This window comes from Amblyomma mixtum, chromosome 8, assembly GCF_055824585.1.
Source record: "Amblyomma mixtum isolate Tamu chromosome 8, ASM5582458v1, whole genome shotgun sequence".
Classification (NCBI taxonomy): Eukaryota; Metazoa; Arthropoda; class Arachnida; order Ixodida; family Ixodidae; genus Amblyomma; species Amblyomma mixtum.
In genome coordinates this window covers 35,333,510-35,405,009 of record NC_143019.1, presented here as the reverse complement: position 1 = coordinate 35,405,009, position 71,500 = coordinate 35,333,510, and the positions used below count along the sequence as shown (strand labels likewise).

The 71,500-nt window shown below is 45.7% G+C and overlaps 3 protein-coding genes across 3 annotated transcripts; 2 read left to right on the top strand and 1 right to left on the bottom strand.

Annotated features, from left to right (window-relative positions):
* The first annotated feature begins 22,727 nt into the window (after positions 1-22,727).
* Positions 22,728-29,515, top strand: LOC149332067 (endothelial lipase-like). The gene is made up of 4 exons (XM_089557458.1): positions 22,728-22,958; positions 23,379-23,631; positions 25,252-25,437; positions 29,466-29,515. Exons 1-4 carry the CDS (start codon positions 22,728-22,730, stop codon positions 29,513-29,515), a joined length of 720 nt encoding a protein of 239 aa, XP_089413584.1.
* Positions 29,516-30,027: 512 nt separating this feature from the next.
* On the bottom strand, positions 30,028-60,154 carry LOC149332066 (sushi, von Willebrand factor type A, EGF and pentraxin domain-containing protein 1-like). The gene is made up of 19 exons (XM_089557457.1): positions 59,973-60,154; positions 58,532-58,745; positions 57,340-57,497; positions 55,029-55,233; positions 53,994-54,182; positions 52,548-52,706; positions 50,457-50,639; positions 49,226-49,405; positions 48,053-48,256; positions 45,759-46,004; positions 44,518-44,648; positions 42,819-42,927; positions 40,655-40,858; positions 39,339-39,667; positions 36,675-36,891; positions 34,129-34,290; positions 31,834-31,995; positions 30,134-30,295; positions 30,028-30,035 (listed from the first exon to the last, which is right to left on the bottom strand). The coding sequence occupies exons 1-19, from the start codon at positions 60,045-60,047 to the stop codon at positions 30,028-30,030; spliced, it is 3,297 nt and encodes a 1,098-aa protein (XP_089413583.1). The 5' UTR covers positions 60,048-60,154.
* Positions 60,155-64,018: 3,864 nt separating this feature from the next.
* On the top strand, positions 64,019-66,510 carry LOC149332065 (uncharacterized). The gene is made up of 3 exons (XM_089555684.1): positions 64,019-64,196; positions 64,772-64,848; positions 65,513-66,510. The coding sequence occupies exons 2-3, from the start codon at positions 64,782-64,784 to the stop codon at positions 66,064-66,066; spliced, it is 621 nt and encodes a 206-aa protein (XP_089411810.1). The 5' UTR covers positions 64,019-64,196; positions 64,772-64,781; the 3' UTR covers positions 66,067-66,510.
* Positions 66,511-71,500: the final 4,990 nt, after the last annotated feature.

Sequence of the window (71,500 nt, the reverse complement as noted above, 5' to 3'; positions counted from 1 at the left end):
GGTTCGAGTGGTTGGAGAAGACCAGCTGGTCGTATGGGTGGTGTTTTGCGCCTTTGACACTCTCGACAAGTTCTGACGTAGTGACGCACGTACTTAGGAAGTGTCGGCCAGTAGTACCGTTCTCGAATACGTGAAAGCGTCCGGCCGTAGCAAAGGTGACCAGCTGTAGCCAAGGTGTCCGGAATGACATCTTTGGAGGCCTCATCCGCAATCCTCCGACCACAGTGGCCGGATTCGTCGCCGAAGCTACCAACATCGAGCAGGCATTGGTCTGGAGTCCACCCGTTATGTCGCGCTACTCTTTCATAGTTTTGGACCCAGTCTTCAACATCGTCAAGGCCATCGCCACGGAACGGCACGACAGATCTTGGAGGGAGAGGCACGTAGACGATCCTCGATGCAATCGCGGGGTCGGTTTGTTGTGACTGGGACGCCATGGTGACGTTGGCTGTCCTAGATGTCCGCGATCCCTCGGGCAAGAGTCCGAATTCCGGCGCTTGGCCTTGCTGGCGTCGGCTAGCGCGAGTCTCAGTTTCCGCCGAGGGCTCCTCCAAGAAAACTCGACGGCCAGGACTTAGGACGGGGCTCGAACTACGAGGCGGGGTGCGCTGCATGAGATGCGTTACCCAGCACCTCCACCAAATGTCACGGCTTGACGTACAGGCCGGCGGCGAGAACGGGAGAAGACAGGGAGCACAGAAAAACAGAGAGGTCCACCAGCAGCAACGTCGTCGTCGGCGCGCGGCAAAACACTCCTCGTCTTTATCTTCCACTCGCGACAATATTAGGGTGTGTCGGGCTTATAAAAGCAGTTTAACAGGAGGATCAACTGCTTTTATAAGCCCGACACACCCTCAACTCTACGGCCGACAAACCTACTCTACTTACACTTCATCATTTCTTTCTTTGGAGCTGCAAGCAATATTAAATGCCATAGCAGCTTTACCTGACGACCCTCCTTGTAACCAGGTGCACCTATGTACCCATTCCCAAGAAGCCGTGAAGCATCTAAAGAAAGTCCGCGGTACCCTTCGGGTTTCCCAGGTCATACATGCTGCTTGTAAATCGTACCCGGTGCCTATACGCATTCAGTGGGTTCAAGCTCGCACAGATGTCCACAGCATCGCACCTGACATATCTCGTGAGACTGACACTCCACAAACTCCACCTGCTTCTTTGCCACCAGATCCACTTCTGACACATCTAACATCTTCAGCCTCCCTCAGGCAGCGTGCACGTGCTCTTATTCCCCCGTGTACCTACCCCCTTCCCCCCAACCTATCACGGGTGGAGGAGGTCTCTCTGAGGCGGCTGCGTGTCAGAGTGGCCCTTACGCCTGCTGTTCGCAACCAGTGGAAAAGTGAGAAGATTACTGCGCCGCAAAAATGCCCTCACTGCGAGGCACCCGCTTCCGATACCAATGTCCACCACCTACTGTGGACATGTCCCGGAACTTCACTGGTGCGCGCTCGAGTTCTTCAAGAGGCAGGACTGTCTGCAAACAATGACTCTAGTTTGAACGTGTGGGTAACTAAAAACATTTACGCCCGAAGCTTATGTGACTTTTTACACGCAACCGGGCTTCATGCATTTCTGTAACTTATTCTACCCTTCGTGACTAACAGCACGTTTTATGCCGCGCGGCACACTCAGCGTCACAAATAAATAAATAATTTTATTAGTCGTTCAGTAACATCCTGGGCCAAGGCGACGAGGGCATGTTGCATTCTCCGATCCAGGGAGGCGAGCCAGATGGCCCACGGTGGGGGTGGGGGGAGAGGATAGGCGGGGGACTGGAAGGCTGCGTGGCACTGTGTAAGGCAGTGTTCTATGTCTGCATATCTGTGGGGACAGTTTGGGCACTGAGGTGTGGAAGTGTACCTGTATAGGTAAAGTTTGGCTGGTGTATGTAGGAGATTAAACTCTATTCGGCGAAGAATGCGAGCTTCACGGATCGATAAGGATGGGTGCGGTGGTGGTAAATCAGCTAAATTCAATTTTTGCTGCGTGTAGTATTCGTCGACAGTGCGTTTGTAAGCCCTGACCGCCTGCTCCGTCGGTGGGCTCGTCCATGGGATCCCCGGCGCCAGGTGTATAGTTTCGCAGGCAAGCTGGTGAGCCAGCTCATTGCCGGGGATGCCCATCTGGCCAGGGATCCACCGAAGGGTCACCGGTCGTGGGCTTAATGCTAAGAGGGCGACATCTAAGGCCGATCGGGTAGGGAAAGGGAGGGCTCTTTCATGGAAGGCACGCAGAGCTGCCTGCGAGTCTGCATAGACAACGTATTGGGGGTCGGGGGGTAGGGTGGCAAAGTGTGATGGCATCGGCGATCCCGCGTATTTCTAAGGCGAGCGTGGAGGGTGGGGATGGGGAGGTGTGTAGACCGGTTGTGTGAGTGCTGGTTGTAGAGAGGGAAGGTTTGGTTTGGTTTGGTTTATGGGGTTTAACGTCCCAAAGCGACTAAGGCTATGAGAGACGCCGTAGAGGAGGGCTCCGGAAATTTCGACCACCTGGGGTTCTTTAACGTGCACTGACATCGCACAGTACACCGGCCTCGAATTTCTCCTCCAAAGAAATTCAGCTGCCACGGCCGGGATCGAACCCGCGTCTTTCGGGACAGCAGCCGAGCACCATAGCCACTGAGCCACCGCGGCGGCTGTAGAGAGGGAAGGGTGGAGGAAGAAGGCTGCTGTGGAGCCCGGCGAGAGAGTCCTATTCGAGTGGGAGTATCAATGATGTCACAGCCTTAAGATAACATCATTTCCATTAATCTGATTTGTGTTGGATTAACGTTCATAATATCAATATTCAGGTCGCCTAATAATACAACATGCATTTTTTGTTGACTGGTAAATTCCAAAAAAGGTTCAGCAAACTGGAAAAACATATCCACATCACTGTGAGGGGGACGATACACCACCATACACTCCAATAAGTGTAGCTTTGGTCGCCGGGAACTCAAGATTCTAGGACATTTGGTCAACACCGATGACATCCAGCCAGAACCCGACAAAATTCGCGCTGTAAGTGGTTTTCCTATACCGCAATCTAGCAGCGACGTGCGTATCTTCCTCGGACTTTGCTCATAATTCCGGCGATTTGTACCAAACTTCGCGGAAATCGCCCGTCCACTCACGCAGCTTCTGAAAAAACACGTCGCCTTTTCCTGGGGCCACGAACACTCGGCCGCCTTCGCCGCTCTTATTGCCCACCTCACCCGTCCGCCTGTGTTGGCTCACTTCAATCCATCCGCCCCCACAGAAGTACGTACCGACGCAAGTGGTCATGGCATTGGTGCCGTTCTTGCACAACGTCAGCTCGGCTCCCCTCGCGTCATCGCCTATGCAAGCCGACTCCTCTCTACGGCCGAACAGAATTATTCCATCACTGAACGTGAGTGCAAGGTGACGCCTATTGGTAATTTGTACAGCTGCAATAGAAGTGCAGCCTATTGGTAGTTTGTAATTACTGTTTAATTAATAACTTTATTAGTTAACAAGATTCGCCTGTTTTCTGGCTTCCACTAACACTGGTATTACAATGCTGGAAAATGGTTTTAGCTCTGCAACCCTATTTTTAAAATTTAGAGACCGTCTTCTCTGAAAGACATTAGACCAAAATGTAACCAAGCTTTTAAAAACACGCAGTATCCGAGGCGCACCCAACTTGGTGTTGCTGAGGGTCGTGTTTGTGACTCTGCAGTATTTTTTGCACTGCAAAGTTGGCTAATTAGTTTGGATTATATAGCTAGTTCTTTAAATTTAGCTTTGGGAAAAAGGTGGCCATTCTAAAGTTGTAATGCATCTTCAAAAACACCGACTGAAGCGTTTGTAGCAGGTAACCTCTGTTAAGCTTTCTTTAGGAGCTCTAAAAAAAACCCGAAATTCAAAATCTACTGCTTGGCATTGGTGCTACTTAAGCGACCATGTTAAAAACTGGCTTACCTCATATCCAGCGCACTCTGCAAACGCAAAGACCTATCGAAGAACACGTTTAGCTTAGAGAAACGGTAGATTTCCAATTGAAACAAACCGGCATCCGCTCTCTGTTTCTTGGGAGAGGGTACTTTTCGACGCGAACACTATTGCACATGTCACGTCGGCACAAAAAGGCATATTTCTTTAAGCACTCCATCAAACTTGACAGAATAATCCACAAATTTGCCATATTTAATAAATCCAGTTTTTTTAATCCTGAACTTGTAATCTTACGTCAGCTAACTACTTTTTTGCAATCAATCTTCTAGTCACTTTTTGCTAACTTCTACAGCCGATTCATTCACTATACTTTGTTTATATCTAGATCCTAGGCTTCAGGAAGAGTGCCTAGACCTCCATAGACTTCCAGATGGATATTGCGACACCCTAGTACAAGATGCTCAATTGTTTTTACAGATTTACCACACACACTGCCCATGTGACATGTTCTTAGTCAAATTCACAGCAGCAAGGGCCGCCTTAGTTCGCTAGCGCCATCTCTCGCTCGCTCATATTGCACACAAGCTGTGGGGAACGTAATGCGAGCTCACGCTGTGACTGGCGCGTTATCCACTACCTCGACTGGACAGAAACGTTGAGCAGAGGCCTCCGACGCACGCCGCCTAATATCGGGTAGTAAGCGGTCCGAAAAAACCGTTCTTTGTCAGATGCCGTCGCCAACAAAGGCGACGCAGCGAGGGAAAAAGCTTCTATGAGAATGAGGCCTTAGCCGTCACTTCGACTGCCGACGTTGAGGTACAGCGTCTCTATACGTGATTGTGAAACTTTTTTTTGTTGTGTACGTTCGGAATCTCCAAAAGAGGCGACCAGCAGTGGGTTACACAGTACATATATCAGCTGTTATTATTATGTAAGCATTCATGAACGCATACCACATAAAAGCATACTGGAATATTTGAGGAGTGCTGTAAGGAATTCCTCTGTACTGAAACTTTTGAAATCTTCTTTAGAGATTGTGCTACGTAATCATCGAGAAATCAATCTCTCATGCATGATATGAAATCAGGGGTACCACAGGTTTCCATTTTGGCGCAATTATTGCTCTTGTTATTGCTATTCACGTTGTTGAGCGATTTTCAATAAGAGCACGCAATGGGGGGCAGTTCCGCGTCTTCAACTCACCTTATACATTTATATGCAATTTTTCTATGACTGACAAAAAACGCATGCACAATTGCTTTCCTACAAAGATTTATTGACAAGTACACAAAACTCATCCCAAAGCGCTGGCGTCCCGCTCTTACGCTCTACTGTTTTTGTCTTTTTGGAGAGGAAAAACATATCTGGCTGACTAGCGAGGCAACGTTGTTTTGCGTGCACTCGCATCCCGCAAAATTTTATTCATGACTGTATATTTTAGTGTGCCTGGAATGTAAAAGCCTGCAAATTCATGCCACCGATATGCTTTAAGTTACTGTGCCAATCATTACGGTTTTACATATTGGGCTGTTCATTTATTGAAGTATTAACTGCCACCCTGAAAGACAAAAACCACTGCCGGGGTTTGACGCATATTGCAGAAAGGCCCTTTCTTAAGAGCTAGAAGGGCTGTCGAGCCTTGTAGAACGTGTTATTGGGAATCCTTTATCGGCCGCCAGTGTTATTCAACATGTTTACTCTGCTTACGAATATTCATACGCACTGTCGGAATGAACCTACGCATAAAAACTTTCATAATTGCGGGCGTGCTCTCGCTATGTACGGCTGAGGCTCTCAAGGTATGGAGACGATGAGGTGTTGGGATGAGCACAGCCGTTCTAAGGCAGGCGTCGTTGAAACGCTACGGGCATACAGTATAGCAGACGTAACAACATGGCGCGCAGTGGTTCGTAAAAAGCCCCATTAGACGCCTTTATTCCAATGCGAAACCCTGAGGAGATGGTCATCGCTCCGTGTGAAGAGAAGTTACAGCCGTGTACTTTCTGGCGACGTGGGCGGCTTTCTGCAGCATACGCTGCGTCAGATAAAAAGGCGGCAGCTGCATCTCATGCTAAGTCGGCCACAATAGGCGGCTGCTTCGTTACGTAAAATGGGATTAGCACTCTTGTAACAGATAAAATGTGCCAGTGGCGTAGAAATAGGTGCTACTCAGGCAGTTGCATCCTGTCGATGTCAAAGCGATGATCATAGCGTAAGGAAATAATTACGGACAAAGTTCTCCTCCTACTCTCTTTTACTTCTACTCTCGAATTTCTATTCAGGAAAAAAAAAAAGTTGCAGTACGCGTTCGCTGTCTCGCAGTCAGTCTGCTGCCGTAGCCATTTCGTTCAGGTCAGCCGCCCGCCTCGATAATAACGAGTGATGAGGATGATCATAAATGAGATGATTATGCTGGCTTAATCGCTGTCTAATGGGGCTCGATAGGCGCCTTTTAAGCTCCTGCCTCGCCTCTCTTACCCAATTAAAATGATACAACAGGAATGTGTAACTCAAAAACTGCATTCGAGATTGCGAAGAGGTTGAACATTACGTTAACACCAAATTTGATTACGCAGCAGCATGTCCTTCATTTAATGGGGCTCAAATAACGTGCAAGGCGAACAATTCTTGAAGAGGATAGCTGTAGACACAAATCACAATCAGTTTCATTTAAATGTCTTTCGCACTAAAAGTCGGAAAAAAGAGGTCAGTGAAGGGCAATCGGTCTTTGAGCACTTGCGTTCATAGTGAGGTTTGGTTGGAGGAGAAACCTGGCCGCTATTGGCATTTTTTTTTTGCGACTGCTTAAAAATCGTGAAATTAGCGCTGAAAATTGAACTGGAATATATACATGCCATTGGCAACTGCAAGGTTCCGCATCCTGCCGTTGCCAAGGACAATGCTGTACAGACCAGCGTGGGTCCCAATGTTGAGAGGTCCAGGTATTGCGTGTTGTCTACGTGATGACGTCCTAGGTCATGTGATTAAAGATAGCTTGAAAAAGGGCGTACTCAGTGTAGGAGTGAGAAAACGGGCCTGCGACTTCCGTCAGGTACAAGTAAAAAGGCTCGGCAGGATAAGTATCTTGGTACGTTCTTTCTTCTTGCTTGCGGCGTCATTTTAGGCTTCTTAACTCATCTGCCTTGCCAAAAACATCTTGCTATTCCCCGACGTGCCTTGGCGGTGGCTTAACGAGAGTCGAAAAAGCACTGTCACTGCGCAATATGTTGCTTGTCACAATCTTTGTCCCTCGTAGCCAATCTAGGGGTGCCGATCAATTACTTTGATGCATGACAAATAATTCGTCATGATTTTTTTTTCGCGGAACTGGCAGCCGCTCATCGGTCCGTTTCGAAACACGTTCACCATAAGCACTTAGAAATCAAACACGTGTCTTCAGAATTCGCAAATTCTTTTTTCCGTAATTGCAATCTGTGCGCGCATTCTGTATTAATTTACTCTGTTGTAATTCAAATCACACGTCTGCGTTGTGGTAATGAGCGCTGCAGCATATTTGTAGGAGACGCAGGCTTGTCGGCATAACTGGTCTCATGGCTGAGCCGCCCAAACTCGGCTGGTGAAGTAAAGGATATTCTGTTGCCTTGACGGTCACGTAATTCACAATATTGGAGAATTGGCGCAATTCTATGGTAAGTTCAATATTCACGACTTCATCCGACATTACAAACCGTGTACGCAGCAGATGATGTTCCTTGAAAAGTTCCCACAAAAAGATGTATCTCGGCGCAATTTTTACTCTCATAAGGGCAATCATAAATGCTTTGCTTATTGATTGAGTGTATTAATGTTCACCGCTCTGTGCTTTACTCACAAAGTTGCCGCTTCATTCTACACTGCGGCCATTTCGCTGCGTAACCTATAAAGGAACAGTACAGACTAAGGAACACCGTGAGTACTTCTCTAGATTGTTGCTAGAAAGGTATCATGAGAAGGCAGGCGCAACAAGATATACTGATCCCCACGCAGCTAACGAACAACTCGAAATGAGCACATAGTTAGATATAGAATTACAACCATCTGGTCTGGATTCCACAACTACTGAAGCTGAAATGTATTATGCTTTAGATGTCTTTCCGGAGTAATTTTTCATCGAAATCGTTGCAGTAAAATCACAGGCGCTCGATTTTCCTCACGTGTTGATGCAATTGGTGCATGCGTTTCTGGGACCACGAAAGCAATAAACTCGTTTAAAGAGCAGTTTAACACCCCATAGCCCGCAAATTCGACGTCGTCATTATTGCGGTATTCATTTCTATATGACTTGAAAACAGGAAATAAGAGCATTGATGTTTACGGGTGATGTGTGACATAGTTTCAATCAACTTGAATGAACGAAATGGATAGGGTCTGCATTAGAAACCTTTGCACAGTGGAGATTATGATCGCTTTCGTGATGCGAGCTCTTGTACTGCTTAATGAAGAAATCTGGGAGTGCCCCGTTTTAATGCAACTCAACAATGCTTTGAGAATTTATTTGTTGAAAAGTTCTTGTAGTACAGCCCCCGTAAAAAGTATAGGCCTGACGCTTGTGAGCCCTGCAGCAAAAGTTTCGCTTGTGGGGCCTGCAGCATGCCTCGTTATGCATCCTCATCGACCGTAACCTCTCGAAAAAGAAATGGCTTCGCGTACCCAATCCTTCGAAGCTTTGGACTGACATGCAAGGGAGTCCCGCTCAAGAGCCTAGATTCAACCCTCTTTGGCTGTATACTTCAGGCGGGGGCTGTACGTTTCCAAACGCTGTGCAACTTCCGGAATGGCTACGTAGACGTGACGACATTTGTTTCAAATCACGACAGCCCATTACGCATTGTAATTAACGAGATTGAACACTCCAACATTCTGCTGTGGGTGAATTAGCATGAATCATTCCGGTGAACAACTGGTGGCTTTTCTTTTTTTTTTATATCGCAGGCGTTCCTTTCGTGGATTATAAATACGGCCCCAAAAAGTCTGCAAACCTTCTTTTGGTCTCTTAATTTATTCTTTGAAGTACGTCTATTGCATCGAAATATCATCTAGCCTTAGATATAGCACATTATGCCTTAGAGCTTTGCTAATAGGCTCCGCGTAAAAAAACTGAGAATTTTGTCCTCACATTGCGAATAAGTAAGACCCTGGAAGCCATATGGGCGCATTTCTCCGTTTGAAAATGTTCTAGAGCATATTGCAAACCTCCTGTCGCTTCAGCTGCTGAGTCTGTTTCGCCTATTGATCGTAATAAATTGAAAATCTGCGCTGTTATCGATTGCATCACCTATCGCTGGCACACTAAAACCCCAGAAGGCGCGAAGTGACAAGAAAGGAAACTCCTGCGGAAGCATTGGGTTTCTTTGAGATTAGCTGAACAATTGAAACCTCCAATCCCGCATGCAATGACGAGTAGTTTGGTGAAACTCATTGAACCGGTGACACCCTCAAAGTAGGCAAAATTTCTTTATTCAGTCTTGCCGCCCTTCACACAATTTTTATATAATATTGACACATGCCTTCCTTAGAAGATGAGGAAGAACGCAACGGGCCATTGGAGAAAGACGAAGTGACTCTGCTCCGGCTCGTGCTGACCTGACTGGCTGCCGGTGTTCCTCGGCGCAGGAGACTTCTTTGTAACGTTACGTTACAAATCTGCTGGAGGCAGTGCAGGGTACGCTTCCAGCGCATAATCTACCTCTCACTACGGAGCTTACTCCGGTACATCAGCGCCTCGGCCGCCGCCTACGTGGAGAGCCCCCGTAATTTGGACCCCTTCCGGCCGCTACCAGGACGACGCAGCCTCGGGCCCCTGTAACACCTGCGGCAATGACATCTGAGAGTAGGCTTCCCGCAAACATCCTCTGTCATCAGCCGCGAACACCACCGTCTTTTCATGGAGACGTGTTCGAGGACGCCGAGGACTGGCTTGAGGCCTTCGAGCGTGTGGCACGTTATAACGGGTGGACCGATGAGCGTAAGCTCCACAACGTCTACTTTGCTCTTGAAGAGTCGGCGCGGACATGGTTTGAAAACCATGAGGCTTCCTTTCCATCCTGGGAAGCCTTCGGTCGTGACTTGAAAGCCACTTTTCCAAGCGCCGACCGCCGGGAGCGAGCAGAAGCTGCGCTGCACTCGCGCAACCAGCGCCAAAACGAGAGCGTGCGCATGTTTTATGAGGACATGACGCGTCTTTTCAAGCGCGCAGACCCACAGATGCCAGAAGACAAGAAGCTGCGCCAACTGATGCGGGGCGTGAAGCAAGAACTTTTCGCAGGACTAGTGCGCAGCCCACCGCGCACTGTTGCGGAGTTCCTCAGTGAGGCTACCACCATGGAGACGACGCTGCAACACCGGGCTCGTCAATACAATCGCGACGTGAACATCATTGGGTCCGACGCACTACCTATGCAGGGCGTTAGCGATATGGATGCACTACGTAACCTCGTCCGTTCTGTCGTGCGAGAAGAACTGCAAGCACTCCGGATGCCTTGCAACACGCCGTCCTTTCCATCACTAGCTGAAGTCGTCCGGGACGAGGTGCGTATGGCAGCTGAGCAGTTCCTGACGTTTCCTACCAGCTCGACGCGAGACCCACCTACGCGTCCGTCCTACGTAGGGCTCCCACGCAGGACCACAGTATCAACACCGCAGCTCCAGCAATGAAGCCGCAGGGTCCTCCTCGCTACACCCCTCCGCCAACCTATCAGCGACCCCGTAAGAGTCAAGTATGGCGGGCCCGCGACCGTCGGCCCCTCTGCTTCCATTGCGGTGAAGCAGGTCACCTCTACCGGGTGTGCCCGTACCGCCGCGTCGGCCTGCGGGGTTTCGCACCGGACGACCCCTGCCCTCAAAATGGCGAGCGGCCTACTTAAATCGCAAGCCACCTTGCTGCGCAACAGCATCCTGTTACGTCCGGCTACCAAGAGCGTCGGTCTACGTCCCCGACAAGCTACCGTTCCTCAAGTCCGAGCTATCCCCGACGCCGACGCTCTCCCAGCCCTCGCCGGGAAAACTAATGTCAGCGGCCTTCGGAGGAAGGGTCGCTGATGTCGCGAAATGTGAAGATCCTCCGTCGTCGTCACGCCGACTCGACGAGATTTCGCTGGGGTCAGGTGGCAACAGCATCCGACGGGCTACCTTCGACCGATACGACATTCCGCTTGGGACAGGTGGTGACAGCATCCGACACACTACCTCCGATCTGCGCGTAAAGATTGATGGAGCCGATGTAACGGCGTTACTAGACACCGGTCCTGATTACTCGGTAATGAGCCACGGCCTCGCCCGCGAATTGAAGAAAGTTTTGACGCACTGGTCCGGCCCGAAAATTCGCACGGCGGGAGTCACTGGATTACCCCTGTAGGCAAGTGCACAGCGCGTGTCGGCATCCGGGGTTTTGTGTATGTCGGAGAATTCGTCGTACTTCGCGAGTGTTCGCAAGACTTGATCCTTGGCCTAGACTTCCTGCAGACTAACGGCGCTGTCATTGACCTGAAAGAAGCGCGTGTGACGTTCTCGACGAAACGGGCCGTGGAGCGCATTGAAATCGAGGATCCGGAACTCAACGTTCTGCGTATTGTCGACGATGACGTGAGGGTGCCAGCACGGCCTAGTGTGCTTGTTCTTGTGCGTCATGACTTGTTTCACGACTACGAGGGCATCGCGGATGGGCACCTCCCGCTACTTCTCGAGAAGGAGATAGCCGTTGCTCGAGGACTCGTTCAACTCCGTAACGGTTGTGCTACTGTCCTCCTGACGAATTTTGCTAAGGAGATGCGGCACCTCGCCAAGGAAACGGCTGTTGCCTTCCTTCACGACGTTACTGCCTCGCCTCGTTTATGCACCGCCGGGGCCAACCCTCCAGAGGAGGCTACATCTTGCCGTCTCCTTCAAACCGTTAAAATTAGCCCGGACTTGACGCCCGATCAAAGGAATCTTCTTTCGGCTCTTCTGACTAATTTCGCAGACTGCTTCGCCACTGGCTCCAAGGTCGATCGTACTCCTGTCGCCAAGCACCGCATCATAACCGATGAGGCCACGTTACCGGTATGCCAACGCCCGTACCGGGTTTCTCCTGTTGAACGTGCGGCCATTCAAACGCAAGTGGATGAGATGCTTGCGGACGACGTAATCCAGCCTTCGACGAGCCCATGGGCGTCGCCAGTAGTCCTCGTCAAGAAGAAAGATGGCACCCTGAGATTCTGTGTCGATTACCGGAAATTAAACAACGTGACCAAAAAGGACGTCTATCCGCTCCCCAGGATTGATGATGCCCTCGACCGTCTACGCGATGCCAGGTACTTCTCCTCATTAGACCTCAAAAGCGGATACTGGCAAATCGAGGTGGATCAGAGAGACCGAGAGAAGACTGCATTTGTGACGCCCGACGGCCTATACGAGTTTAAGGTGCTTCCGTTTGGTCTTTGCTCTGCGCCGGCCACGTTCCAACGTATGATGGACACGGTTTTATCAGGTCTGAAGTGGCAGTCGTGCTTAGTGTACTTAGATGATGTCGTCGTTTTCTTGCCTACTTTCGAGCAACACCTGGACCGGTTGCGCATTGTGCTTCAAGCACTCAAAGGCGCACAATTGACGATCAAGCCGGAGAAATGCCACTTCGCTTTCAAAGAACTTCGCTTTCTCGGCCATGTTGTCAGTGCACAGGGCGTTCTCCCTGATCCCGACAAGACTACCGCAGTGTCAAGTTTTCCACGTCCCAGCGATAAAAAGGCACTTCGGCGATTTCTGGGCCTTTGCTCTTACTACCGACGCTTCGTCCAAGATTTCTCCAAGATAGCTGAACCACTGACAGCACTAACCAGAGAAGACATACCCTTCCTGTGGGGAGGCGATCAAGAACAAGCTTTCCAGGAGCTCCGAAGCCGCCTCCACAGGCCCCCCATACTCGCCCATTTCGATGAAAACGCAGCAACTGACGTCCACACTGATGCCAGCAACGTTGGCCTTGGGGCTGTACTTATCCAGTGGCAAGATGGCGTAGAACGAGTTATAGCTTACGCGAGTCGAACACTATCCCGATCGGAGGCGAACTATTCAACGACGGAGAAGGAGTGTCTTGCGGTGATCTGGGCCATAAGCAAGTTTCGACCATACCTGTATGGACGACCCTTCCGTATTGTCAGCGACCATCATTCGCTGTGCTGGCTGGCCAGCCTCAAAGACCCGTCTGGACGCTTGGCTCGATGGAGCCTTCGTCTTCAAGAGTATGATGTTACCGTTGTTTATAAGTCGGGACTTAAACACCAAGACGCAGATTGCTTATCACGCGCGCCCTTAGACTCCACTGCAGTGGAAAACGCCGACGATTTTCCCTTCATTGTGGCCATTACTCAATCCCATATGGCTGACCTTCAACGCAAGGACCAGGAGCTGGCGCCGCTCATCGAGTATCTAGAAGGCCGCGGTGGTCGGGTACCGCCTGTTTTTCGTCGTGGCTTGCAGTCATACACTTTACGAAGTGGGGTTCTCTACAAGCGCAATTTTGAAAGATCACAAGAGACATTCCTACTCGTAGTACCTATGAACCTACGGCCTGACATCTTGAGCGCTTGTCACGACGAACCATCCGCCGGCCACTTGGGAGTTAGTCGCACGTTTGCCAGAATTCGGGCGAAGTATTATTGGCCGAAATTATTACCTTCAGTACGATCTTATGTTAAAACCTGCCGTGACTGTCAACGTCGAAAATCTCCCCCCATGACACCAGCCGGATTTCTTCAACCTATTCCTCCACCGAAAACTCCTTTCCAACAAGTGGGCATGGATCTTCTTGGCCCTTTTCCAAAGTCAACTAATGGAAAGCGTTGGATTGTTGTCGCGACGGATTACCTGACCCGGTATTCTGAGACCGCGTCGCTCACAAATGGAACTGCCACCGAAGTCGCAGCATTCTTTGTTCACGACATCGTATTGCGCCATGGCGCCCCGGCTATTATTATTACCGACCGTGGGGAAGCTTTTACGGCTCGCCTGACTAAGGCAGTGCTGAATCTTACACACACTAGCCATAGACGGGCCACGGCGTACCACCCGCAGACTAACGGCCTGGTGGAACGGCTAAACAGAACTCTGGCCGACATGCTGTCCATGTACGTGGATATAGAGCATAAGACCTGGGATCAAATTCTCCCATACGCCACGTTCGCATACAATACGGCACTTCAAGAGACGACGCGGATTACTCCCTTCGAGCTTGTCTTCGGCCGCCGAGTGACCACTCCCCCGGATACGATGTTGCCCGTATACCCCGACTGCGAAAGTGAACTTGATATGGACGTCGCTAGTTTTGCTCAGCGTGCAGAAGAAGTGCGGCAGCTGGCACGGCAGCGCATATACCTACAACAGCAACTAGACGCTGATCGCTACAACCAGGGACGGCGCTTCGTTTCCTACGAGCCTGGAGACTATGTATGGATTTGGACACCCGTTCGCCATCGCGGACTGTCTGAAAAATTACTGCGCCGGTACTTCGGACCATACCGTGTCCTCCGCCGCATCAGTGACGTTACTTACGAAGTAGAATCTGCCACCCGAGAACCCTCAAGCCGCACACGACGCAAGCTCACTGACGTTGTACACGTCGTCCGAATGAAACCCTACCACGGCCGCCCTGCTGACCGATCTGGAGACTGATAGTGCCCCGTTTTGTGTTGTGCTCCTCCTGTACCAACCTAGCCCACTACCTCTCAGCCCGTAACTCACCAGTATGCTCCTAGTCGGCCGCATCGAGGCGATGCTGCAAACAAGGGGGGCAATGACACATGCCTTCCTTAGAAGATGAGGAAGAACGCAACGGGCCATTGGAGAAAGACGAAGTGACTGCTCCGTCTCGTGCTGACCTGACTGGCTGCCGGTGTTCCTCGGCGCAGGAGACTTCTTTGTAACGTTACGTTACAATATATTGATCATAATGAGAACCTGCACAAATAACTAAAAATAACTATTGTTCCGGGGATTACACGAGAACAGTATTATCGCCAGTCGTCTAAATTCTATAGCCTTGAAATGGGCACTCTCATGCATGGGACGGATGCGATATAATAATTGCTGTTTGTTTTCTCGTAGAGAGGCCGAAACATGGCGGTAATTTCTTGCCTGGCTGGATCGCTGTTTATGGCAGATGTTTTCTGAAACATTACTTTAGATAGTGCTGGGTTTCTCTACTTGAATAATATTCCGTTTCGTGCTTTGTTTGAAACCCAGCTCGCGTCCTGGAATTTATCGCCGTCAAAAACTCACTTGTACCATTGTGCGATGCTTTCTTTACTGAATGGTGATTATCTTCTCGAATCTAGCGCCCCCCGAATCTAGCGTTTTGTGTAATATGTCTCTACTGGTCCTGTAACATTGCAGGCCTTTAACTTTGTTCTCGAACTGTACTAAGTATAACAAATAAATGAGTAAAGGTATACGGAATGATTAACAGCCGCAGATTGGATTTCCGCTAGGGATAAAGGTATCCGAGATTTAGGCTGCCGTAACTATAAACAATTGCGCATCAAAACATTCCGATTAACTTTTTGTCTTGGTGAGCCGGAATGCGGATGCAGATAGTTTTAAAAGGATTTCTTAGAGGACACGGTAACTTTATTTTCTTCTTTTTATCCCGAAGTAGGACGATGTTTTGTGTTTTTAATTTCCCTAAAAAATGCTAATTTTCTGGAAATTATAAGCAGAGAAATCAAAAAACCATGTGCAGTGCTCATAGTCACAGCGCTGGCTCTGCTATTTCTATTCTTACGTAATTTGGAGCACGAATCCGGTGGCGTGAGCACTGAATAGTTATTTGAGCCGGCCTTTGCAAAGATACACTTAAAAGCCGTTGGTTAGCTATAGGGTTGAAAGCTGCTAGACAATAAGATCGTCAATCTTTTTTGTCTCAGAAACTGCAGTGTGCGTACGAACAAAAGTGCAGCGCAGCGCCACCGTGCTCTTTAGGCTCTGCGCGTTGCTATCGTATTTATAATATAGTTCATGCTGCTCTTTTATGAAGCAGACACTTGTCCCGTAGGAGCACTGTTCTCGCTGGAAGCTTAACCTTATCTTGTTTTCAACATTAACGTTGTTGATTCAGTGAACGTGTGTTCACTGGTGATATTGAATCAACCCGTTCAACATTTTCAAACCGCGACTGTCACAAATTATTTTATTTCAGTAGCCATGAAGATGAGCCTACGCCTGAGAATGTGTTGTGCCTCGTGGGGATCTTTTGTTTATGGCACGTACGGCAAAGATAGGCTGTTTTCCTCCCAAGTTCCGATCAATCAGTGGAGGTCGAGATACACCAGGCGCTTGATTCCTTATCCATAGTATTGCTACGAGTGACATTTCTCTCTAGCACCCAGAGAGGGTAATTTATCGTACTTTTCTCCTATAATGCAAAGAGCGCCTGCACTTCTGAAGCTTAAACTAAAAAAACTACTGTAAAGTTAACTGAAGGAATCATAAGTTGATGTTGATGATAAGTTGATGTTTTCTAAGTTGATGTTGCGCACGTGGATACAGCAGAGCTCATAGAAAAGGAAGCAGAATCGGCTATCTCCAAATCCCAACCGAGTCTCCAACAATTTCGAGTCCTGAACTTAGAGGAGGAAAAAAAACGAATTTCCGGAGTTCCGGATCATGTTGAGGGGTAGTAGTAGTAGCAGAAATATTCTTTGTTGTCCAAGTGAGGAGGCTAGAATCTTTGCCCAAGAAGGGAAGCGTCCTTAGTGCATGAGGTCGCACCATGCATAATTTTCATTGTTATGAATTTGAATGGCTCACGGACTGCTAAACCAAATAGTCCATGGCAGAAGATATCGTTTAGTGTAGACAATGTTGGTTCAAATGCCCATTTTTAAAGCATTCTACCGTTGAGAAGCCGGGAACCAGGCATTTGGTCACTGGAATGTATAAGTACGCTGTGGCATTTCGAACCGAGCCCGGCGCCTCCCTCATACGTGGCGAATCCTTATACCTCGAGGGCATTGTGGTGGTTGCACTGTTAAAAAATAAATCGCCTCTAGTATTATTGACGCAGAAAATATCTAAGCGCATTAAGGATGCAATGTTGATAGCCTTATAGAAGCTCATGTGGCGCGTCATAAGGGAAAAACAGTTTTTAAATATGTTTCTCAATGACTGAGTTGTGTTTTGTAATATAATGTTAGAATGCATAATTGCAGTAACCGCAAAGCGCCATTCACTGTGGCAGCAGGGAGAAAAATTTCAGAAATGATGAAAAAATTGGTACGTTACAATAAAAAATAAAAAAAAGGTTACATTAGAAACCGCCAACAGCCGTCGCTAAATGCTGCGTTACATCGCGGTCTGCATCCCGCGATTTATACTGAAATAAATTACCAAACATAGAGACGAGCATTAGTGACGGGCGATCATTCGATGTGATGCTAAAAATATGCTTTAGCAGTTCTGTTTGTACATTTCGCTTTTATAGTGATCGCCTCCCCAAAGCGTCTTTTAAATTTTTTCGCCGTCACCTTTTCGTCTGCGTGGGCTTCTGGTGGGCGCAGATTCTGGAGGGTGGAGGTTGGTGGTGGGTGCGTTTTTGAAGATTGTAGGTGGGAGTAAAGTGGAGTTAGGGAGGAGGGGTGGGTGGCAACACGAGCTTCGTGGTATCTTAAGATAACTGGATGTGATTGAGTGAACTAGTTAGCCCTGTGAGGCAGAGTGCTTTCAGGCTGTTGTTTGCAGCATGGATTGGTTGGGCATATGTTTGAACGTTTGAGCATCTTTGATATGGATTAGTGAACGACCTAAGCAAAAACTTTGTGGCACAGACAGGCCACAAAACAATTCCTGTCGCTACCGCCGCTAATGCCGGTCTCGTCTGTTTACAGGGTTGCTGAGCATTGCATCCTATGCTGACGCTGAGGGCGGCGTCCAGAACAGATCTGAGGTGGGGGTAGAGTTTTCGGGATCTTCAGATGAATGGAATCCAGATGCATACCCCTGTAAAGATTGGAGTGTAGAACTTGTGGATGATACTATAATTGCGATCGAACTTATCAAGGTAACCCTGCACGAACGTGGTTCTCAAAGAGTAAAAGACCCTTCGTCCCAAATAAATTAGGGATGCTCCTGTGGAGAGCTCTCAGTCAATTTCCACCAATTGGGACGCTTTAGCACAGACCGAGTCCTTAGCTTTGAAGGGTTTTGTTAATTAACCTGAATCAAAACATGGCCGCCGTGGTACCGAAGGAAACAGCAACACTGGACTCCGCAGGCGAACACATCACTATCTGTCTTTGATTACTATCAAGGCACTAAATGCCACTGGAATATTGGTACCCTATTTCTTTTGTATAATTCAACAACCGCGAAGCAGAGGCGTCAGCTAGGGCCAAATGGAGTCCCAACCATAGTTTTGTTGCTCCCATTTCGAACTTTTTTATTCAATAACACAAGTTCAAGTTAAACAGTTTGCGCTTTTTTTATCGACACCTGTTATATCAGTAATTGAGCTGAGCCTAGCATGCGCCACGCCATAGTGTTGTGCAACACCTCTTAATATTAGTTCAATTTAATAGATTAGTAGAATTAACATTAATTGTTCCAAAAAATATTTTTTGTTCATCGGGAGCCTACACTAGCGTCTCATAATATTTTTCCTTGTACTACGTTAAGCTGAAAGCTTTAGCCAGCATATCGTGGTCTATTGTTGATAGTAATGCAATGCATTGCAATTCAAGGCCATTGTCGGAGGTTTCCCACTTTTATTGACATTATCGTGAAAGGTGCTTTTATTGCATCCTTCGCTAAATAAAATAGAAGTATCGTGACTCTGAGTGAGTTATGCACTGACCGGAGTTGTTAAGAATGAATGAAGCAGTGTCCTATATATTCTCTCAGATGTAATTGTGTACAAAATATTGAGTTACAATAACCAAGAATGCATTTTCTCAGCAATGGTGTAGCCATGCTTCACCTATAACAGTTACAACTTCAAGTATAATATTTCCTAATATTTTTATTCTTTGAGGAACTGCAAGCTCTTTCGGAAGAGGAACTCAATGACTTGTGCACAGAAGTGGCTGAAGTTGGAAACGAAGAAGCGCCCTCAGAGGACCGCCCTCGCCGGACTAAGAGAGGCATAAAATCATGGTTTTTGGAACTTAAGAGGAAAGCTAAATTAGCCATATTTCGCCAGGTAACTGCCAACCTCTTTCGTTTCTTAGTAGCGCACAACTGTTTTGAACGGTTTATGATCACCATCAGCAATAGCATGATACGGAACTCCAGATTAAAGCCGTTCTCATATCCGTGCATTTACTCACCTGCTGTGCCAGCTGCGCCCACCTTACTCCCGCAAAGTTCATAGTCTCATGCGCACAACAGAAACTGCACCGCTCCCTGCTACATTTTCTCTTGGAATCGACTCTTGTTTTGAGGACCATCGGTTCCTACGCGTTCGCAGTACATGCCGTGCCCAAGCCCATTTCTTGATTTCGACCGCGATATCAGTAATACGCGTTTGTATTTTACTCATACGGAACTCTTCCCGCCTCTTAACTTTACACCGATCATTTTTCTTTCCAAAGCTCGCTGCGCTGTCCTCAATATAAGGCCAACTCTTTTCAGCATATTCGACGTTTTTACCTCATAGGTTAGTACCGGTTTGATACAGCTGGTAAATACTTTCTTTTAGAGGGTTACTGGATAGCTGATATTCATGATCTTCGAGAAGCTGCCAAATTCACTGCATGTTTTTTTTTATCTTTCCACCTATTTTACTCTCTCAGTTCAGATCAACGTTCACTATCTGCCTTGGGTAGATTTATTCCATTACCAGTTCCAGTCCATCGCTGCCAAAGCTAAACTTGTTGAGCAATAGCTTAGTTGTCTTAATATGTCTTCACCTTCAAAATATCTTCTGCATATTGCCCATGACTTTGCTTGCTTTGTCTCTATAGAGCTCAGTTCTGATTTGCCCGACACCTAATTTCCTCTTTACAATTTCTAGGCTAGGTCTCCTCTGCAGTGCCTGCTCGATCCTCTATATTATGCATTTTATAGAGTCATTTAAATGACATTTATTTAAAAGATTTGAGAGCTCTTAGAGTTCTGTTCCATGTGCATGGTTTAAGGCTTTCATGAGTGGACGTTTGTCCTGCAGGTCTTTTCTCTCCTGAGAGAGCATGTCAGAATCCTTCACCTTCTTATACGTACCTACGGTGGTGGGCAATAACACTCGTAAACCTTCCTGAAGTTTGCAAGATTCAGGAGCTCGAAGACTGCTGACATGTTTTGGAGGCGGGGATATTCAAGCGCCATATCATGCGCATTCTCCAACATGGCATCCAGTCCGAAGGCCAACAGGATCAGTTGACCACAAGTGGGCGCGTCTTCATTTTGAACCTACTGCGTAGCAACATTGTGAGCAACAGAACACACGAGGACGCGACCCCGCTAGCGCTAGCTTATGCCAGTCCAGAACTGCCTAACACCACACCAAAGAGACGAATAAGATGAAAATGTTAGGAAAGCGAAATTTTACTTGTTCCATAAAGAGCGCATCCTTATTGGCCCGGACCTTGTTCGCACATATGTCGCGTAAGCCTCCCACACATACACGCATTCGTTCCCACAATAGAGTTTGGTTGGAATTTAGCCCCTCGAAGTCTCTTTTCGGCCTGCCTGGTGTCTTCGGGCTGGCTCTAGTTTGTTCTGGAATAGCAAAATTTAGAACATGCTTACTTTCTCAGGCAAGGGCGCTAACGGTGTGCGCTTATCTTGTTGGCAAGAGAAGAATATTGTTACATCAGGAAGGACGAAGAAGAAGGTCGTGAGTTTTTGAAGAAGACGACGGTCGAGCAGTGTCGGCTGGTGCCTACACTAAACGCCTGTCGTTAGAAAGCTCTGTTTTCCGGGTCCACTCTCTGCAATCCCAAGCGGAACTACCCCGTAATAATATTTTACAGCTAAAGATTTGAAGGGAGAAAAGTGAGAAACCACACAATAAAGCCTCCCCACAACCGCGTTGAGCGTGCCGCACCTGAACACTACGAAGTTATCGCGAAGTGCGAGCAGGGGTGCTCACCTAACGACTAGGTCAGTGTACTCACGATGTGTACTCAGGCTCCTGTGGCCAGTTCGTTTTCCTTGCGGCTCTTGGAGAGATCGCAGAGAGCTAGGCTGCTAACGGTTCTTTTGCCGGTAGTTGTACTAGTAAAAACATTTATTTCAATGAGGAAGAACATTTATTTCGGTGGTCCGTCTTCTTTAGTACAGAATCTTGTTGGCCTCAGGCTCCGCCTTGGCCCTCGTGCCCAGCATGAGCTATGTGCTCTAGTCGGAGTCAGTTAGGAGGGCCTCCCGATGGTTGAGACAGGGGCTATTAATCTTGGCTAATACAGGGCTTTTTTTCCAGCCCACTGCAAGCACCATTGCCCGAGAGATCACGAAGCGAATGGTTCGCGTTTTCCTGCCCTACAGAAAAAAGTTGTATGATGCAATAAACTGATACAGTTTGTTATATAAATATCATAGACTTATCCTAGAAATGCTAGAAAATTATCATACAAATGTCATAATTCCTGTAAAATCATAGAGTCATCATGGAGATGTCATAGAATATCATAAAAATTGTAATGTATTCTAAGATGAAGCCTGTATGAGGTATTGCATCATAGAACTTTTTTCAGCAGGGTGTAGAATGTCGGTTCTCTCAATGGTGTTGCATTAAAATCACGTGCCTAGGCTCTGCGATTTTCGCACGCCTGTAGTCTCTTTATTGGCTTTACTATTAAGGGTGAAGGTCTCGTGGGGTAAGCAGGTACTTGGCCATGGCAGACAATCGGATCAGCGCCAGTCAGCAGCCGAGATTCGGTGTGCCCTTGAGCATGAGAAGCGTCGGCAATGGCGAATCTCGTTTTGGTCATCCTCGTTTGGTCATCCACTACGGCACCTTTGTTCTTTTTCTTCTTGCACCCCTTCCTTCCTCCATTCACTTACGGCGTGGTTCCGGTGTCCATCGAGGTATGTGAGACAATTATCGCGCCTTTCTTTTCATCATAAAAAAATTATTCGGCAGATCGAGGAGGCTCTTGCCTCGAATCGGCTACATTGGCGAAATATCAAGCACTTATCGCGGCAACCGCAGGATTCGCCCCTATGCGCAATGTGAGATAGTTTGATTGTACGTAACGCCACTGGCGCCTTGATGTTGAGCAAACCATAGCTTCCACAGCGCACGTCAGAGTAATTAAGGATGAGTGGATTAGACACACGCGCACACTCACAGCCACCTTGGCCGAACAACATGGGGGGTCTATGAAGTGGGTTCAAACCACCGAGACGCATGCGGATTGCTTTCTAGCTGTAGCTCAAATTAACGACACATTATGGTATTGTCGCCCGTAAAATCTTCTTTGGCGAATTAGGACAGACTCATTACATACTAATTTACATTCCCACTGCAAAGTTGCGGGAGGGGGTGTGCGTGCTCGAATTACATATTGAATGCCAACAGCGCAAACGACGCAGACAAAGTAGAAGAAGACACAGGACAAGCGAATTACATGGGTCGAATAAAAGAGTAAAATTTAGGCTTAGTTCAAAAACCTTTTCCGCTTTCTATAGCGATTAGTTAAAATCGTCTGGAAAAGTGATTCGCTTACGAATTTCAAGCTTCAGGAATTGAGCATCACAGATCTTAGTTTATTCTGCAGGAAATTAGGTGATATTGACACTCTGATCCATCTTTCTTGCTCCTCATAGGTTCTGAAGTACGTGAACCAGAAACAGAAAAACCCACCTTGCCACAATGGTGTAGGCTGCTTCTATCAGTCAGAAAGGATGGCCCTAGCAGTTGGTGGGCCCGCATCACCAGAAAAAGTTGGGACGAAGATTACGTTTTTCGATGGCCCTACAAGCAGTGGTACAGAAGTAAGCCACGAGATGTGGCCGAGTTATTTCCGTAAGCATAGAGTGAATCTTCGAAAGCCACTCTTTGCCCTAACGCATGGTTTCACGAGGGATAATGATATGAGCTGGATGCACAAGCTGAAGAAGGCCCTTTTCAATCGTGTGAGAGTGTTTGATTGTTCTTGCATGCATGCGTCCGCATGAAACTCAGCACAGCGCTTTGGAATAACTCAATACGACGTGAAGCTGTAATCTGAAACGTAGAGAAGAGCGTTGTTTTTGAGGCTGCGCAAATTTGGGCATGCACTTACCTGCTTTTTATACATGCCAAGAATATCTCAGTTGTATTGCTTAAAGGCGGTGACAAGTTGGACCCATTGCTTGTTTGTACAGCTTAACCTTTACTTTGTACATCCTTACAGTTTAGAATCTGCAGCCGTTAGCAAGGAAGTTATGAGGATAAGGACTGAGCTCATGTAGCAAATGAAGCACGTGTGAAGTATAAGGAAACAGGAATGTATGAGAAATGTAAAATTGGGCGGTGCTTAGCCTGTTTTAATGTGGTGGGTTTTCGCCTTCCAGATTGATTCTAACGTACTACTTGTTGAGTGGATCAACGGAGCTAAGTTTCCAAACTACGCCGCAGCAGCTGCAAACAGTGCTATGCCAGGCGTCCTCCTGTCTAAGTTGCTTTTAGAAATGGAGAAACCAGACCAAGGGAACCTATCAGCAAGGAGTGTCCACCTCATAGGATTCAGCCTAGGTGCCCATGCTGTCGGCTTTTGCGGTCGGCATTTTCACAATGCTACCAGGAATCACCTAGGACGGATAACAGGTGAACGGGCAATACTTCGCGTCCTCACTGCTGTTGTGGCCTGTCCGCCTATGAATGTTTACCGATAGATCAGGCTCAAACAACGTGCCCAATAGCCTCGCGTAAACGAATATCTGACCTCAAGTTGGAATAACTCGCAGGCACGCAGAAATACTGCAAAATAGCTCTCTTATATCTTATGGGTAAAGGCATCGACACAAAGGAATTGAACTTAGTTTTGAAGAAAACAACTGCTTGAAAAAAAATCCTGATATCGCAAGATAAGGAAAACGTCAGTTTTGCGATTTCACAGAGTAACAAGTTTCGAACCCCGGAGAAAGAAAGTAACTATTAGGGCTGGTATATTTTTGTCAATAATTTTAGGCAACCTTGTTCCTTGGGGGCATATAAGAACATTTTTGTCGCGTGAAAGTTCGAGGAAATATGCTGCTACCGAAGGAACGAAGAGATGCCGTAGTGGAAGGCTCTGGAATAATTTCAGCCATCTGGGGACCTTTAAGGGGAACTAACATTGCACAGCACACGGGCGCCTTTTCAATGCTCCGCACAATTTTGACCCTTTTGGTTGCTTTAACGTGCACTGAAATCGCTCAGTACACGCGCCTGTAGCGTTGTTGTTGTTAGTGGCAATTTATTAATAAAAATAAAAATAGAAGGAAAATATGTTTCTAGCCGCGGCATCTGCCGTCGAAACCTGAAGCACCTGAGCTGCGGCCAGCGGGAATAAAAGGACAAGGAGAGGGCAGTGAGAGGGAAAGAAAGGGGGCGTGGTAGAAAAAATGATAGGAGTAGGGCGGCAATGTATACTATGTACAAATACAAGATAGTATAGCATTTCGCCTTCATCGAAATGCGACCGAAGATGGCTGCGTATATTGACGAACTTTAACCAAATCCACCCTCTTGCTCATGTACGAACACGTTTCTGTATGTATGCGGACTTGTTAAGACAACAAACCGGTGCGGGGCTTCCGTGCTAGAGTTGCCAGAGATGTCATGTCTTTGCCAGCGTTAATAATTTGAGGCCTCTTTTCTTTCTGATGAATACCGTGATGTATGCGCTCTAGTTCTGTTACGACCAATGAACAGAAAAGCCTGCCCACTAGTCACATATTTGAAATAATCGCTCCATGCCGAATGCTGCTCTAGAATGATAATTTTAGAGTGCATTTTAGTATCCCCTTAAAAGTCTACTGAAAAGGAATACTTTGATTTGCCTGACATCGCATTCCCATTTTGCACTGCGCGTACAGTGCGATTTTGTGTCGGTCGTGCGTTGCGAATGCTTATGAAGAAATCGAAATGTGTGTAATTAAGGAGTTGTTTGCGCATCAGTTATTTTTTTCGTTGTTGTGTTTGCGGCACATATAAATTAGCATGAATTAACATGCGCCTAATTGCACGAAATGGTGGATTTCTATGTTCTGAAGCGACAACAGTTACGAAATATTTAAGGGCTTGTGCACTTTAATTGTCCTGAAAGGTACAATAAAAGGGAAGTGATGCATAAATTTTCTTTTGCTTAGTATATTGATCACAGTTCTTGTATGCAGCTTTGTAACCCTGACCATGTGGAGACAAAATCTAATGCCACTTTCTATCTCACACCTTATTTTCTAGGCCTCGACCCCGCCGGTCCTTTGTTTGAAGGTACAAACGTTTCCCTATCGTGGGCAGATGCTAGTTTTGTCGACGTCCTGCACACACACTCAGGGAGCATCTACGATTATAAGCTTGGAATCGCAGAACCTATTGGTCACGTGGACTTCTATCCGAATGGTGGAGAGACACAACCGGGTTGCGAAGGTAGTAGTTGCAGATGAATTATACTGCCGAAATTTTGTATTTGTACACTTCCAAGCCTAGAATTTACTTTCAGTGTAAGTAGTGCGTAACTGGTGTAGATACAATGCTCCCAATATAATTAAAAATTCTGAAAACCAGTGATTCTCAAACCATTATAACTAAGCTGCAGAAAAAGTCAGAAATACTATTAGACGAACGGGCTCAAAAAAAAATCTAAGGAAAAGACAAGTTTGAAATACAGTAGAACACATCGATACATTTTATTAAGATCGGAAGTTGCCTACTACGCTGAATAACGGGCAGACAGTGGAGTCAGTTACTTAAACTGGAGATTGGTGTACATGAGTGAGATACCTTTATTCTAAGCATTTTCTGTATTGTCGAAGCATTGTAATAGGAGAATGGGCTAAGCAAAACAATAGCAAACAATGCAACCTAGCAGGTATCCAGCCAAACAAATAACGTACAGAGCCTCCAGAAGTCAGTTTAAAACGAATCATTCAGAAGTAGAGAAGAAGATACACAAACAATTTAGAAAAGCTCACTGCAATGCTGAATCTATTATTCAGATATTATAGATACCTTCAGCAATTCAGACCCCGTCAGCCGTGACTTCGACGCGTGGTAAAGAGCGTTACAGATATGTTGATTTTAGAAGGAAAACGAATTTATTAAATTTACCTGTATGTCCTTTCTCTCTACGTACTTCTCTGATGCCGCCTTCCAGATAGGAGGTGAGGGTTATTGACATACATAAAACATGTTAACTACTTATAAATTGCATAGATGTGTTTCCTCCCCTTTTCCTTCAATCTTTTGTCTATATGTTTGATTCCAATGCAAGCCTTCATTTTAGTGATACTAAAACATGCGGAAAATATTGTTTTCTTATACAGCTTTATGAAGTGACAAAAGTTCCTAGTGCGAATTCTATGACTACAGCCCGATTTCTTCTCGTTGTTCTCAGACAATTTAAAGTTAAGCTGGTGAATTTCATGAAAGTTAAAGATAATGAGTTGAAGTGCAATCGGATATAGTGTAATATAAAAGTTTCTTATTGTTCATAGGTAAATGACACTTATTTAACACAGCTATTTGTGCAAGAATTTATCGGTTCATTTACTCAGTAGTCTTCGAGGGCATACGGCAAGCCAAATCTTCGCATGTTATTGCAAATTGCATCTTATAAAAGGCTTCTCTCGGTTAGACAGCTCGCATATTCATGCTCTAATTTAACGTAAGTACTGCATTTTGTGGTCCATTTTAGAAAAATATTATGCTTAAGAAGGCTAATTGCCTGATTAAATCAAAATTTTTAGTCTGTGTCCTCGTCTGCGTCTACGAAGAGCCAAACCAAGGGGGATACTTAGCGATGGTTTTGGTGGTCCAATCGCGCTTACCCTGGGTAAACGACGTCTAGCACGGAAGCACAGGTAGTTTACCCAGAAAAGGAAGCGAGATTAACCAGAACCATTGCTTCGTGTGCCGCTTGTTTTGGCTCCTAGTATCCGCAGACAGCACGGATTTCTAATAATTTTGATCCATGCAGGCAATTACTCCACTCAAGCAGAATATGTAAAAAATGGATCACCAAATTCCGCCACAAGCGTCAAATTACAGCATGAATATTCCAGCGGTTTAGCCAAGAGAAGTCTTTTACAAGGTGCAATTAGGAATGCAAAAATCATGCCAGTTGAAGATTTGGCCGGGGGTCCTCATGATAAATTTGGTTGAGAGGTTTCACACTCAGGAGTGCTACGATTGCCATGTTTCTCTCGAATGAAATGTGCTTTTTTGCCACCTTTACATATTATATGCGATTTTATGACAATACTGCCCACATATACGGATAATTTCAGTGAAGCTCGAAACGCAGTTTGTCTACAACAAATTGTCATGTGAGCGGCAGAAATAGGTAAGCATTAAAGATTTTAGCAAAATTGATCCTAATGTTCTGCACGAACAAAAGGACTAAAGGTTTCCTTAGAAGAATATTAGAGTTGCAAGTCTCTCCCCAGAAGAAAAATACGTGACCAACCTCTAGCAGCCATAAGCAGGTGTTCTTAACATTAGGCAAAAGTAGCGTATTGTACGGTAGTAAGTCCATAATTATTCTTACGGTTCTGCAGTTTATTTACAGAAAAGGCGGGTGCCCAAAATGTACACCATTTCTCTACATCGTCTCTTCCCTCTTCAATTCACACGGTCAATCGGGCACCAGGCTTGTGTATTCGTTAAAAAAAGGTTTTCGGGTGGACGTGAAGCCACTTTTGCATCGCCTCCGCAGGTCTAGGGAATATCGACTCGCTTTCAAAGCATCCTCCAACGACCAGAACTGATGGCAGTCGTAGGGAGCGACATCTTGACAGCAGGCGGAGGGTTCCGGTGCCATAAAACTTTATGATCAATTTCAGCCCTTTCATTCCCTCCAGCTCGGGAAGTCTGGTCACTGCTCCTTGCTACTGCTTGATCCAAAGTGCTAGCAGAGAGCACATGTTTACGCGGCCTAGCTGTGATGGAAATTACGCGATCAAGATTAAATTCTGCACCCATGAGCCCAGGCGTACAAACTCTAGGCACGCATGCGCAGACGGCGTGTTGCAGTGACGCGCGGGAAGCGGTGCGAAAGTGGTTTCAAGGACAACCCAAAAACGTCCTTTTTTTTCAACGAATGCGCAAGCTTGCAGTTCGAAAGACCAATTACATTGAAAAGACAGGAGACTGTATAGAACGATTACGTTTATATTAAACACCTAGCTTTATGCAAATAAACTGTAGGACGTAAAGAGCAGATATGTTCTACTTACCGCCGCAAATAACTGTTAGTACTAATGTTGGCAAAACTATAAACATGGTAACACGGTTCTAATCAGGATACCCCTGAACCAAAGTGCCTTAAGAAGGATTTCCAGTTAGAAGCTTCACATGCGTTCATTTGCATTCGTCACAATGCTCTGAGGCCGTGCGTGTAGTGATAGTCATGGAGTCTACGATAGTAATGATGTACCACGTAAAAAGCTAGAACCCTATCGATCGTCGAGTAACAATAACCACCGGGGATAATCTTTGCGGTGGGAATAAAAAAAAAGGCTTTCGGGCATCGCGCATTATATTTCATTATTTTCCAGGTATATTGAAGGTGGGATGCAGCCACAAAAGAGCTCAAGAATATTTTATCGAGTCTGTACCAGGACGGCCCTGCCACTTCACATCTTACTACTGCGAAGGTGGATGGGAAGAATACGATAAATGCAAACTGACAAAAAACGCCTCGCATATAGGAGAAATGGGCTATGACAGCATTACTAAGCAAGGAAGAGGAAGGCAGTACTTGAGAACCAATAGTCAGCCGCCATACTGCATTTCGGATGCTAGGTGATGCGATGCAAGATGAATGACAGGGATGCTGAGAAGGCCTGCAGTTAGACAGCTCCATGCTTTTTACGAAGATACTTAGTCAACATTAAACAATTTATGAAATTTTGGCAGCTGTTGTGAACTCGGGGTCAGAAGACACTCATGGAGTCCTCGGAGGGGAATATCTTCAGTGCCGACATGGATACCAGCATGCATATTTCATACCTATATTTGTGATCTCAAGGTCCATCGAGATCGAGATCGTGTGCGTGATCGCGAGATCCAGGAATCTTATCCTTGATGTGTCCAGCAGTTCATGCGTGAAGTCCAGTCCGCCAAAGGTACGTTGGAAGGCTTGTCTGAATATTTTTATGTCCACCTTGCCCACAGTTCAACACGAAAACATAACAGGAAGCCATGTACGTATCTGAAACAGGAGATCATCTCAAGGTCTTCCAGGATAGTTTTCAGGCGTCTATTCTCTTTTGCCATATATAGGTCGGATAGTACAGGAACCAGACAAGACATCTGTGTATGGGATATATGTATAAGCGCGACACCTACGCTACTAACATCCGGGAGTTTTTTTATTGCATTGTAAACGAAGCCCCAGCGAAAACGCCCATTTCTGACCTTTTTTATTTCAAATCTGTCTTTCGTGCTCCTCACAGGCGAAGCCGTGCTGCAGAACGACGCATCTTCTACTGTGACAGGGATCTGAGGCACAGTGATTAAATTCTGGAAGAAAATTTCATTTTTTTCAGACCACAGTTATTGCACAAGAGTACTGGTAGCCACTGACGTATTCTAAAAAGCATGCAATACTTCATATTACATTCTGCCTGTTGTAATTGTTGTTATCAGCGCCAAGCGATGATTTCTGCCGTTTTATCTAGCAGTTAGCAAGGTAACGATTCCACGAATGGCATCGCCCGAACGCACACAGCTCTACAGGCACAAATGACACTTAGGTATTCTGGAAAAAAAAATTGATTGAACATTTCAGTACATCACTCTGTGTACTAGTGTTGCCCTCTGCACATATAGAGCAATATCGATCCATGCTGTACGGGATCCAGATAGCCCAAAGAAGCTTTAAGTTCTTCTTGCAGATTGCTGAGCGCCTTCACATTTCACTGCTCAAATTTAAAGTATCGGGCTTCATGTAAATTTTTCTGTTTCGTGGCCAATTTATTTTTTAGATACTGCTACTGCAGCATTCTGCGAAAACTTCTACCGATCTACAGAAATAAAATTACGAGGTCATTTCAAAGACTTCGTTAGTCGTACTATAAAACATCATGTCGATATCATTGTTGAAGATCGTTCTGAACCTTACCGATGCACTGCAGCGGGGATTGCGATCCTTCTTGCATGGTGGTAGTGGGAAAGGGGCATTCGACGCATGACGTCCGTCCACTCATTTTCTGGTAGAAGCCCCTTCGGCAAGGAATGCAGGGCTCAAGACCGTTTTCGGAATACGTTCCTGGCTCGCAGTATCCTTTAAAACAAAGAAAGGAAGGAAAAAGACCGGTTTAGTCACAGGTTCTAAGCTATGCATGGGACAAGAAGGCGGTTTCGAGGGTTAGGATGTTGAGTATATTGAGCCACTACTATCGAACAACAAAAGATCAGCTCCGCACTAACCAAGGTCCATAAATATCACCACCAGATGCAGCCTACTCTTCGAGAAGCTTACGCCTCTTGGTTTTGAGATACAATCGACGTCCATTGTGTCACTTGTCTCTGTCGTGTTGAAACGTACTTAATTGTTTGGCTAAGAGCCCAGCTAAACATAAGTTTCGCACTTGTCCATGAAGGCTAGCTTATACAATAGATACTCTGCCTATCAATTATTCGAGCTTTCTTGAACTAGAGGAAACTGTGGTGCGTGGCATGGTTACAGCTATTTTAAGAAAGTTGTGGCCCCAATTCATGCTCATCCAAGTAGCAAAAAAATGTGCGAATTTTTCGGCTGGCCCACTAGTTTTAAGCATAGGTGAACGTTGAGAAAGGCGAAGTCAACATCTAAATACATTTTGCTACTGGCGATAACATTGCATTTTGAACGCCATGAGCCATTCCAGTTGGCGCTGCTTTCTTTTTGTAGGCGTTTCTAGCTGTATGAAAAAAAAAACTACTCCACATTGCCTTAGAATGTCGAAGTGCCTATAAAAGCCTCATTTGGTAGAATTTATAAATCTAAATAAATTTTTACAAATTTATTTTTACATATTTTTCCACTTCATCTATTAAGCCGAAGCAATGAAAATATACGAAATCGACTTTTAGATATTTCGCTATTGCCTCCGCCTATAACCAGATGCTTAAAAAGATACGATTAATTTTAAAGTATGTCATTTATGGGCAGTTAGAGCGACCAGAACTAGGACTATATACAATCGTCTTAGATCTTTAAAACAACCACTTTGTACTCGGGCACATGCCGCCATATGGATAGCACTAAACGATATCATTAAATCACCTCTCAGCTTGTTGCAAATCCGCTTATGTAATAGGATGCTTTACGTTAGGGTTGTCTGATATTAAAGTGAACATTCTCAAAGCCGGCTTCCTGGTACTCTTGCACCTGATAATTTTAATTCATGCTTCGTAAATGGGTTAGATTATAGTTTTTTTGGTCAGTGCAGTAAGAATTTTATATGCTTGTGAAATTTCAAATGAAAGCCGTAGACGCTTCTACAGCTTTACATTATGCGGGATAGACTGGACATTGGAGGAATCATGAGTCTTGAGGAAAACGGCGCAGAAAAACAAACTTTGATTGGTCTAATTACTTCGGCCATAACCGCTGACTTCCCAATCAGCGAAGGTAATCGGCCCAATATCGGAAATGGCTGGCTTCACTCTGGTCCTTTTTATTGCCTGCCTTTGCCAATACATTTCTAATACTGGGCCGATTGCCTGTGCTGCTGGGGAATTCAAATAAAACGTTTCTATTTGCACTGTTACTCCTACACCTAGCGTAATAAAGGCGATATGAGCCTAGGGGCGCTGGGACGAGTGAGTAGTACCAACTTTTGCAATCGCCAATGTGAGTGCTGCCGTAGGCTTCGGTTGAAGATTGGGCGGGGCAGCGCTTGCATCCGCTCTGCTGGTATTCGTCCTGGTACGATCCCGGGGGGCAGGCGAGACACGTACCTAGTCCGCTCCTGGAGTAGGTGCCTGGAGCACAAGCCACTGGGGAAGCAGTGAAAACGGCACAAGATTGCTCAACAAACATGTTGTCAGGAACAACAAAGAAATGGATTGCATGCATTTCGAATTCGTGAATTGTTTATTTTCTCCTTTTAACCAATCAATGTGTTCAATAAAATTTAAAACTCACCGAAGAACAATGTACCGATAAATGTACCCTATTTGCTCCTGTATAGCCCCCATAAAAAATTAAAAGCAGAGATGAATGAGAGAGAGGACGGCTTTTTTTTCCCGAATTTCGGCGAAACGGTTGAGGTGAGGGGTCGGCTTCACGGCAATACGTGGTGTCCTATGCTGTTTTCGCCATCCCCATCATCGTCGATGCAAGTTAAGCCGACTCGCAGGCAACCAAGGGCTGTACATTAAATAGTTTGTTTGAATTGGGTGGCGCGTCCCACACATCTTCTGCAGTCCCCATCACCTTCGATGCAAGCCAAGTCGACTAGGAGGCAGCAAAGAGCTGTATGCTAAATAGTTTTGGTTTTGGGGGCTTAACACCCTAAAACGACTCAGGCTATGAGGGACGCCATAGTGGAAGTCTCCAAATAATTTCTACCCCCTGGGTTTTCGAGGATACGCAGGCCGCAGCTGGCAAAGGACAAGGTTAATAGAAGAGACAGGGGAAATGCCTTTGCCAGCAGTGGGCGTAACCAGGCTGATGACGATTATAGTATTCATAAAACAAGGGGATGTCTAGCTTTTTTGCGCGTCCCGTTGGTGTAAGGACGTAAAATCTGTCAGCCAACTATTTATTGTTGCGTTGCGCCGCCTTCGTGGCTCAGTGGTCATGGGGTTCGACTCATGATCCGAAATACGCGGGTTGAATCCCGGCCGCGGCGGTCGAATTTCAATGGAGGCGAAATGCTATAGGCCCGTGTACTGTGCTGTGTCAGTCCCCGTTAAAGAACCCAATCATCATCATCATAATCATCACTATCATCGTAATCAGCGTGATTACGAATTAGCTTGCAATGTATGTTAGAGCTGCAAGGACTGCAGCCTGAACGAATCAAATGATGATTACATTTTTACCGCGCCAGCGAAACCTCGGAAGAATACAAATGAATGCAGTGAAGTGGTAATTTCAGCGAGCTTCTCGAGGTAAAGTTGTTCCGAGAACGATATTGTCGCGCGTTGTGAAGTTTAAATAAAATGTCTGCTTTTTTCTTCAGGTTAGTTTCGGGTTATTCGAGGGGATATATGTTATTAGACTTTGGGTGTAAAAATTGGAAGTGCTGGTTGTAGGACAAGGCGGGTTATACAGGCTAAAATGCGAGATCCTTCTAACTACCTCAGTGCTCACTCTAGACGGGAGTGTGTGAATTGAATGAGAAATATCCGAAAGAAAGTATTTATTCAAATTTTGCCGACACATCTTGTAAGGCCACCTGAACGTGAACGAGAACGACTCAGATGTGGAGGTGTTAGCTTATGCTTAGGATACATAGCGTGTGAAAATTCTCGGACATTGAAATGAAATAACGCGTAAAGCGCTGACTTTCATCTAAGTGTATTTGGTCTTTTCAAGATGCGTATGCGTTACGATGTCACTATGATATCAAGAGACCGCAAAGGGGTCCTAAAAGTTTTGCTGTACCCGAAAATTCTCTCAGACACAAAAATCACTATTTCCGTCCGTTTTTCTTTAAGCAGCTTGAATTGAAAATTCTGAAATTTTGGAAAAAGCTGGGCCATTTCGGCTCCCTGAAACACGGGAATTTCTTTTTAGCATATACAACTTCTCCAACTTCCTGAAAAGGCGAAAATCTGCCGAAAGCAGCATTACTGCAAAGGATAAACGCAAGCCAGCACATAAGATACGTTATGCTATCGTTCAAGCCCCCAGGAAAGCCGCTAGTTTGTACAGCAAGAATGGTAGCTTCTACAGTCTCGACAGTAAAGTGTTCGTAGATATTAAAAACAATTACAGTACAAAGAAACTCAGGCAGCAAACGCGCTCTTTAATTAGTTCCTGGGCACATTTTAACGGAGGTCTCAGGATAGAATAGTACAAGGCCGTGACCGGCCGTCTTGTCTTTGGTTGCAAGTAGGACCATTCAGACCAAGCAAAAACTTCCACCTTAACATGAAGAATAGCAGACAAGCCTCACTCACCCTGGCATTCGTCAATGCTGGTCCTTTTTGGAGCCAGGGTGACCGCGCCTTGTGGACAAGGCTTGCAGGAGACGGCGCCGTCTTCGTCTTGGTACGTTGCCACAGGACAAGGAGCACAGCGGCCGTTGGTGCGGTCGTGGAAGGTCCCCTTGGGGCACTTCACTGCACGCAGCGTAAGAAAATAAAGGTGAACAAGAAAAAACTAGCGCTTGAATGGAGCCAACATCTGAACAAGAAAGTAAATGGCAGGGAAAGACAGACAAGGAGACTCTCGAGGTACTCAGTGGTCTTCAAGCGCCCTTTGCTGGTTTGTACACTCAGTTAGTTTGATGTATTAAGTTTGAGCTACATGATATAATGATCCAGTAAAAACCACGCATAAGATTTAATTGACAGCTAAATTAACTGAATCATTGACTGATTGATTCACCATTTATTGATTGATCGATCCAGTGAGTGGCTGAGTGATCGATCCAGCGATGAACTAATAGAGGGATCTGTTGGTTGGCTTATACACTGGTCAGTTATGCAATCCACAAATGAGACTGGTAGGCTGGTTTATTAGCTGATTAAAGACGAGCTGTTAGTAAATTGGGTATTATACTTGATGGCAGGTTCATTTAATGAACAATAGATTTTTTGTTCAGAGGTTTTTGTTTTATACTTACCCCGTACTCGGTCACAGTGCCCCCTTATGGAGTCACAGATTAGTTTGTTTCGATTGCGGTCAAATGCAATGTGTAATGCATCACGAATGGTTGCACACTTTCCTCAGAAACTTCTCAGACCAGCCTCGCTGCTCTGTGTTAAATATGGCGTCCAAGTGAACGCAGAAAGTAGTTTACAAGAATGGTGCGTACACGTTTTAGGGGACTGCAGGTGAATAGATTTTTTTTACTTTTCCGAGGTGCAGTGCTTTAATACCCTGCCAATTACTGATTTTTCTTATGCAGCTACTTCTTATGGCCAAAATGAATTAAAATGTACATTTATTTATTTACTTATACTGCAGGCCCATCTCGGGCCCATAAAGGAATAGGGATAATACAGAAAAGAAGTAAAAACCGTAGATACAATTTGAAAAACACATCAGGAAAATATTGATTTGAAGCCAGAACAACAAGATATCATGGAACGTCTTGCAAGACAAAAACAACCAAAATGCTACATATTTGACAAGTACAAAAAGTCATGCTCTTTAATTTTATTTCTAAATGTTTAATTCCGAACTTGAAAGTAATAGTGAATCCCGATTTGTATTACCAAGATCGCGAGAGAAACCGAGCAAATTATTCACGAGCGAGGGTAGGAATTTTGTTCTGTGCAATCTCTGCATACTGTATAAACATGACTCGACGATTTACGCCCGCCTTCCAACGTCCATAACATAGAAGCCGTTCCTCGTTCGAAATCTCATCTATTTCTCAGATGAAAGACGAGGGAGGCACGCTTCAATCTTTACTGGTCATCCTTTCTGTACAGTCTGCCTGTCAGTTTATGCCAGATAAGAGCAAAAAGCTGAAACATATGCTAAGGAACATTTTCGTTGTTTCAATAGACACATATAATTGGCAGAGGATGGGTATCAGACCCATGTTCTGAAAGAGACTGTCTGCTGCCAGAAAAAAGTTACAGAAGTATTCCCATATTCTAGTACATCTCTCTTGTCATGACAATAGGGAGAGCATAACTCCCGGGTTGAGCAGGAATTTGTATTCTGATATCGCAAAGTCACGCCAGAGCCGAGGATTGTGCAGTGCTATGACAAAACTTTGCGGGTCTTAAAGTAGTCGGGGAACCTCTACAATTTATGAAAAGGGCTTATGGCAATGCATGTGGTTATTTTTGAGATTTCTGCGAGAAGAAACCTCAGTGCCCTCATTTTTTTTCTTGCAAGAACTCACCATTTCTTGCGTAGTGTTGCCAAACATTTTCAGGATCTGTTATCTCTGTTATCATGTATTCGGAAGGACATAGTGCCACTATGCTGCCAGTGGTACTGCCATCGGCAGTGCTCTTGGCGGCAAAAACAGTTGCCTGTATCTGTGAGCGATATCACCATTTTTTTATAGTATTTTCAAAAGCATCCCGGGGCTCTCAGCTGTTGTTTTAATAAAGCCTTTGCGTCTCAGTTAATGTGAGTCCAGTTATTAGCACTGCATGTCGCTAAAGTTGAGCGGCAGTCGTGCTTTACATAGATCTGCGTAGAATTACTTACTAAATATGTATTGCATCCCTGGCTTCTGAATTTGCTCACACCAACTAGCATTCGAGAGAGAAAATATTATATTGAAAACTTAAGTCTTAGATTGACCCGCCGTGTCTATAAACATCACGGCCGGGAATTAGTTTATTCTGACAAGGAGCTATCGATTGACGCAAAATAAATATATTCGGTAAATGTTGCCGCCTTCTCCCTTTAACAAAATTTAACGAGGCGCACGTGAAGGCAAAGCTGGGTCACGCCATTCACCAAGTAGTTACATGCAGCCGGCAGAAGGCGCAGTCCAGCAGCAGCACTCGAATAATCGATGCGCAGAACTCACCGCACGCTCCGTCGCTGTTGCGGGTTTCTCCTTCGGCACAGACGACGACAAAGTCTTCGGCAAATGAGTCGATAAGGCGCATCTGCACGTCCAAGTTTTCCTCATCGCCAACCTCCTTCAGAACTGCAGGGGCGATCTCGCCGATGCCACTTAGAATCTCGTCAATAGCAGTTTCGAATCCTTTCATGTCTTTCTCAAAGGCACTGCTTCCGTTCGCCTGAAAAAAAAAAAAAAGGAATAAATACGTGCGCAAATTATCATGATAAAAACATTGTATTCACTAAAGAGCTTTGTGCCCCCGAGGGGCCCTTAGTCCAGAGCTTCTGCGGCCCCTGAATATTGATTTTGTTGGATTCTGTCTGCGGATGTAGCCTATATTCACGGACAACTTTCTGTGGCTCTGAAGGCAGGAAAGGGAAGCAAACATTCCATCCTTCGCGTGCCTTGGGGAGTTCCTTAATTGTTCGTTGTTCGAACTAAAGTCCGGAGGATTGACCAGCGAAGTTGCAGAGAGGGTGCGGGATTTCGAGGCCTGACATAGCCCGCTGCCCACAGCACGGCGGCAAAGACCAGTCTCTGTCCCTTTCCTACCTAGCCTTGGCGGCAAAACCACAGAAACTTGCCCGAAAACATTCGCAACAGACTGCGACAAAATCAATTTTATGCTCTAAAAATATCCGCTATAGTCAATGCTCTTCGCCGGCCTAAGCGTCAATGCAACTGTACAAAGCTAGCCACCAGCTCTTCAAAAATTTGCGTAAAAGAATATTCATAATTTATACATGCTTTTCACAGCAAATTAGTATTCTAGGCGCCACTCTTGCACGCCTTATACTACTTATACTATACTATACTATACTATACTATACTATACTATACTATACTATACTATACTATACTATACTATACTATACTATACTATACTATACTATACTATACTATACTATACTAGCAACACATACTAGCTACATATAAGAAGCGGAGGTTGGCAAATGGCACAAATATATTTGGCCGCTCTGCACAGGAAGGCTGCGGAGGACTCGATACAGTTATTTCTCCAGGTAAAAATTGACTATCTCCCTCTTCCGGGTTATGCTTCTGTTTGTCGAGCAGAAAAAAACGCGTTTTTGCCTGAGAAAATTTTACTTCAATGTTTTTCCGCCTCCATTCAGACTTGTGACCTCTACGCGGAAATTGACGTGCTGCCGCTACATTTAAGTCAATGGAGATGCAGCATAGCCTCTGCGATTCGAGCGAAAACACGTGGTCGACGCACACGTTTTACTTCCGAAATCGGCCGACGATGGCGGCACCTGTACATCATTTATTGGTGTTTTCTGGCTTCAGAAAGCTTCGTTTTCGTTGAGAATGGTATTTTTATGATTAGAACGTGGTACCCTGCCCATGCAAGCCATCTTTATTTTCTCCTCAGTGTCCCCTTAAAGGGACAGTGAGGAGAGCTCTATTGATATTTTTTTGATAGTAAAATCCGATACTTCGGCATGTCATGGCTTTGTTGCCACTTGGCCGGCAGCGAAAGATGCATTTATTTCTAAGAAATTTGGATTCGAAGTTGAAGAAGTTTTTCCCGCCGCTCTGATTCAAACTTGGGATTCTCCTATGACGACACAAGACTAAGTGACGTGAAACATGACGGGCACATGACGTAACGCAGACTCCGTGATTTCTGACGGCCAGCACTGCGGCCAAGCAGCAGCCGAAAAGAAAGCTACCGCCGGCCGTACGTTGAAGCCATCTATCGGCTATTGCGGCCGTCGCTACCGTCGCTTCGTTTACGTTTGCACCGGCGTTTTGCCAGCTTTACGATAGATCCAGTTCTCGAAGTCGTCAACGAAGTTCTCGCAAATAGAGACCTTTAGCATACCGTGTACCTTGTTACCGTTAGCGAAATACCAGGAGCCCGCCTACTGCCGTTGAGCAGGCGTTGATTGGCCCCGATGCTGCAGGCGCGCGCTTAGCTGCCAGGTACGTGGCGCCATCTGGCGACATCAAGGAGATTCGCGCATGCATTGGCTGCGCCTCAGTGATTTGTGGCTTCTCGTGTCCCATTGTTACTAGAACCAATGGTTCTAGCAACACGTTCTTTTCCTATGACGTCATCACGCTTGTACTTGCGAGTTTGGCCTGTGGCGGCGATACCTGTATTTTGGTTCTTGCTCTTTTCTACGTTACAAGAGCTTTGTTGTCAGTATGAGTGGCATTTTTGTAATCAGGAGCTGGTATTCTGTCGACACAAGCCAACTTCAATTTCTCCTCAGTGTCCCTTTAAGGCTCAAGCACAAAGCGCTCTCGACGGTTTCCTCAACGAATATGTTTGAGAAATTAGCTCTTGGACCAATTATTTTCTTCACAGGCTTATTTATGTATTTATTGATTGATTAATCGATTGATCGACTGACTGACTTACTGACTGACTGACTGACTGACTGACTGACTGACTGACTGACTGACTGACTGACTGACTGACTGACTGACTGACTGACTGACTGACTGACTGACTGACTGACTGACTGACAGACAGACAGACAGACAGACAGACAGACAGACAGACAGACAGACAGACAGACAGACAGACAGACAGACGGACGGACGGACGGACGGACGGACGGACGGACGGACGGACGGACGGACAGCATAACTTACACCAAGCTGCAGAACAAACTTGGCGTCCAGTCCGGCGATGGATTCTGCCGCAACTGCAGCGGCATCGTCACTCGCCCACCTCCTGCGCCTTCCCCCACAAACGCTGCAAGCCCTGCTGATGGATTCCGACATCCTGCCGCAGTGTACCGCAACGTTGCTCAGTTCACAAGTGTTGCCGGAAGCGCAGATAGACTGATTTCCCGTCCGGAGGAGGAAGTTCCTGTGGAAGGCCTTCCGGATGGCTTGCTGCACGCTTGGCTCGCTGCAGTTTCCCGAGTAGTAGTAATTTGCGTGGTAAAGTTTTTTGGCCTCCTTCGGCGATGAGACCACTGCAGGAAGAAAAGGAAGCAAAGTGCAATTACTGCAAGGCAAGTTTAAGGTTTGGTTTGGTTTTGGTTTATTGGGGTTTAACGTCCCAAAGCGACACAGGCTATGAGGGACGCCGTAGTGAAGGGCTCCGGAAATTTCGACCACCTGGGGTTCTTTAACGTGCACTGACATCGCAGAGCACACGGGCCTCTAGAATTTCGCCTTCATCGAAATTCAGCCGCCGCAGCCGGGATCGAACCCGCGTCTTTCGGGTCAGCAAGTTTAAGGCTTTGAAAACGAAGTCAGTTTATATATCTACACATCAGTTCTTCAAAGACCCCAGCAGACATTTAAATGAGTGTTTTCTCCTTTTGCATATCCTACCAAACTTGTAATTTCCTTATCTCTCCCTGATCAACTGTTTCCAAACGCGCTTGATATGTCTCTTCTTTTCGATGTCAGTTAAACTTAGACAGAAAATCTCGGCCCTTGTTGTTTCTTCCAATTCTCGAAGTAAAAACGCTCTGAACTGGCGGTATTATAAAAATTATGAAGCCATACCGAGACACAGACATCGTATGCTACTAAATATCAATAATGCTTCATACCGAAATAGGCGGCTTCTGTCTCGTTAAGGTAAGGCTCGAGTTCCTCAGCGACAACTTATTTATAAGAGCAGCACAGAGAAAGAAAAATTTTGTAAATGGTACCAACAAACCAATGGGCAGTCTCAGTGTCACAACTACAGAACTGGACTAGTTACGCGTAGGCAATGTAATAGAGCTTCTGTCTGGTGTTTCCTTCGTGTGTTGTTTGCAGGAGTTAGTATATGAGCTCAGTGATGAGTACCAAATACCCCAGAAGTGTTAATCAACTCTTCATATAGAGAAATCGTCCGCGAACTGACGAATTTCCAGGAGTTGCCGTATACGCGGTCTACATTTCAGTACTTCCCGTTGTCTAGGAGCCTGCCCTCGGTCCAATACAACAACCGGTTGAAAACTTACAGGCGCAGTCTGGCCACGGTATCTCCTTCCCTTTTGGCACGGTATTCCAGCTCAGGTCACTGTCGGTGCATATATATGCATCCGCCGGCTCCTTCAGGAACTCGAAGCGTTCGTTGCAGAAGGGCTGGCAGTACTGGCCGTACAGCTGGTCCTCGCATGACAGCGCCCCGTTGAGCGGCGCCGGGTGGAATGGGCACTTGCTCCCTGCGCCATTCACGCAGTAAGAGAGAGCACGTGTATACCATTCCTTTTAATACGGTAGCGTTGTAGTTGGGGTCACACGGATACCCCGCCGATGCTTCAGGCGAAATTTCCTGATTGGTCGAGAGAGGTCACGTGATCGCGTGAAATCAAGACAACCTGCCCTGATGGGCCACCCGATTGGTTGAGAAAAGTCACGTGACCCTGAGACGTCATCCGTACCAGCCCACCATGGCAGGCGGCAACTAGGTGAGCAGATTGTGAGCAACCTGCCCACCGTAAGAGGGGCCAGTTAAATTTTTTATTGGTGGAGAGAGATCATGTGACCTTGTGACGTAACGAAAGCCTGTCCATCGGGTTGTGAGCAACCTGGTTTCTGGACAGCAACCTAGAGAGAGAATCTAAATCTAAAATTTCTATATAAAATTCTCACATTCCAGCTAGTAGTCCGAATAGGGTGGTTGATAGACCGGCAAAGAAGCTGACGCAAGAAGTTGCAACGGAAGATGAGACAAATGTGACATGGAATGCTATAGCAATCCACTTTTAAAATAACGTAAGCGTCATCGTAGTTTTTTTTTGTAATGAATTTTTCCATGACGCAGTTCTTTACACGTATTGTGAGCAAGAAACTAAGCAAACCCTGGTAAGCTATCGCCAAACGCTTCGTAGGGAAGTGATCCTCGTCCCGGCGAGTGTAAAAAAAAAACAGATTTCGAGATTAAATCTGTCTCCTGCAGGCACTGTAAGATTTGTCGCCCGAATTAAGTACTATTTTATTGAGTTAACAGATCACGTCAATTTGTCAGCTCATATCATGGCTTTATTAATATGCAAGCTGTTCAGTTCTATCTTCGGTAGCTGCGTTGATAAAATGAACTGGGCAAACTTGTGCTCCTTATATTTTGGGAGCTTTTGCTGTAAATCTTCAGCGAAATCTGAAGTCAGGGACTAAAAATGATTAGAGAAAGTTATTTTCAAAACTTACTCGTCTTACGGCAGCTCTAGTGAGGTTGCGTTTACGTGTGCTTGTTTTGCAAGCATGAGTGCTTTAGAAGGCCCGAAATAAGTTATTTGAAGGCGGAACAACTTCTATCACCTTAGAGACAAAAAAATTGTAACTGAGAACCTGGAACCGGTGTTTGTACAGAAGAGGGCGCCAGAGAAATTTTGCATGTAATCTTCTGTGTGGGTGGGAAATTTCTTAGTGAAATCATGGCGTGCTACTCATAAGACTTGAGAATTTTGTACCCATCGGAAAATTATTTTCCTGTGGAAGAGATATTTGATACTACTTTTCGGTGGACGAAAATAATAACAAATGAGCAGCCACCCCATGGTAAGCAGAGAAAAAGGCCACCACTTGATCAAAACTGTTTCCCTTTAAATTTCGACCAGTGGCACTTCCGCTTCTGTATCATTCAGCCCTCATGCAACATACGCGCAGCCCTTGCCCTGTGATTGCTAGCTTTTCCGATTAAGTAGGCGCGCACTGCAACTTTTGGGCGCCCCAGCAATATTTAAGGTGTTCGTCGGTAAAGGAAACGTTCTTTTCGACGGTTCACCGTGCAAAACAGCTCAGGGCAGATATTCAGACTCACGCCACACGTTGACAAGGAAGCTGCAATTATTTTCTTCTAGAAGATACATTTGGCACAACTTTTCGGTGAACCAAAAAATAACAAATGAGCTGCCACCCCATGGTAAGCAGAGAAAAAGGTCACCACTTGATCAAAACTGTTTCTCTTTAAGTTTCGATTAGCGGCACTTCCGCTTCTGTATCATTCAGCCCTCATGCAACATACGTGCACCCCTTGCCTTGTGATTGCTAGCTTTTCCGATTAAGTAGGATTAAGTAACTTCTGGGGCGCCGCTGCAATATTTAATGTGTTCCTCGGTAAAGGAAACGTTCTTCTCGACGGTTCACCGCGCAAAGCAGCTCAGGGCAGATATTCAGACTCACGCCACACGTTGACAAGGAAGCTGCAAGTTGCGTAATTTCCGCTTCCGTCCCTGGCCTTGTAGGTGATTCTTGATGTACCAAGCCCGAACTTGGACCCAGATTTGGTGGTCTATAAGAAACAGCATGATAGAATAGGACTCAAATTAGGGAAATCAACAGGTCATACGCGATTACATTACTTTCAACCTGCAGTACTAAGACTTCTTGTTAATACCAACTGTTGCACAAGCACTGTATTGAAGTTAACCTACACACGGGCTTTCAGGCACACCGCTGCTTATAACCTAGCGTCATTTTGCTCATCAGTATTTCATTACTTACACAGAAATTTCTGCGTACGGGCGTTTTTGCGTACCATTGCTATCGAAACGTTTCCGCCACAGTCAAGATCACGCCCACTGACTCTGAACTGCCTCTTCGAATGCCTCTAACTGATTTTTCGTTTTCCCCACCCTGAGGATTTAATTCCGGTGGTGTGCGGTCATGGACTATAAAGGAGCAGAAACAAGTCTGGAGCCCTCTAATACAGCTCCTTCATGGCTAATATGAGGCTGCGACACGTTTATCCACTTAGACCGGACCCCTCAGCATAAAGTTACCAAGATTTCAGAAACGACACAGTGGCCTAGGTGAGTTAAACCAAGTGAGTGTTGTTCAAAGTTGCATGGCGTGGGAACCGGTGTTTTTTGTTTATTTCGAAACATATTATGTAGTGAGGCTCATGACCCACTTTTCAGATACTTGGGTTACAGGATAACCTGGTAATTCGCTAGTTATGGATCACCTTGAAAAAGAGCAGGCTGAAATGCTTTATCAAAGGGTATTTACGAAAATTGTTTTGGTGGCCTTAAAATAAAACCTGAGGAATTCAAAAGCTGCCACGTGGCCCCAGTGTTACTTCAGCGCCCCAAGTGATGCCTCAGAGAACAAAATAAGTGAGCACTGGGCTAGAGGTATGCGCAGCAGCTGTCACAGGGTAGCTTATGCATAGGTTCCTCGATTACGAAAAGGAGCAACAAGTTTGCTCATAAAGAAGATATTTTTTGGTCATTTGTCGACTGAAGCTCAAAATGGCTTTTGGAGATCATACGCCAAAAGGAAACCTCGTTCGAAAACAAGAAAAAGTGCGCTTGTCATGCATAATTATCGAATAATAGTTAATTGAATACTCACCCTTTGCACCCTTTTGTACTGCAGGGACTTACTTATACTTTTCCTACTTTGAAGGTCGATAAAAGGATCTCGATAAATGGTACCCTGATGCGAACATTTTAGCCAGCTGTTTATGATAGAGTTAGAAAATTAGTTATTTCTGATGAAATTGCTTTTTAGTATGACAAAAACGCTGGAGAGTGGTTTACACAACTCTTAATAGGACGCAGTTTGGTTTCAGTACTCTAGGACCTTTCACATTTTTAATCTCTTCATTCCTTTTAGCTGGGACACCCACACATTCTCTTCAGCATTCCCAAAGAAAGCCTGCAGTATCTAGCAGCTTATTATCGCTGCCGCTAACGCGTTACTGTGCCGGTAACGCCAATTGTTCGGACAAGACACTACTACAGATATTGCTGATTATTCATGCCCATGTTCACCTCATCTTGTAGGTCTATGCTCGGACCACATTTGCTACTGTAGGTAAACCCGATATTTGCTTCAGTTCAGAATGGGAAGGCACGAAGACGATGAAACTCCTCACCGGCTCTTCAATGGTGAGGTTGCCAGAGTTGTCTCGGAAACTTGGTTCTTGCCATATAGCTTGAACCTCGTCTCCTGTCGTGTTCAGGCTGATATCTTCAGGACAGAATGTAATCCCAGGAGGTTCGTCATCTGCACGAAAGAAAAAAGGCCTGAAATAGCAGCGCCTGTTATGCGGTCTGTAATCAATGTCGCCTGGTGCTGCCGTTAAGTTAGAACCCAACGCTAGCAAGAAATAGATGGCAAGTATTTCAGTGGCGTGACGATGAAGAGTTTCGGTGTAGTTAGGCCCCACCTGGACATTCAAACTCGTTATGCACGCATCTGTGTATTGATCCCAGTAAACATGCTCCCTTGGCCATGTTTGTATGTCGGCGGTAATGTATGCCCGTTTAAATTAGCTTGACCGTTTGCTTGCCCATGGTTGCCCTTGGCCAACGTATGGCCAAAAAAAGACCACTCTTCGTGATGTCGTCACATTACCAGAATATTGTAAAATGTAATTTTGCTTTATTAAGGAAGACAAGACAACAGGGCCACACATCCCTTACAACTTTTTTTTACGTAGTCTATAGAGTGTCCGTTGACTTTTGTCTATAAATGCTATAGACTCTATAGAGACATCCTAGAGAACAGTTCATCCCTGCTGAAAAAAAGTTCTATGATGCAATAACCTCATAGATCATTCATCATAGAATATCATACAATCTGTATGATATATCATGCAATTCGTATGATATTCTATGACATCTCTATGACGACCGTATGATTTTGCGGAAATGCGTGGCATTTGAATGATAATTTTCTATGATTGTTATGATTAGTCTATGATATTTGTATGATAAGCTGTATGAGTTTATTGCATCTATGATATATCATACAATTCGTATGATATTCTATGACGACTGTATGATTTTACGGAAATGTATGACATTTGAATGATAATTTTCTATGATTGTTATGATTAGTCTATGATATTTGTATGATAAGCTGTATGAGTTTATTACATCATAGAACTTTTTTCAGCAGGGATAGGCAATACAAATTCTATAGACAGTCTATGGACAATCTATATATTTACGGGCATACATTTTTAGTAGACGTTTCTCTATAGACAGCCTTAGGCTATGAATGGGTACAAAGAAATATCTATAGGAAGGCAAGAGAAAATATAAGTGCGCTATAGACTCTCTATAGATCATTTTTATAAGAGAACAAAAAAAGCGTTGCCTCAGCTCTTACCACGAACGGTAATGGTGAAGGTACAGTTGGCTTCGAGTTGAGATCTGTCCAGGACTCGAAACAACAAGTGGTGGGTGCCTATGGGAAACCGATGAGGAGACGTGTAGTTGTGCGGCAGCACTACCTTGTCAATTTGATCGTTATCCCTGTACTCCGGCTTGTTCCAGGACACCTCTGCATAATCTTTTCCGGCCTCAGCACGAATGTTTATGTCTTTGGGACATGTGACTTCGGGTTTCTGAACATCTGCAACGGAACACACAATCTAATTTCACTTCGACTAATCTCAACTGCGCACACCGAACCGAACGCATTAGCACTATGATAACACTTGCACTGTCTTGAGAAACTTTCCATGTTCACGAGCTTTGCTTAACCCTGCCATGTTGAGCAAAGAGGGTATAAACCAAATATTAAAATCAGAGCAAACTCGTTAGGGTAAGCTATCTTTAGGAAAAGACGCAGAATTAGGGGCTGCACGATCCGTTAGCTTCTGATGCGATAGGACAAAAGTAATCAGTGTTCGTTTCTCAAACCAGGTTAGCTAAACTCGAAGCACTCACAAAATAGCCACGAACCAATCCCGTTCGCTAAAAGTCACCATATTCAAGAGAGCAGAAACCAGAGCAGCGCCCTCCAGTACAACTAACGCAGAGAGTTACGCCATCCAGTGTTCGTTGCCCCCTTGAGAGTTTTACCAGAAACTCGTTCCGGACCCGAAAGGCACCTCAGTGATGTCGCACGTTTCAGCTGTTAGGCAAGACTGTGTACAGCAGGAGTCTTCAGCTTACGGTAGCTTATATTCTTTCCTCGTTTTATCCATTCGTGAGGTGTTCAAATAAATTGGTTTATTAGTTGGTTTGTTGGGGTTTAACGTCCCAAAGTGACTCAGGCTATGAGGGACGCCGTAGTGAAGGGCTCCGGAAATTTCGACCACCTGGGGTTCTTTAACGTGCACTGACATCGCATAGTACACAGGCCTCTAGAATTTCACCTCCATTGAAATTCGGCTACCGCGGCCTGGATCGAACCCGCGTCTTTCGGGCCAGCAGCCGAGCGCCGCAACCACTGAGCCACCCCGGCGGGGGTGTTCAAATAGAGGGCCGGTAAACATAGAACGGTCATCGCGTGTAGATAAACTTGCACCATCATGCAGATGAACGACCACACTCGTCATAGGCGAAACCAGTTCCAACAAGTTTTGGTGACTCACACTAGAACCGAAAGGCTTCGTATTTTGAGTACCAGTTTCAGAATCGAGTCCGAGCTTCGCATTGAAATAGAACCGGGTGTCCCAAGTTTGATTCATAGTCAGCCTAAATGTAAGAGGGCCCGAACAGTGTAGCGATGAAAGTTTGCGCCGATGCAATAGGAGTCGAGGGCAGACCCATAATGCACATAAATAGTATGAGGAGTAAGCCTTTTTGATCTACCATTCTCGTTGACGAGTAAGATGGCACCCCCGTAAAACACCGGCTGATGGATGCCGAGACCCATTCGATCATGTTCTGCGCCGCTGCGGCCTCATAAGGTATATGACAGGATACGAGCCACGGCCTAATGCTTTCCTCCCATCCGCAACTATCCAATGCCGCTTTATATCACGTTTCCATTAACTACAGACAGAAGTTATTAAATGATCCCACAGGCTTTATTTGTGCAACTTTTTTGGAGCCCAGCAAATCTGCATCGCTTTGAAAGAGAAGCGGTCCGAGTGGCAGCTGTAGCTTTAAGCAGGGTTTAAATCTGAGGAGACAATTCTGAGGCAAGTATAAAGCAAGGAGCTGAAATGCAGGAATGTTAAAGTGACCTTTGTTTGGTTCGCTAGAGTGCGCTGCAAGAAAGGGAAGGAAGAAAAAAAGACAGAAAGAAGGAACAGCAAAATGCCGATGTACTCCACTCGTAGATGATGAACATGCAGTCCGTTACTAATCCCTGAGGCTTTTCAACTTTAGGTACTGCCGCTGCAGACAAAGCGCTGTGTGTGCCGTAAGCACTGAGGCAGACGTCTTAATATCTGTGGCTGCAAGAACGGCGTGTTAGCCACCTTGCTTAATGCCATCCACAGGGCCGTACATGGGAGATCGAATAGGAACCAAAGGTGCAGAATGTGGTGATAGCCTCATTACCCTCACAGCTAAAAATTATAAATTTCTTTCAGTTCACTTAAAGATGCAGACGGCTGGAAGTCACTTGAGATACTTAAACCAGCAATCGCAGTTCCGCTTTACCTGCCCCAACGCATTTATCGCACCAAGTATAATTTCCATGCGGACCCAACGAGGCACACTTACCTTTGCACTCTGGCTGCGAGTTTTCTCCATTGGCGCCGTACCACCGGCCATATTCGTTGCAGGTAAGCACAGGAGGGCCAACCAGTTCGAAGCCTCTTCTACACTTAGGGATGAATACATCACCGAACATGTAGGTCTTGTTCCTTCCAACGTCACCCAGATCTTGAGCATTTTCTATAGTCGGTGGCAAAGGACACTGGACCGCTTAAAGTGGGAGGAAAAGGGGCCCTTCGTCACAAGAAAAAAGTCCAAAAATATGGTCCTGGTAATCTTTGACCGCAAGGGCCGAGTTGAGTTAGCAATAAAGTAACATATTTTCAAAAGACCGAAATGAGGACCTGCGATTTAGACAGGCCATTTATTTCATTTATTTGCGAGTAGCACTGTATGCTATTTAGGTAGGAAAGTCAGCTATGAACAAGTAAGTCGTCAGCTGTACTTCTAAAGTTGGAAAGTTATCGATATCGGCCGGCGGCATATCCATTATTGCTCATTTTTCACCTGATATATGATTACGTCATTATTCGTGCTGTGGTAGGCAGCAATGTCGCTAATGCCAAGACACACTTGACATCCATATTCTCAGGCAGCGGCATAACGAGGCCACTGACAGAGCGAATAAACACTTTCACGAAGAATCGCTGTTTCGCATACCTTCCCTCGCAGTACTTTAAGCTAAATCAGCCTGCTCATTTTCAAATTTGTTGGTAAAAACTTTCGAGCAAATTGAAGAAGGAAATGGCATCCCCCCCCCGCCCCCCCCCCCCCCCCCCAGGTAACACGAGTAATGGGCCCAATATTACAAATGAATGGTTTCTCTCCGGTCCTTTGTAGGACTGGAATTTGCCAATATCTTTCCATTGTTGGGCGGATTAGCTCTGTTGCTGGGGCTACATGCGATTTCGTTCAGTGCTTTCTGCCCGAACTAGAAATTTGTTTAAGAGCCCGGAGGCACCAAAATGTTTTTTTTTTCTAACGAACCAGAAAAGGCGAATGCCACAGAGTGGGTTCGAATTACGATAGTAAAGACAGGCATTCGCTGAAAGTCTGGATGGGTTTTGCGGGTCAATTTTTATGCGGTCTTACACGTGATGACTTTATGTATATGCAAAACATTCGAATGTATACTTGATGCTTCGCACTTACTCAAGGACTAGAGATTAGAACGCTCACCTTGACAGGACACATCGTCGTAAGACCATGTCTTCCATTCGGTACACGTCCTGACGCTTGGCCCGACCCGTGTGAAACCGACGTTGCAGTCGAAACGGCACGTGTCGTTCAATTCGTAAGGAGAGTCGCAGTCTGTGATGTAGCCGTTCTCCGGCACGGTCGGCTGGGCACAGCGCTTGACTGAATAACACAAGCAGCAGGCGAACAAGAACGGGTGTTGTAGAGAAATATCCATGTCTTGTAAGGATGCTTTTCTTACATTTTTCCCTCTTCTCCCTGTAGCTACCACATGTGCCGTTAGGACTTATACCTAGAAATTCAATTAAATGCAGCTTTCTTTCCCATAAAAGTAGCTGGAGGGTATCTTGGGCAATACCTGCAGCGCCAGTGGCAATACAAGCGGCCCGCTTCGGTACACTCTAAACACCAATAATTCGATAGGGTATTAAAAAGGGGGTAAGCCGTCCTCTAGCGAACACACTTTTATGAAAGTGTGTGCGCGAGAGGACAGTTCACTTCCTTTTTACTCATTTATGCTTAGAGTGTGCCGAAGGAGAGAGACAAACACAAAAAGATGGAAATCTGCAATATAGCACAAAATGATAGCAAATACACGCCCGAAACGCTTACAAATGCTGCGCAAATAGATTTTTAAGGATGACCTTTAAGAGTGGGGACGAATAATGCACTTTTTGTATGCACTACTTTTAATAGCGTGGCCACGATAGAATCCCATGGGTTCTGTCATGGCTGTATTCTTCTACGGGCATCGCAGAGAGCAGAACGGTGGGACTGAAAATTTATGTTTAGACAACTAGACTGATGCTCATGAGTATCAGAAGCGAACAAACAGCCTTTGGTAGCGAGGCTCTGGAAGCGGTATGAGAATTCGTCTACTTAGGGCAGGTAGTGACCGGAGATCCGGATAACGAGAGTGAAATAACTAGAACACGAGAGGGAGATAACTAGAAGATTGGGATGCAGAGCATTTGGCTGGTTCTTTCAGATCGCGAATGACACTTCGCTAATATCCCTCCAGGGAAAAATGTATAACAGTCGTATATTACCGGTACTCGCCTATGGGGCACAAACGTGAAGGCTAACGAAAGGGATGTAGAACACTTCTCAGCTCTGGAAGAAGGCGAGAAGTCTCTTCTTAATGCTTCGCCCCCTCCTCTTTCCTGATCTTTCCATTTGTTTCCTATGACAAGAGAACAGCGTCCTCACATACCTACGCACAGGGACGTGTTTCCGCTCCACGTTCCATCATCCTGGCACTCTCGGATTGCGGACCCCTCGTCGAGGAGCTCGTAGCCGTGGTCGCATTCTAAGGTGCACTCCGTCTCGTGCGACGTATCGCACGGACCGACCAGGTGGCCGTGTTCGGGTGGTTGAAGCCGTGGACACGTAACAGCTGCGAGTGCAGACCAGTGGCATATGATGTTACGGTGACGGTTCAGGATACAGATTGGATGGGAGCAATATCGAGCGGAAAAGAAAATGCTGGACGCCAGGTGGTAAGTGTTTGCTGGGTGCCGATTCACGAAGAGAAGCGTCTGCGTACGCAGCCGACAACTCTCCGTCTACGAAGTTAATGCGAACAGTGGCAATGCTTTCTTTCTACGTTAGGATAGTGTGGCATGGTCGCTCAACGAACACACATCTTTGTGACAACATTGAATTCAATGGCCTTGCTCCGACTGCAGCACGCGAGAGTATGTGCTCCCTGAGCGTTTATGTGTGCGAAAGCATGAAAACGGAAACCGGAACTACCATGACCTCAAGCGTCCAATCTTTCCTGAGAACGTTTTGCAGGCCTTAGCAAACAGTGCCCTTGCAAGAAGATACATTCAAGCCTTGTCATCAGCCTATCTACGTTCCTGCCGGAACTCTAATCTCCCATAGACGTCCCATAGAGCTGCCATTAGTCCTGTGCGCGCCAGCTTACCTCATGTGCCTACGTGACTTTGTTACACCACTCTACTACACCTACTTTTCCTTGGAATCCACCCTCAAGCACCATCAGTTTATTCCCTTCGCGTTAGATGCCAGGCGGTCGCATTTAGATGGAAGCGAAATGCTAGAGGCCTGTGCACTGTGCGATGTCAGCTCACATTAAAGAACCCTGGGTGGTCGAAATTTTACGGAGCACCCCTCGCCCCCGCTACGGCACCCCTGAGTCGCTTTTGGACGTTAAACACCATAAGCCAAACAAAACCATTTGTTCCCGCCAAGTTTTAGACTATCTTATTCGGATTCCTGCATTTCTGCGTAATAATATTTCCTGTTTTTATTTCCTTTCATGATGGTTGGACTCATTCGTGTAATAAATTAGAAATGGCGTATCTGTTCAGTCATCGATTCTTGCTGCCTTGCGCCACTGCAACGAGGCAAGGGTTATCTAACGATATATTCTGTTAAGTTTATTTCTCATGCGTTTCTACAGATTACGATTTCATATATCATTCCTCAGAGACAGAATAGCAGTGCGGCACTCTAAGCCTTTTGGAGTGCGTGGCCCAGTCTCAAACGATAGAGGCATCTTACTAGTAAATGTACATTGTCTTCTGAGCCGCGATACGCACGCGAAGTTATGCACATCCATGTCGCTGCCGTAGATTTCCTCCTCTACACCTCATTCGATCCCTGTCTTGTCACGTGGCGCGGTGTGGCACGAGGCCGTATGGTGTGAAACTGGGGGCCTAACGCTTCGGGCCATGATGCTATGCGGCATTATTTTGTGTAGCATGGAGATGTGTGGCATCACAATGCGCGGAGCGGCGCTGTGTAGCACGATGCCCTGTGGTAGGATGTTCTATTTCATGATACAATGTGGTGTGAAACTGCCATGGTTTACAAGTTGTTGGTAAGCATCGGATTGCAAAAATAAACTTTATAAAATACCTTTTGTTACCATTTGTTCTTGTTGCATTTTTTTTTATTTCCTCTCAGCCCTCTTCAAGTGAAGTTCTCTGTCAGACTGCTAAATGTTACAGGTGTTTGTCGATCGCCGTTTCCTGTATAAGTGTGACAAGGTTTTTATAGTATTGGTCAATTAAAAGTAAAGTAAGCTCAAGTGGCTCTGTATCATATATGATGGAGGTCACGCAGAGCATAGTACAGGAAGGAGAAAACTGCAAAAAATCAATAAAAACGCTCTATGTGCGCATCACTTTAAAGTAGATTTCTAATGCGCGTCATAAATCTGTGTCCTCGCCTTTGACGTCACTTTGAAGATACAGCGCAGTTGGACTAGCAGTTCACACCCAGCAAAGAGAACTTACGTCACGAACCACTCAGGCTGCTAAACCTAGACACTCACGATCGCAAGGCTGTCCGGCGCCGGGGTCTCCTACGTAGCCATACTTGCAGACGCAGTCCTTCAGCGAGAGACTGCCTTCGTGTTCCGTCACGCTCAGAGGCGGGCATTGTTGACAGGACTCGCTGTCGTGAGTGTCTTTGTAGGTGCCCGGCTTGCAGGCTACCTCAGTATAAAGAAAACAAGAACGGGATCAACGTCAGTTGCAAATCCTAGGGCAAGGCCCCACGGCCGGCATCTGCGAGCACCAAGTCATATGGACAACAGCACACGTCGACTGGCTGGTAACTGCGCGGCGGATAGAGTAGCTCGATGATTCACTAACTTATCGAGGTTCTGAGGGCCCGCTAGGACCCAGATAAGTGGTTCCGACGTATAGCGCATTCTTCAAACTACATCGAGGGTGGAGAATGGCCCACCGGAACCTCATAGCCAGCTCACAAATGAACAGGCAAGCGCTTGAAGGCGGCTACGGACAAACACTTGCCTTAATTTACACATCCTAAGAAAATGTACCCAACAACCTATAAGGCCTCCCGTTCGCATTCTGTGGTTGTGGCCGCAACATATCGCACCTCGTAGGGCTGTAAACGCCACACAGCAGTCGCCATATGCAAAACCCATCCCAAGTGTAGTAAGAGGTAGCTTTGTTCAGCACAAACCTGGCCGACCAGCGATGCCTGATGAATGTGCTTATTTGCCGGAACCTATGTGTGCGTTTGCCTGAGCCCGCCAAAGTTGACAGCCGAAATAATTTGTTTGTAAAGCACGTAGTGGTAGCTCTTGTAGTATATTTGGCAGTCTTAACTTTCGGAAGGGCGAGAACGAGAACTTCAATCATCTTCAAGAAATTTGAAGGAAAGAAGGAAATTTCTTGGTCTCTACACTTTCGACAAAGCCAGAACGCCACACTCAACCATTAAGATTGCGAAAGCTACATTTGCATAAGGTTGTGTACTAAGACGTGTGGGCACAGAAGCCTACCTTTAAAGCATGTGTTGGTGTTGGCCATACTTGTGTGTGCAGGACCTGCACTAGATGTGCCGCCTATTTCTGCCTACGCTATTGGCAAGTACAAGCATGTTCCTGCGTGTATTGTTCGTGACACTCCATGCAGCTCATGGTTTCATAACATCATCACCTTCCATCTATACTCTACTTTCCTCCTTTCTTTTTCTTTTTGCATGATGTAGTTTATCATGCTAGGCGCATGTTTCCCCTGGCCGACATATCCATATTTCCTCTAATTTAACTACTCTGTCTCTCCCTGGAAGAACGAGAAGTGAAGGAATAATTTTTGGTTGCTTAATCGACTGCTGAGAAAGAGAGCAGTTGAAGAACAAAAATACCCAATGAAAAAGTCACTCATGCCTTGGTTCATTTTCTCCATTATCTTGGAGTAAACCGTTCCAGCAATGAAAGAGTCGTGCGAAAAGGAACAACGCTTACGTGTGCATCCTCCCATTCTTCCATCCCCGTAAAATCCTGGCCCGCAAAGGCATTGAGTTACACCAGTCCGCAGGTCACAACCGCAGGCCGCTTTCTCGTCACAGCATCCGCGGCCTTCGTAGGGGTGGTGGCACCAGCCGTCGCAGTCTCGCGGACTCCTCAGCACACTCCAGTTTTTGGCCGAGCCATCTGCATATCCCCCGTCGTCCAAGATTGTTGCACTAAAACTCGAGCCACTTCGTCACAATATATATATATATATATATATATATATATATATATATATATCTCGAAGTATACTTCGCTATATACTCTTGTAAGCAGTCAAGTACTTTGTGATTTCGCAACACACACACACACACACACACACACACACACACACACACACACACACACACACACACACACACACACACACATACACAAATATATACACATTTCAAATATTTCATGACGTGTTATGTGACCTCTAAATTGCTCATTTATTTACATTGTGCGGAGTGACAACTGTAATTCGCTCTGTTCTGTTTGTTCTGTTTGTATAATTTTAATAATGCAGTAATCTTCGTTCTTTGCCGCGCTGCCATTCTTTTAATTCTTTTGCTTACTTAGATCTCATGCAAAGTGTCTTATTTGAACTTTTGTTGTTTGTTCTATATTTGTGTTTTTTTTTTGTTTTTTTTATTCTGTTCAATTGCCTGTGCCCCCCCCCCCCCTATGTAATACCCTCTCGAGGGCCTTTAGGGGTATTCTGTATAAATAAATAAATAAATATTGTCATCAAACAGATAGGTATCATAGTACGTGAATTTATGAAATTCGGTATAACTATTGCTGTTTTTATTTTTAAACTTATGTAAAACTATATAACCGGTGTCTTCCTCCTGTGCTGTCAGTTATTTAAATGGGCCGGCACCATTTGTCAAGCTATTTACACAGCTTTTATCCGCGCTACAATCATGATTACAACAAATGAAGTGTAGTGGCAAACTTTAACGCAGTGCTCTAAGGCGCAACAAGGCGGCGGCGACTTGCCGTGATCGAAACTTTTTCCAAAATCTTCGAAGCTCTTGCATTCGAACACGTTTTCCCGTGAAGAGGCCAGCGCTTCGAGGCTGCCCTCGATGGCTCTTCCGATGCTGAACACGTATATCGTGATGCCGGCATTTTTGAGCTTGTTCGCCTCCTGCACAGGATCGGGGCCCATCGTGTGTAACCCATCAGTTACGAGCAGCAGCACCTGCAATATGAGACAGGCAAGAATTGAGCCGGTTCCGTGAGAAACAAAATGCAGCCCGTTGGCTGAGAAAGAGTCGGCTAGAGGGTTGGACTAGTGGCTGATTCATGATCAACAAACAGGCAGCCCAGAAAGGGAGAATTTGAAGAATGAGCGGGATGGTTTGAGGTGCCGCTATTTCGTCTTTTTTTTCACTCTTTGAGCTCTTTTTTTTCCTTGATCATGGCAGAGTAACGCGGAAGACAGGGCTAGTTGAAGGTAAATGGAAAAGGTATATGTAGTGCATGCTGCGGTTCGTAACAATAATGGCTTCAGGTCCGAGCTGGATTTCACAAGAGTGAGGCCTTTTAAGTGGATTCCACAAGAGCGTAGCAAAAAATAACTAACATCCCTCAGAAATTTTTAACATGGTCTAATTTACCCACCTGAGGCACGGGCTAGATTTTAGAGTCGGGATGGCGAAACAAAGGGTTAATCAAAGTTTTAGGAACAGAACGCCTTTTTTTTGACAAAATATCTCCACGCAATGTACATGGTATGTGAGCTGATTTGACATTAGCTTAGGCTTCGGAGGCACTTTCCGAATGACGTTGCTCTGTTACCATAAAGAGTTTGAAAGGTTGGGTGCAGGCTCAGGTTCAAGTCGGTGGGCCAATTAGGGCCATTACAACTGCCGGCATACTTTTTCATTAAAACGTACCTCCAACACTGTACAGCTCTCCGGGTCCAATAAATAAGAGTAATATCTATTAAGCGCCATTCCTTTTCGTGTTTTTTTTTTTTACATTTACGCTGATGTTCCCGCATGAGCAGTGATGTGGTCAAGCATCTGTTACTTATTCGGGATGGATCATGACATTTTTTTTTTTGTATTCAGGCGATTACTTGTTCTTCAATCATTTCTTTTTTTCTTTTATTACTCCACTGGTTACTGAACATTCTCCAACACCACCTCTGCAGTCAAAGACTGTAAAGAAAGGAATGGCTGCATAAACATTTAGTAAGTGAAACGGAATGCAGTTTTGTTGTTCCAGTAGTTACATCTAGATATCGAATACTGTTGAAGACATTCCTCAAACAGAAGTTCTTTTTGACAGACGCTCTGTGCGGGGGAAGGCGATTTCATTGTGGTACCGCGTGTAGTGGGAATGAATAGAGGAAAGCGTTCGTTTAGCCGAATGACATGCCGATCTTGCTGTCATGAGCTAGTCATGATAAATATGGTGGCCGCGTTTTTACATTGTTCAAAGATCCCAAGGTGGTCGAAATTATACCAGAGACCTCCACTACGGCACCTGTTTCACCTTATTCTTTCACACCCCCCTTCCTCTCTTCCCTTACGACGCGCTTCAGGTGTCCACCGAGATATGTGAGACAGAAACTGCGCCATTCCCTTTCCTCAAAAACCAATTTACCAATTTATTTAAAAGTTTCTCCTTAGTTACCTAGGCAATGAAACAATGGACGGTTATGAATTCCTCTAAACGGACAGACCCCTCCTCTGATGCATGTTTAGTGCACTCCGCAGCATACTTTTATTGCGAATGCACTACTTCACGGGGCCAAACCTAACCGAGAATCCTGTGGTGCCCTTAACACTGAGGGTACAGAAGAAATAAAATAAATATGGCCGCGGCTAGGTTTCAAACTCGCGGTGGTGCGAAAAGATCAGCTTCGCTGGCCTCTGCACGAGAGCGATATGTCATCGCCTCCGCCGATCACGCCACGTGTTAAACTACAACACACTCGCGCTGTGCATTGCACTCGTCTTCTGCATCAACTTCCATCTGCAGATGGAAAATTATCAGCCATACAGGCTAAAGATATGGTTTCGCACGCATACTCGATTAACCGCATCAAAATCCTACTACTTCTTTAACAGTGCCGGCTACAGCCGAGTTTGCAGCCAGGCTGCGTCTGCATAGCAGCAAGGAAGTGGGGAAAACTACGCCACACCACGCGCTGAAACATGGAACAGGGCAAAGGCGGGAAGACAATCAAGTATGGTTACAGGCTTTGACACCTGCTGTTATAAATGCAAGTTTGAAGTAACCACCTTTTCCCTACCCCGTATTTATCCGGAACGTGTTTAGAGCAGTAGTGGCTCACCTTGCTGGCATTTTTGCGGCTGTTGCGGAAAATACGGCCCGCCTTTTGTAGCGCGGCGCCAGTGTTGGTGGCTTCGGTGTTTACGTAACCAACGTCCTGCATTTTTTTCGACAGCTGGCATTTGTTGCCGGGCTTTTTTATAAAATCTGCATGCACAACTGAAACGAAAGAGGAACGAGAGGGAAATTCACGTTGTCAGAACGCCGGTGAAAAGTATTTATTTAATCTCTGCTAGTCAAGCGTTCAGACCTGTACGAAATCTCTGGAACTATTGAGCTGGAGCTGCTACCTCCACGGACCAACAGAGATTAATATGCTAACGCCTTTTGACAGCTTACTTCTCTGGTGCGGGCAGAATACATGCTGTACACCTTTGACAAAAAGCGTATTAGATCACGTTATTATACATGCTACCTCAATTACCAGAGCATACAGCATTTTGGAAACATTTTCAAGATCAGGGATCTCATAATTAAGAAAAATGCGCCTATAGGTATATTTCACAGGTAGCTGAGAAAGTTGGTAGATAAGTTTGTTTCTTTTCATGCAAATATTCCTACCAGTACCATGATGGAACGGCATAAATTGAGGGAAACGTCGTCTCCGTGGTTTGCCAGCCTTTATTGCCGAGTTTATGCCTTTAACCAAATGAAGAGGTTATTTGAAGAAATGAATAAGAAGAAAAAACTATTTTTGAAGGGAAAATGCATATGTTCGGCGACGTTGATGAAACTATAGCCTAGCAGTGAGGTTAGCGATTCCCTCTCATTGGCATCTCTTCTGCAGGAACGATGCGCCTAATATTCATACACCATTACAAATGGTTGGCCAGAAGTTTCCGCCTTGAACTACTTGTGTCCCTCATGCATTCTATTCAGAAAGCACACGTTAGCACTGTGGAGATCAACAACAGAACATTTCCATCACTTCGGCCAATTGCGATGCATAACATGCTGCCCCGATCTTTACTGGAACATCCATTTTTTGACAAGGCCTGTATTCCGTGAGAGTGAACACGTGCTTCGAGTCGGTTCTCATTGTCTTTCTTTGACGTCTATTTCTGGTGCTTGCAGCACACTGTCGTTTGTTACAACTTGATTAGGGAGTTTACGTAGACTGAGTACAAACGAGCGCTGGCCTAAAGCGTGATATCTGGAGAGAGAGGATGGCCTCATGTGTGCTCCTGGCTTACCGACGTCGCTGCTGAAGGAGACAACAGCAACATGTGTGGCGTTGGGCATCACATCGAAGTACTTGAGAGAGCTACGCACAAAGGCCTGCTGGATCTCGAAGTTGTCTGCCCCAACACTGCCTGATCTGTCCAGGAGGAACACCACGTCGGAGCCTGTCGCGTTCAAAACTTCCCACCGGAACCGTCGCCAGTGGCCATGCGCTGCTCCGTGTTCCTGTAAGTTGAGGCAGTGGTGCAGTTTTATGGAAATCCAACATACTTCTAGCCTAGCTCTACACTATAGAATCCTACACAAACCTAGCTTTGTATAGTGCTTTACTGCCCAGTACAACGATTTATTTCGAAAACCTTGAGCTGCATTATGTTAACTATAAAAAATATGTTTCTAGTTGCAGCTTTGCGCGAGCATATCTTCAGTCATGATAGGCTAATTTAGTATAATTCTAAACCATTCTAAGCGTTTTGATTTTTTTTTACCCTCGCCATCAAGGATGCTGCGTGGCTTTGAATGTTTACTTAAATAAGAAAATTAGCATTTAATGAATTCATAGCGTTTACGGAATCGTCAAATATTGTCGCCTGGCTTGAGTGATTCTTACGCCCGATTTACGCCGACACTTCGCACAGCCCTTCGAATTTCGAATGGTGGTCAAATTTCGATGGAGGCGAAATTTTATAGGACCTTGTAATCTGCGGTGCAAGTGCCCGTTAAACAACCCCACGTGGTCGAAATTTCTGGAGACCTTCACTACGCCGTCCCTCATAACCTGAGTCACTTTGGGACGTTAAACCACCATAAACCACAAACCATAGACGATGACTGCCAACACAAGTGAAAGGTGCCGCTGCGGTGGCTCAGTGGTTATGGTGCTCGGCTGCTGACCCGAAAGACGCGGGTTCGCGGGTTCGATCCCGGCCGCGGCGGTTGAATTTCTTTGGAGGAGAAATTCGAGGCCCGTGTACACTGTGATGTCAGTGCACGTTAAAGAACCCCAGGTGGTCGAAATTTCCGGAGCCCTCCACTACGGCGTCTCTCATAGCCTTAGTCGCTTTGGGACGTTAAACCCCGTAAACGAAACCAAACCAAACAAGTAAAAGGTATTCAGAAGATTCGGGAAGGGGCGTGAAGGCAATGACCCGATAATATTTCACATTATTGACCTCTCGACAACACAGCACGCGTAGGAGTAATCATGCCTACCGCAAGAAAAAAAACTATGCACCGACAACACCTTAATTTCAAAATAATCAAGTGATACTTCACTCCCAAATAAAAAAAACTCAAATTTAGGCGATCAAGTCCTCTTAGTAGAGCTGAAACTTTATTCGACATTTTTTATATATCAACAAGCGGTCGATGGCTGATATCTATTCGTCCTTACAGCCATCCCCATATGTTAGCTTTCTCTCAACCCGGCGATTTCGCGAAGATCATCCTTACCTGCGAGTGCGATATGTCGCAGAGAATCCAGACAACCAAACAAGTTCGCAGTCTCCCTAGGTACGAGGCCATCATTTGGCGCCTCTAAACGCCGCCGACGGGCTCCTGTTCGTACTGGCGGTGGTATGGCCTACTGCCTCCGGTCTGCAGGGTAGGATTGCCGCCTCCGCGCCGTAGCAGACACTTCCTCGCACTCTTATCGCCATCTCGCGAGCCGCTTGAACTTCTGTAATGCCACACCGAGACTGCAATATCAGCTGCATGGTTCGCGGCCATGGTGGCATGTGTCCGCTGAGTCCGATAACGAGCGGTGGGCTGGTCGCACCGCGAGCAACAACGAAGACAACTGTGCGGCGTGAGGACGTCTCAAAGATGTATTCATGGTGGGTATTGAACCAGCCGCACACTGTTGAGACTAGGCCCGGTGACAAGCCTACTCTTCAAATAGATAAAAAAAGCAAAACAACTTGAGTTGCCAAGTCAACGTACTGCTAAGTACGCGTGGACTACACTACCCAGCCAGGACAATTCATCCCCGTCGTCGCCCTCTCTCTGTGAAATGGCGAGATGTCCTTGGCCCCCGGTCCGTTCATATCCAGACTTGCAGCACGTGAGATTGCTAGCTGCTTAACTTCGCTTAAAGCTTCTTTTTTTCAAATGGGCGCTTTGGATTGACCTCAAGGAAGGACACATACACACACACTTGTGTGTGTGTGTGTGTGTGCGTGTGCGCGCGCGTGCGTGCGTGCGTGTGTGTGTGTGTGTGTGCGCGCGCGCGCGCGTGTGTGTGCGTGTGTGTGTGTGTGTGTGTGTGTGCGTGCGTGCGTGTGTGTGTGTGTGTGTGTGTGTGTGTGTGTGTGTGTGTGTGTGTGTGTGTGTGTTTATATAAGCCACACATAGTACGGAAATTCGGAGACAATGTGACAAGGCAGATATAGGAAACTCTGAATGTTTTGAAAAGTTTTCGGTACGGGTTCCGCATCGTGTTCGTGTGGCTTCCTCCTGTTTTTGATATTATGCGCATTACATCTTGCGGAATGAGTATTACTTTGACCCTTCCTAATGCGCTGTCCGTGTACACCGCATAGACTCCGTATGTTTTATACGGTTTCCATATAAGTCGCACAGACAGCAGTGGCGCTTATATGCTATGTGATTCACCAGGAATAACAAAGCATTCAACATTTACACAAGTTCTTTCCCCGGGTCGCCTATAGTTTTTTGTCAAGGCGCTTTATTACGTGGGATACCGCACCGCGGCAGCAGTTACAAAATTGCCAAAAACCATCAGAAGCTGAAGAAGCCGCAGAAAGAAAAAGCCAGAGTGAAATCAAATTCAAAAACTAAATGTGTAAACCACCAATAGAAATTCGAAATTACGGACAGCCGATATGCTAACTCGCATTCCTTGTATCGCATCGTATGATTGCCTTTTCGTTTTGGTTGACCCAAATTATCAACATATACTTGGAGCACGTTCAATCTTGCAGATAGAGGCCACGAAAGTAAATCTAAAAACGAGTGTTTCAAGAAGACGAAGTCAGCATAAAGAGTAGTGCAGAGCGGGGAATGAATGATTTGAAGCTCGCAACGGCGGTGATCAGCTGCAGAGTTAGGTATATTTTACCAAGGATGCATCGTCTAGCTAAAAAAATATCAACCAGGGCGGCTAAAGTCCAAGTGAAATCCAAAGTTTATTAAAAAATTCGGGACACTAAGCTCCACCTTTAAGGGTATAAAGATAAAGCACCTCATACAATAGACACTTTAGCATAATGTGTACCCTGCTACCGTTACCTTTACCCGGTTCCCGCGCGCGCAGTCAGTGCGCATGCGCATATCGCCTTGAATGCGCCAGATGGCGCCAGGTACCCGGAAGCGGAAGTACCGGGAGGCGGCAGGCGGCCTCCCGGTACTCCGGTTACGGTGACACGCTACACGGTATGCTAAAAATGTCTTATAACGCCAATATTCTCCATCTTGGAACCTTACCGAGGCCTCATGAATCGTATCGTTCACGTTAAGGGGAGGGGACATTCTACCAGGTATTTCAGGGAATAATAAAATTGAGCTAGGGCTGGTTGGTTCATATTTCAAACATCAGAGGGCAGCGCGAAAAGACGGCACAGAACACAGCAGAGACACAGAACACGGCAGACTCAGAACCCGTAGTGTGTTTTGTGTCTAGCTGTGTTCTGTGCCTTAGTACCCATTACATGGCCGCATTTTATCTTCGTTTTTTTTTTTTACTTCTTCCACACTGCTCTGCTTCTGTCTTTATCTCCCAAATTCCCCTCCCTACGCAAAGTAGTATGCCAGCAATTTTTAAACACCGGCTAAATTCTCTGTATTTCATTACAGAGTCTCTCTCTCTCTCTCAGGGAATAGTGTAAGTAATTCTCAAAAATATTTTTTTGAGGTGAAAATATGCCTTTTTTAGCGTTTTATTACCTGTGCTGGCGGACAAAGAAAACTAGTGAATCGGTTTGGTTTATTGGTTTTAACATCCCAAAGCAACTAAGGCTATGAGGGATGCCGTAGTGAAGGGTTCCGGAAATTTTGACCACTTGGGGTTGTTTAACGTAAACTAACATCGTACAGCACACAGACTCTAGAATTTCGCCCTCATCGAAATTCTGCCGCAGGGGCTGGGATCGAACCCGCGTCTTTCGGGTCAGCAGCCGAGGCCGAAACCATTGAGCCAGCGCGGCGGGGCTCCTGAATTTTTTTTTACGAATGGGTGCTTGCGTCCCTTCAACGCCACGGCTCTTGAAGTCCTGCCTTAAGGGTGAGAATGCATGCGCAGGCGACATTATGCGGTCGGTCGCCTGTAGATTTTCGCTGCTCACGAATATTAATGTAAACAGCAGCGAAAAGACGCAACACCGCAGCCTTTTCAATTTCTTAGTGCGGTTGTCTATTAAAGCAAGATAATGGCCTCATTTGAAGAATTTGATGCTCAGACTGCCGTATTGAGGACGTTAGGCTGATGGTCTGATGAAACTAAGAAGAATTTGCACTGCTACTACTATGCTCCGAATGATTCTAACCAGGTACGTTTCGCACAAAAGTATAAGGTAAGGGGCAACAGACGTTTGTTTGTGTGGTAGTTTTTCTTTCTAATGCTTAATATGAATATGTAAAGTGAGGTCGTTAGACTGGTTATTTATTATCCCAAAAACACCAGTACGTGCTTATCCGAAAGGATTTGTTTTTAATGCCAACACCTTTGAATGTGTTAGGCCCACTGGAAAGGCCGCGGAAAATTTTAAAGGGGAAATGCGCGTCTAAGAAATTGATATCATTTGAAGTAACGGCAGTGCCGCCAAAGTGCCGCTTTAAAACGCTCCTTATAATCAATCCTCCCTTGAAGAGCTAATTAATATTCCCTAAACTTCCTGAGTACTGCACGTCTGCTACGAAATACGAAAGGCAAACTTGCTTACGGGCTGTCGTTTTTACCGCTTTATTTCCTGCAAGGACCTGAAAGAAGGGAGTAAAAGAGCGCTGCAAACTTCCTCTTCTAACCCATAGAAGGCTCTTTAACTGGCAACAAAATAAAACATTTGAAAGCAGTGAAGACATCTACAAAACAATGTGACCTTAAGGACTAATGCGGCGCGCCAGCGGCATGGCCACGTAGGTTCGCTTTCTGCCCTTCATTTCTTCTTTAACCCTTTCATAACTGTTTGTGGGGGGATAACACGAGTCAGAGCGAACGCACCAGTCTTCCGTCTGCTCAGAAGTTGTCGTGACGTAACCTTTCCTGTGCCCATTAGGCGCTCGAGGCTGTAAGCGACAATCCAGTGTTGCACAGTTCTCGTAGTCTCTGTGTCCATGACCCCAAGGAAGTTGTTTTGTTGACATTTCCACCTCACACGCGAGAATACGCGCACGGAATACGAAACTTCATCGAGGATGAGCGCTTTTGGCACGCCCTGCCACATCCTGTCTGAGCGGCCGTCGTAGATCAGCTGGAATTGCACGCGCGGCGGCGGAAGACGCCAAGAATCATGTCATTAGAGCCCGATTTAGCTGCATTTAGTCTTCAATGACCTTGCGGCGGCGCGGTAACAGTCCGCGCTAAATATGTGTCGTGGCTTGCTGGCCTACGTATAAAAGGCGCCTTGCCTGCGAAGGAGACCCAAAGTTTTCATCGCTTTCGGTGCGTCGTACTCAGAGGCAAGCGTGTGCTAAGAAGTCTGTGCCAGCGATACCTGTTCGGTACGTATCGGCTTCTATACTTTGTCACCTTTGATAACCTTTTTCCTCGGTTGGAGCATCTTGCGTTAGAGTAAGGCTGGTTGATTGCCATTTGTTCTTTTTCTGCCGACGTTCTTTGCGATCATTGGATATATAGAACGTTTAAATTTTCATTTCTGACACTTTAGGGTGAAGTTTAGAACCGCCTCATTTGGTGGCAACAATAGCGACGGTACTTCAGCAATGTTCCGCCGTTCGTGGAGCACTGTGGTAGTAGTTATTTGTTTATAGCTATTCAGAAATACGTGGTGAGTTAAGGTCAGGCTAGTATATTCCTGATCGTGAGGAAAGCATTCACAAGAAACGCCCCCTGCACCCTGCAACGCCACTGTTGCAAAGGTTACGTATATAACTCATTGCTTCTAACACTTTTGTTTCGTGTTTATATCATTAATTATCTTCGAGTACGAAGTTTTGACCAGCTATGACGCGACTAAACTCGGTTTTTATTTTGGTACTGATATTAGGAACTCTAATGGCTTTGGATCTCTCTATAGAACCTGCACTGAATTGTTATGTTTTTTTATTATTCACAGGGGAGCGAAAATGGCGCTGTTTTATACGGCCGGACTCCTGGCCTTCTTCATGGCCTCGACGGTAATGGCAGTTCGAGGTAAGTTCTAGTTGTTCACATAACACTCGCTGTACACAAATACACACGCACACAAACACACACAGAAAGTTCCTGAACACAGCACTCGGGTTTCCTGGCTGACAGTTTGTATGAATGGAACATGAAATACTGCATGGTATGATAAAGTACAGTTGTTACATATCCCTAGACTGTGAACCAATGGCAGTGCTCATGTCTCAGCCAATGGGTCGGGGAAAACAGGTTATCTGAAGATGTGAGAAGTGATAGCATTAGATGTGCAAAGTCGCTCTCAGTAACTATAAACTTTGACGCGGAAATTTAATTTCTCTGTTTTCATTACTTGACTTAGTGGGCAAACGTTTATTGAAGGGGATGGTGGCTGTAGCGCTTGTGGGTGGGTCCTTAATCCGGGGCACATGCTAAGATTCAGACTGCACATATCTAATTCAGACGAAACTAAAGATCGGCACTGAATAATCGCGGTGTATTAATTATTGCGCTTATTATGGTTGGCTGCTTCCTAACGAGGCATTAATTTCTCTATACGTGCCCAATTTTGACTTCGTGCCATGTACTTGCTGACTAGAGAAGGAGTTTGATTCATTAATATTGTATGTACAGTCGTGATGTGTCCGCATTACATTCCTGTTATTACCCCCTCTTTCCTCTCTTTCTGGTGCAGAAAAGTGCCATATTCCGGACGAAGATTGGGAAGAACTAGCCGACCAGTTTCTCGCGAAAATGCCAAATGAGTTCACCTTCCCACGAGGCGGCGGTGACTCTCCCAAGAATAACGAAATTCTCGCCGGCATCACTGTTGGCGACATGACCCTCACTGGCCTCGACCGACTCGAGCGGTACGGAACAGTGCGCGTGTACTGCAAGAACGGCAAGCCACTGGTGAGCGTCAGCATGGTAGCCCGAGCACCCCTGAAGATGTCGGCTCCCTGGAAGTACTGCGGGGGCAAGTCCGGCGTCGCAGGCACCCAGGCCAACCACGTCAAGGTGTGCATCAACTTCGAGGTTGACGAAGTCGACGGCAAAGCGACGCTTCGGCCGGTCAGGGTTTCACCTAAGTGGATCGAATCTCTCGACGTGAAGCTCGAAGGTGCCGGAGAGGTTATCAACACTGTTTCCTCAATCATGGGAAAGATTATGCCAGCTTTCGTGAAGGATTTCTGGATTGAGAACCTGCCCTGGAGGATGAACAAGATCCTGGAACAGATTGCCAAATAGAAATGATGGCACTGATGCAAATCAAAGCGACCGCGGCTATCACTTTGTAAAACGCGAGTTATTGGTACTCAACAAAAAAAAAAGCGGTAGAGCTTCTATCTTGTCAGAAAGCCCATATTTTAGGGACTGCCTTTCCGATCATGACATAGTGCCTGGCGAAAAACCTCCGTGCCAAAATACGTTGAGAGACCTAGCATGTGCCATTTTCCTAAACTGAGTTCTTTGAATTCGGTCAGTGATGGAAGGCACTAAAGAAGCGGGGTTGGCGACGGCATTGACTGTGTGAGTTCTTTGTAGTACGCGTGCTTCCAGTTTCGTAATTGGATATTTCCTCTCCTGCGCAATGCGAAAGCAAAGAGATTTCGTTTTTCATATTTACCAAACTGGCCATTACTGGCATGACAGATACTCTTTTGAGGTTTGCAAGAAATAAAAACTTTCTTCTTAAAAAAAAGAAAAATGGCATCAGTTCCTGCATCATTTTGATCTTTTTTTTTAATGCATGCAAAGTGCATTAAGGTCACTCAGTAACGGTGTTTTCTCGTGGATGTGCCTCACTTGTTTTACGGTGTTGCTAAGTCCACCAAACGCCAGCCAGCGTAACATAAAACGGCGATGTTCTCCCTTATTGAGGTTGTTCCGACTTTCAATACACGGTGCATTTACAGTTAGATAGCCATCACACCTAGCTTTGCAGCATCATTATAGCAAGCCCTGTTTTAAAGAAATTGGTAAGAAAAGAGAATGTGAATCTGCAAACATGTGAAGTATGTGTGTAGCTGAAGTTCTTGGAAAGAGAGATCGAGTTTCTCTCAGAGAAATATCTCGTTGATATGGCATCGCTATTTTTCTGTCTGTCCTTCCAATAGATAATATATCATTTCGTGCAGCTGAATAAATTACGGTTGAAGGCCGAAAGCTCACGTAGTGGACCAGCTATCAACGGCCATACTCCTGTAACACCCACCATCCTCCAGTAACACCCGTCATCCAGCGTCACTCAACGATATCTTAACTTTCGAAAGTCCATGTTTACACCCAAAGCGATTATACGCGAACATACTGAAGAACTTCTAGTCTGCTCTTTCGTAATACTGCTGAAGGCCGGCATTCTGGCGTCATGCCGCAATGTGGGTCCTCTGAAATTGTGACTTGGTGTGCGTTCCGCTTCTTTCTAACGCGTGCAGCACACTTCGGCTGAGGTAACCGTGTCAACTTTCTCCATCAACTCCCTGTACAAGATGTCGTGCAGCACCTTGTGGTCTCCTCAGACCACGCGTACATATTATGATGCCGCCGCGGTGGCTCAGTGGTTGTGGCGTTCGGCTGCTAACTCAAAAGACGCTGGTTCGATCCGGGCCGCGGCGGTCGAATTTCGATGGAGACGTAATTCTAGAGTGCCGTGCACTGTGCGATGTCAGTGCACGTTAAAGAACCCGAGGTTGTCGAAATTTCCGGAGGCCTTCACTACGGCGTCTCTCATAGCCTATGTCACTTTGGGGCGTTAAACGCCATAAACGAAGCCAAACCAAGCCATATTATAATGGCAGAATGTTGATCAATGCCAGCTAGAGAAGATGCATGCAGAGGCGCTGTCCGGTCCAAGCAACAGCCGTTGTGCTGCGTTCTGTTCAGAATATTGTCCAATGTTTCCTCTAAGCAGCCGGCACTACCAGAGATATGACTTTGTACTCATCATAACCGTGCCTCCAGAGCAGCAACCTTCCCTTCCCCCGCTCACCTCATCACCTGTAAGATGTTCCGTATTAAGCGGGGATTTAATAAGAGAACAACAAGTAGAAGCGACGTACTTGACATCACTACTTCACTGTATTGTCCTCAAACACATTCAGGATGCAGGCGCGCAGCTGTGGAACTCAGCATTCCCTCACCATGGTTTTATGGTGGAGCAACACACAGGTGTCCTCGACCATTGCTCAGTCTAAAGCGCGCTCGCGTATTGTGCCGGAAAGAACCCTGTTGGATTTCCACCTCCATCGTGGCTTTCTTCATCAGCACTCTTTGCAGTGTATCTCCAATTAGGTATCCCTCATTCATCATTAAACGTCGACCTGTCATTGCCTACCCAAAACTTTGTCTTGCGGATTACCGTTTGTCAAGATGCTTCGGAAGAAAACATGGTCGACGCTTAAGCTACTGTTAAGAGTACAGTGTGATAGCACTGACACGTCACGCACCTGGCTTCCATGTCTTGTATGCGGATAGGCTACGTATTTGTAATTGGTAATGCTATTTAACTAAGTTTTTCTGTAAAGTATTGCTGCCTGCTCGGCGGCATGAGGTCGTAGCACAAGGCCTCCAATTGCCGCACTAAAAAAATCTTCCTCTGTGGGGCTGATAGCTGGTAGCGCAACCGGCTGGCTACCGAACAGACAGTGGTTCGGTTCCTCGCTGGCCATAATTTCTTTCCAGAAAAATGGCTGCACTGACGTCACGTCTACGTCATGAATTTCTCGAAAAATGAAGTTTTCGCACGCAGTCAGTGCCACCGTTTTTTTTCTCCAGAAGGGTACCTTTAGCTCTACCGCATTATAAAAATACCGTTTCCCAAGACCACCAGCTTCAAAACGTTCAGAAAAAGGTTCAGCTCTGCAAGTGCTTATTATGCACTTGCAGAGCTGAACCTTCCAATGTCTTTCCAATGGCTATCCAACGCTTTGTCTTCAGCAACTTCCATCTTCTTCTTCTTCTCCTCAGTAAACATGGCTCGCTAAACTGCCTTCCCACCATCGTCTTCTACGTGGCACAAATCCGTGAATTTGCTCCGATTCCAATGTAGTAAACACTCTCTGTAGTTTTTTTTTCTTAGTAGATCACTGCGTCTATTTTCATGTGCAGCCCCGCACTGTCGTATTCCTCATCACGTGATATTTGCACCTACATCTATGAAAAATCATAACGAACCATGTGTGCATCAGGTTCACGTATTGGAAACATTTTTTTTTTCCACTAGCGCTTTTCTACTAAACTCAGGCAAGGCAATAACAACATATCGTTTTGGTAGCTTGTCAGGAGGTGCTCGTCTATGTCAGGCGCTACATTGAGTTAAAATGGCACTGAGCTAATCAAAACTCCAGCTGGTAGGGCTAGAATTGGCAGTAAGTCATTCAGTTTTATCAAGTTAAGCGTTGAAACTGATCAGAATGGTTGCTGCAATTTTCAGTTGTTTTTCTTTATAACGCCATTTCATAAACCAGGAAAGCTGTTCTCTCAAGTACCTGATGTTCTCCGCCGAAACTATTTTCTCCAAAGGAATTTGAATATATGAAAAAGTTTTGGGACACGCGCTTAAGCTTCGCCTTTAAAAGTAGAAAGTGACAGAGTTATCGTCTCTCGTTCGCGTCTAAATACTAATTACTATTTTATTATAGCTATCTATTTTCTAATTAGCGCACTTGTACTTAATTATGTAAGAGTCAGTACATGTCTCTAAGACAATTCACTAAGCCAAAAATCGCATCGCATTCCCTATAGGTATACCATTATTCAGATTGAATCCACGAGCCTTTATGAACCGCAGCAGTGGCCTAGTGGTCTGAGCACCCACCTCACATGTGGGAGTTGCGGGGTTCAATCCCCAGTGCCTTCGAGTACCGACCGGTGATACATTGGGTACAAGCTCTCCGCTGCCTGGTGGTGGCTTCTTTATGGTGAAATGCTAGCGAAATGGGTCTTTGACCCCACCTTGTTGACTGCAAACTACGTTGCGCCATGGCACTTTTTGGCCAAAGCTGCTCTTGCGTCATAAAAATTCATCATCATCCCCATCATCAGCAGCATCATTACGAGCCTTCGTGACCTTTTGGGTAGCGTGCTCGTCTTGAAATCTGAAGTTGCTCGGTTTGTTTCCGGCTCAAACCCAAAATAACCCCATTTTATTTTCAACTCAATCAGTTTTCGTTGCTTAGAGGAACCTCCAGGAGGAATTCGGCGCCAATCCGAATATTATTTGACCTGTTGTTGAATTTTATGGATTCTGCACCTCCATCGGGGTTTTTCGCGCACGGCCATTGAAGCTGACGCCGCCGCCGACGATGACACGACGCCTACTTTTCAACGACACGAAACCTTTAATGCTAACGAATTGAAACCGTCACGGGCTCCCCTCCCCTCTTTTTTCACTTTCACAGTCGTTGCACCCGAAATGGTAGGTTCAAGTGTTGTACGGCGGTAGGCACGTTGTGTCTGTGTATTGTTAGCTCATGTTGTGCTCACAGCAGGTGGGGAGCTTCTTATCACTCAAGAGCTAGCATTTCCTGCCAAAACAGGCTTTGTGCGGAAAATGGCGCAGTGAGGGAAACAACTACAAGCGCTGATGTTGCTTCCAATCTTGCCTTCTTGTTTGAACACACTCCGTGACGAGTACAGCAAAAACAACATCAATATCTAAGGCTTTGGAGAGGCCGGGGAAACGCGTTCCAAAGGAAAGGACAAGACGCAGAATCGTCGGCGGCAATCAGCACTGTGAGGTCTGTGATTCTTTCTCTTCTGCGATTTGTCCAAAGAACAAATCCGTTCCTGATCATGATAGATTGTTCCCCCATATGTAGCTGAGGTTAAATAGCTCCAAGAATGATGCGAATGGTCAACGCAGGTCTTTATCACGATTTTATGTCGATAAATTTCTCTAAAACCTGAAATGAAAACGCGTCAATATTATAGCGCCTAAGAAAAGTTCAGCGTGATTGATGCAGTTGTTCAGGAGAGCGGGTGGTTCAAGGTTTTTTAAAGAGTAAAATAACGCAGTCCTTAAAGAGAATAGAGCCTAAGCAAAGTTCAGCATGATTGATGAAGTTGTTCAGAGGGGCGGTAGGTGCGATGTTATTTAAAGAGTAAAATAATGCTGTTTTTACAAATGTAAATGAAACAGGTAAAATGTAAAAGGTCAGTCACTGATAAAATTGCACACGCTGTCAAATTGTTTACTGAGAAGCCTCTTTACGCACCCCTAACTTTCAGAGAGGATGCAAGACTCTAGGCACATGTCGGGCTCCTCATGCAATGAGTGATAAGCGACAGACTGATGTGGAAATGGTTCGTTATGTGAAGATGTAGAAATAGATGTAATACGAAGTGCTACATAAATAACTGGCATCGGCCGAAGGACAGCAAAACGCGCTGAAAGTAAAACGTTGGTAGTGATCTAAACTACTCTTGATTGCTCTCGAATGTGGATTGTGGAGGTGTCCTGCTGGAACAAATACGGACCGCTAAGCTAAGGCTGTATAACTGTTTAATCATAACAAATGCGTACAAAGGTCCAGTCATTAGGTGATATGCCGGTGAATTGTGAAAATAAAGCTGGCTTCGGCAACGCATTTGGCCTCTCGCGTGCTGCCAAACCAAACAATAACACAATTCTTAGGTGGACGAGCTGGCATAAATTCATGGCGCAAAACTGCGCACAACAAAT

Excerpts from the sequence above, each read along its gene's own strand:
- LOC149332067 (XM_089557458.1), top strand. The coding sequence starts at position 22,728 with ATGGCCCTAGCAGTTGGTGGGCCCGCATCACCAGAAAAAGTTGGGACG. Across the intron at positions 23,632-25,251 it reads TCACCTAGGACGGATAACAG|GCCTCGACCCCGCCGGTCCT; the intron begins GTGAACGGGCAA and ends CTTATTTTCTAG. Across the intron at positions 25,438-29,465 it reads GACACAACCGGGTTGCGAAG|GCGAAGCCGTGCTGCAGAAC; the intron begins GTAGTAGTTGCA and ends TGCTCCTCACAG.
- LOC149332066 (XM_089557457.1), bottom strand. The coding sequence starts at position 60,047 with ATGATGGCCTCGTACCTAGGGAGACTGCGAACTTGTTTGGTTGTCTGG. Across the intron at positions 42,928-44,517 it reads ACCTCACCATTGAAGAGCCG|ACCACCAAATCTGGGTCCAA; the intron begins GTGAGGAGTTTC and ends TGTTTCTTATAG. Across the intron at positions 39,668-40,654 it reads ACCGTGGCCAGACTGCGCCT|TGGTCTCATCGCCGAAGGAG; the intron begins GTAAGTTTTCAA and ends TTCTTCCTGCAG.
- LOC149332065 (XM_089555684.1), top strand. The coding sequence starts at position 64,782 with ATGGCGCTGTTTTATACGGCCGGACTCCTGGCCTTCTTCATGGCCTCG. Across the intron at positions 64,849-65,512 it reads GACGGTAATGGCAGTTCGAG|AAAAGTGCCATATTCCGGAC; the intron begins GTAAGTTCTAGT and ends TTTCTGGTGCAG.